Below are 72,089 nucleotides of genomic sequence, written 5' to 3' on the forward strand. Positions count from 1 at the left end.
CCAGTGTAATGCGTTAAGGTGTACACTACACATTCAGTCTGGAAGAGTTGACATTTTACTGTCAAAAAATATATATTTTTAATTTAGATAAAACTAAGATTAGTGGATTATGTTTTAAAAGAAAATACGGTCAGTCTTTCTACTACAAAATGTCATATTTAATTCAATGTGTTATTGGCAGTTTCTTTGCAATTATGTGTAATATTTACTAGCAGTTTCTGGGTAAAATTGTTTCAAAGTGAAACCTTTTTTTAATTTTTATTCTGGGCAGTAAGGGTTGTCAGATTTTGCAGAAAATCATGCAGTAATGGGCACATACTGCAATTTTTTTTAGCTTCAGACTATAAATCCAGCCAGTTGGGAGGATGTCATTATATTTTGTGTTGATTGAGAACACATTGCTTTAATTTGTGTGCATATTTCTGTGTGAGTTTGATGTTCCGGTTCAATTAACTGTATGATTCCAAGTTATCATTTCTAAGTCAGCAATGATATCTAGTGCTTTAAAATCTGTTCAGATAGATAGATAATTTTTATTTGTGAATATATTTATATTTTATAATGTTAAATATATTAATGTTATTATTATATAATATAAAATTATTTTTAAAAAATAAGTAAAAAAAATATAAAAATAAGCTTAAAATATTAAATGATACATTAAAATAAGAATTATATTTTATAAGAATGCATATTTGTGCTCTAGTTTTGGTTATTCATTACTAAGCATTAGTACTAAACATTACTGTCCCTCATGGTTACTGGAGAACTTTGACTGACTGCTTTTATTTTAAAAAAACAAGTTTTTTTTGGGAGGGTGCCCAGGTTCTGTTTTGGGCCATAAATGTGAAAGTGTGTTTCGTCGGCTGGGGAAGAGCGACAAGGTAAACAAGGAAACAGGAAAAGCCTATGTTTTTCTAAATTTGCATGTATAATTATGAAACAATCTTTCACTACTTGAAATTTCATGTCAACTTACATATTCACAAATTAACTAAACATTTCGGACAAGAAATCAAGGTAACACTGTAATATTACAGTCCTTATTACACATTACATGTAGTAATAACTATAAATTTGTGCATAATTACATGAAACTAACCCTCAACCAAAACTTAACCCTATAGTAAGTACACGTATAATAATTATTACTCTGTACATAAGTGTATAATTACACTGTAACACGGACGACTTAAAAATAAATTGTAACTGAAATTGATTAGGTGTCATCATAGTAATATTTTACAAATATATAGTTTGCTTAGTTTTGAAAATTTTTTAAATTTGTCTCTTATTAAAATGGTTTTTAAATGAATAAACATTCTTGGTCCAGATATCATGCCAATCAATATTCAAACAGGAGTAGTTAGGGAAGCACTACAAGAGGTGCAACTAATCAGAATTGCACAGTACCGAAGAGAAAAACTAAATTTGCACAATCCACATTTTCAGTTAAAGGTGCACTGCTCAGGAACAGTTTGCCAGTGCAAGTAAAAATGCAAACTGAGTTGGGAATTTTTTGGGGATTTTTTTTTAAAGACACTTAAAAAAGAAAAACAATGGTTAAAATTGTAGCAATGTTATTCTGCATCATCCCTGTTAAATAAACAACTGAAAATAAATAATTTTACCTCACAATATTTTTAAGATGCATCAATACCTTTTACCTGAACAGTTTATGGATTGATCTCAACCATGACTTTGCTCTTCTAGGTTAATAATTATACAGTACCTGCTGGTTGTGGGACACTGAGTGATCACACTGTCACTGGCAATCATGAGATTAATCGTCGGTGTGCTTTTCTTACTCACTGTGCTCAGTCCTGCAGAATGTGGGAATATTTTAGTTTGGTTTACTGAGGGCAGTCACTGGATCAATCTGAAGATTGTGTTGGAAACATTGATTGACAGGGGACACCATGTCACAGTGATGGTGCCGGATGCCACTCTCTACATGAAAGCTGAAGAAACGGATCGCTTCTCCTACCAGCCCTTTAACGTGTCCATGGATGCACAGGAGGTGCAAGACTCCTTTGAGGATTTTTTACATTTCTCAATGTATGAGATGGATCAGTTAAACTTGCTGCAAATTCATATCAGATTCTACCAGCTTGTCTCCAAAGATCAAGACTTGTGTCTTGCATACTGTGATGGTGCTCTAAACTCTCCGGAGTTGATGGACAAATTGCAGCATGGAAAGTGCGACGTCATGCTGGCCGATCCGATCTACCCATGCAGTGAGATATTAGCTGAAAAGCTGGACATTCCCTTGGTTTACACGCTACGATTCTCCATCGCTCACACTGTAGAGCGCATGTGTGGTCAGAGACCAGCTCCACCATCATTTGTTCCTGGAGCCATGAGTAAACTCACAGACAAGATGAGCTTTACAGAGCGAATCCTCAATATGCTGTTCTACCTTTCTCAAGATGCTTTTGCCATTAGTCTGTGGAAAAAAATGGACAGCTATTACACTGGATATTTTGGTGAGTTGAATAAGCTGGAGGGGAAAAAATGATCGTACTTCAAATAAAAGCTAATTTTGTTTTTTAAAATCTTTCATTTCAGGACGGCCCACTTCCTATTGTGAGATGATGGGTAAAGCTGATATCTGGTTGATCAGAACCTACTGGGATTTTGAGTTTCCACGGCCATTCCTGCCCAACTTCAAATTCATTGGAGGGCTTCACTGCACCCCTGCCAAGCCTTTACCCAAGGTGCATCTGTCTTTTTAATAGTCTACCAGCTCAAAATCTGAAATTCATGAGACACATGCTTTGAATCATCAAACCAGGAAAAAAAAACAAAAAAATCTGTACGGTAAACCTGACAGGAATAGTAATAACAGAGGTCGCGTTACACTGTCGCGTTAGACTTCCGCATTGTCAGTCATTTTGACGGACAGGGTCGTAAAAATTACCGGTCATTTTAATGTTCACATTTTAAAGATAATAAGCCATTTAAAAGGCTCTGTTTTGGTTCACATTTTGCTTTTTATTCATGTACAGGACAAGCATATACGTAGGCTAGATTATGCATTTATTTATTTATGAAGAGAAAGTTGAACAGGGAATGTGCGTCACTTTTCAGGTTTCATCATGAATGTTTGTCCAATAAATCGCAATAAGCTTTGTGCTTTGTTACTTTTGATATGAAACAAAGTCTCAGCTTTCAGATTCTGTCTACTTTATCACAAAATTCAAACAATAAATACCGTTTTAGCACTCTTTGATAGAGAGAGATCACTGTAGCGCCTGAGTTCAAGCGAAGCGGAGCGCGAGTGAACACGATCAATTCCTTCCTCTTTACTACGTTACAGAACGAAATTAACATGAATGAACATTGTTAATGATTTCATTGAACATGAAAAAATTTGTTGAAAGATACAGTACAATATACCGAAATCAGACAGAGTTGGGGATAATGTTTTTTTTTGAAAGATTCATAAAGATAATCATAAAAAAAAAAAAGTAAATACTTTGTTTAAAATGCTAAATTTTCCATGTAATTATAGCCTTATAACTAGTTACTTATAACTAGTGGCTGGTCTGTGTGCAACTTCACAAAACTAGAAGACTTTCTGAATGTATATAAGCGAGATGCTTTTTACAAAGAAACATTTAAAACATGAAAAATAATAATTATGGACAATCAATAAATTATGAATGATTTACTTCCATTATGTGAATAATACATCACCTAAAGGATTATTATGAACACCTGTTAAATTTCTCATTAATGCAATTATCTAATCAACCAATCACATGGCAGTTGCTTCAATGCATTTAGGGGTGTGGTCCTGGTCAAGACAATCTCCTGAACTCCAAACTGAATGTCAGAATGGGAAAGAAAGGCGATTTAAGCAATTTTGAGCGTGACATGGTTGTTGGTGCCAGACGGGCCGGTCTGAGTATTTCACAATCTGCTCAGTTCCTGGGCTTTTCACGCACAACCATTTCTAGGGTTTATAAAGAATGGTGTGAAAAGGGAAAAAAACATCCAGTATGCGGCAGTCCTGTGGGCGAAAATGCCTTGTTGATGCTAGAGGTCAGAGGAGAATGGGCCGACTGATTCAAGCTGATAGAAGAGCAACTTTGACTGAAATAACCACTCGTTACAACCGAGGTATGCAGCAAAGCATTTGTGGAGCCACAACACGCACAACCTTGAGGCGGATGGGCTACAACAGCAGAAGACCCCACCGGGTATCACTCATCTCCACTACAAATAGGAAAAAGAGGCTACAATTTGCACGAGCTCACCCAAATTGGACAGTTGAAGACTGGAAAAATGTTGCCTGGTCTGATGAGTCTCGATTTCTGTTGAGACATTCAGATGGTAGAGTCAGAATTTGGCATAAACAGAATGAGAACATGGATCCATCATGCCTTGTTACCACTGTGCAGGCTGGTGGTGGTGGTGTAATGGTGTGGGGGATGTTTTCTTGGCACACTTTAGGCCCCTTAGTGCCAATTGGGCATCCTTTAAATGCCACGGCCTACCTGAGCATTGTTTCTGACCATGTCCATCCCTTTATGACCACCATGTACCCATCCTCTGATGGCTACTTCCAGCAGGATAATGCACCATGTCACAAAGCTCAAATCATTTCAAATTGGTTTCTTGAACATGACAACGAGTTCACTGTACTAAAATGGCCCCCACAGTCACCAGATCTCAACCCAATAGAGCATCTTTGGGATGTGGTGGAACGGGAGCTTCGTGCCCTGGATGTGCATCCCACAAATCTCCATCAACTGCAAGATGCTATCCTATCAATATGGGCCAACATTTCTAAAGAATGCTTTCAGCACCTTGTTGAATCAATGCCACGTAGAATTAAGGCAGTTCTGAAGGCGAAAGGGGGTCAAACACAGTGTTAGTATAATGTTCCTAATAATCCTTTAGGTGAGTGTATGTATTAATGTTGTCAATAAAGTAACTGTAGTCTGATTACGAGTATTTTAATCTAATTACAAGTACTTCAATTTTGTAATCAGTTACTACCCAGTAATGCCTAGGTAGTACTTGATATTAAAAACATTGTAGCAAAAAGAGAAGGTACTGAACATCCTTTTTTTGTGTGTGTAGGATCTAGAGGAGTTTGTACAGAGTTCAGGGGATGATGGGATTGTGGTCTTCACTCTGGGGTCCATGGTAAACAACATAACCAAAGAGAGGAGCAATACGATCGCCTCTGCACTGGCACAGATCCCACAGAAGGTTATTTTACCATCTTACATTCTTCTTTTACGGATTTCGTTCTTTATAATTTCATAGGAGATAAAACACTTCAAGAGAGTCCGCACACTCTACTAAAGAAGTCATCAAGTGCGAAATAAAATCAATACTTTACCGAAAAAATCAGTAGCACCTCACTGCAGTACAAGATATCTAGGGGGTGGAGATGGGTAGGTTTAGGTATATGTAAGGTGGGAGGAGTTGGATCTGGATCCAACTCCTCCCCCTGGATTTCGTGTTCTGCAGTAAGCTAATTTGTCAAGCAGGAGGAAGGAAGGAAAGAGGAGGAAAAAATAGAAACTTTGACATGCACTACATTTAATATCAGTCCGTCTAGCTCAGCTTGTGGTTCTCTAAAATCTCATTGTCTTTATACACACATCAGTTGCGAGTGTGGTTCTGTTTTTTATTTGCAGGTCTTATGGCGATACACTGGAGACAAGCCAGACACTCTTGGTGAAAACACCAAAATATATGAATGGATCCCTCAGAATGATTTATTGGGTTTGTGTTATAATTTGTGATTGTGTATTTATTTTATTTTAAGGAAAATAAAGCAACAATTAGAAGATCTAATGTTAAACTGTTTTTTGACATTTACTGCTAACTAACTGAATAATACTACATTCAGTTTAATGGCACAGTCATTTGATTGAAACTCTGGCGCTTCCTACTGAGGTTTGTGACCATTTGCCAAACATCACAATCTTCTCCTGTTTCAGGCCACCCCAAAACCAGAGCATTTATCACTCATGGAGGCACTAATGGCATATATGAGGCCATATATCATGCTGTTCCAATGGTCGGGATCCCCTTGTTTGGTGACCAGCCAGATAATTTAGCTCATATGAAGGCCAAGGGTGCTGCTGTTGTTATAGACTTCAACAGTATGCAGATTCAAGAGCTGGTGGTTGGACTCAATGCCGTCATTAATGACCCCTCGTGAGTTGACTGTCATTGTACAACGATGACAAGACTTCAGTGTAGATATTTTGAGGAGTCAATGCTGGTTTTCTTGTTTCTTGTCAACATTGATAAAATAGATAGATGAACAGTTTATAAAGTATAAAGATACATATTATTGTATTTGTCTTCATCTCCGCAGGTATAAAGAGAATGCAATGCGTCTGTCCAGGATTCATCATGACCGACCAATGAAGCCTTTGGATGAGGCGGTGTTCTGGATTGAGTTCGTCATGCGCAATAAAGGCGCTAAACACCTGCGTGTAGAAGCACACAACCTTACCTGGTACCAGTACCACTGTCTGGATGTGTTCGCTTTTCTTTTCACTATCCTGACTGTAGTCCTCTACGTCTTCTTTAAATTGAGCAAATTCTTCATAATGTGTTGCTGTTTTAAATCAAAGCAGGAAAACAAAAGAAAAAAAGAGTGATTAATTTTGACTGATACAAAAATACAGTTCATATATATATGCATTGATTTTTTTTTTTTTTTTGCTTTAGTGTGCCAGTAAGAAACAACAGTTTATGTTTCCAATTAATTGTAATAATCCAGATACTTAATTTCAAATAAGAAAAAGTGAAACAGGGACATCTGGACCATATTGCCCTAAAGTGTGTACCTTTGAATGAATACCTTAGCACTTTACATGAAGTGCACTAAGTGATCACAGACTCAGCTGCTAGTAATCATGACAATGACAATATGTGTTCTTAAAGGGATACTTCACCTCTGGAAAGATGAATGTGTATTTAAAATAGGTCATTTATGTAGAAGAAATGTGAAGACATTTTTTAATTTGGAGCTTTCTAGACTGAGAAAAGCCAGAAAATGTATTTTTGGCTTATGTGGATGAAAGACAACAACTCCCAGAATGCACTTGCTTCGCTGCCCTAGGAGGCCACGCCTACCGGTAAGAGAGCGCAGTTGAAAACAAGGTTAGACTACCAGTGAGTCTCCGTGATGAGTCTGCCTGGGATTTCGGGATCGCCCAAAATTTTGCGTTCTACAGTCGCCATTCATTATGTTTAATGTGGCGAGCAGGACGAGGCTGACGGCCGCGGGTTTAACGGCGCGAGGCCGGTGGCGTCATTACTGAGACGCGCCTGTCTCGCATCTCTCATGCAAAGCCTGCGCCGAAATTGTGACTGATTTACAAAAGAATCCACTGTGAAATGTAACGAATACAAATAAATATTGCTCAGCTGAGACATTCACATTGTAGAAAATAAATAAGCACAATCCTAGCATTAGGATCCTTTGGAAGGTAATGTTGTTTTAGTGGAGTGATCCTACATCTTACTAACACGCCAGTGGGCGGGACCAAAGTTGCAATAATGAAGTAGGCATGTTTTTTTTTTCGTTGCACCATTATGTCATAAAGAGGCACATTCCACAATGAGTCGTTCGCTGAGCTTGGTTACAATAAAACCTGTTTTTGGACTAACAAGGAAGTTTTCAGTTCTCAAACTTACAGGATATTCTTATAGTATGATGACCTCTTAAATGTCAAAATCTCAAGGAAATTTTGATTTCTCAGTTCATGACCCATTTAAAGCTACGTGAATGAATCTGCTTTATCTGTTTTACACTTTGGCCTCTACCTTTTACCCTGTTGATTTATGAGCTTGTTGATTTATGATTCATGACTTGTTAAAATCTACTATGTTAATAATTATACCAGACAGTCCAGCACATGAGACAAGAGACTAAAGATCTCATAATCTTATCACTGGCAATCATGAGACTCCTAGTCTGTTTTCTTTCTCTGCTCACTGTATTTGGAACTGGAAAGTGTGGGAATATTTTAGTTTGGTATACTGAGGGCAGTCACTGGATCAATCTGAAGATTGTGTTGGAAGCATTGATTGACAGGGGACACCATGTCACAGTGCTGGTGCCGGATGCCTCTCTCTACATGAAAGCTGAAGAATCGGATCGCTTCTCCTACCAGCCCTTTAACGTGTCTATGGATGTAAAGGAGATGCGAAACTTCATTGATGAATTTCTGCATTTCTCAGTGTATGAGATGGATCAGCTAAACTTCCTGCAGATTCTAATTAAATTTTACGACTTTGGGTCCAAACATCAGGCTATGTCTCTGGCACATTGTGACGGCATTCTGAAATCTCCGAAGTTGATGGACAAATTGCGTAATGGAAAGTTTGATGTTGTTTTGTCAGATCCGCTCTACCAGTGCAGCGATATTGTGGCTGAAAAGCTGGACATTCCCTTGGTTTACACGTTCCGATTCTCCATCGCTCATATTGCAGAGCGGTTGTGTGGTCAGATACCAGCTCCACCATCATTTGTTCCTGGAGCCATGAGTAAACTCACAGACAAGATGAGCTTTACAGAGCGAATCCTCAATATGCTGTTCTACCTTTCTCAAGATGCTTTGGCCTTTAGTCTGTGGAAAATAACAGACAGCTATTACACTGAATATTTTGGTGAGTTGAATAAGCTGGAGGGGAAAAAAATTATTGTACTTCAAATAAAAGCTAATTTTGTTTTTTAAAATCTTTAATTTCAGGACGGCCCACTTCCTATTGTGAGATGATGGGTAAAGCTGATATCTGGTTGATCAGAACCTACTGGGATTTTGAGTTTCCACGGCCATTCCTGCCCAACTTCAAATACATTGGAGGGCTTCACTGCACCCCTGCCAAGCCTTTACCCAAGGTGCATCTGTCTTTTTAAAGATTCTACCTCATTTGCTGTTAAGAAGAAGATAGGAGATCTGAATTTCTTAAAACAAACAGGGTACGCTAGCCTGGGTTTCCCCATTATGCCTTGCGCGCAGCGCGATTTTATTCACGCTGCTAGGCAGCCTGGACACCATGGACCAGATTTTCCCCTCAAAAAGGGAACCAATCACAGAACGGGGAGGGAGCAGCAAGACGATGACGACGTCTATGCGACACACCGAAGCAGTTTGTTTATATCTATGGATCCAACATGACAGCAGACGCGAAGTTACCTTTCGATGCAGCCTTAGATAGTGTTCTAAGTAGTTTAAAATTGCAAGTTTATTTCGTCTTCTTTCTCGTCGAATTTCTGTCACTCTACATACATCATCTGGTATAATTGAAACGATTGGCTATGAGCTACGTACAGGCGCATTTGATAGACATTCGTAGCGCCCAATAAACGGCTCTGGGGATTCGTAAACCACGCCTTAAATATGAGAAAATGAACATGTGGTTCCCAGACCATGTCTCAATGAGAAGAGGTCTGACGTTAGCTAGGCTAAGGGTACGCATGAGTTGAAAATAACTCGCAGTTCAGTGAGTCAAATGATGACTCATTGACCAGTCTGAATGGATTCTGTTCAAGTAAACTGAATATTTCTAAACTATACATTAAAAGAACAAGTTCATAAGTAATCAAACTACACTGGTAGCGTTGTATGTTTTTGATTTGCTAAAAAGAAATGACTCCAAAGTCATTTGTTCTTGAATCGGACTGCACTGGTCACGCTGTGTTGTTTGCCTGAAATTTGTGAGGATAAACAATTGCTTTTAGCACCAATATTTTACCTGGAAACTGCGGTGAATTGTACCTGTGGCAACATATTTAAGATATTGTAGAAATATGTAAAAAAAAAATCACTTTTTCACAGCACAAGTTAATGGTGTTTTTTGTGTAGGACATGGAGGAGTTTGTACAGAGTTCAGGGGATGATGGGATTGTGGTCTTCACTCTGGGGTCTTTGATAGACAAAATTCCCAAAGAGATGACCAACAGGATCGCCTCTGCACTGGCCCAGATCCCACAGAAGGTAACTGACCGTTCTTACACCCTTAACACCCAAATATCATGAACACATAAGCACTGCAGTAGGTTAATTTTCTCTTTATAATCTCTCTGTCATCATCACTGATCTGTTGAGTGTGTGGTTTTGCATGTGTGTGTTGCAGGTCTTATGGCGATACGGTGGAGAGAAGCCAGATACTCTTGGTGAAAACACCAGAACCTATAAGTGGATCCCTCAGAATGATTTATTGGGTTTGTATTATCATTTGTGATTGAATGCGACTTTTATTTTAAAATAGTCATTCCTGCTGAAAAAAAAAAAAAAAAATGAAAAAAACACACTAAAGGTAACAATGGGAGTAAATTAGGCCTGCTGAAGGTTTTAAAAAAAGCCCTTATGTTAATTATTCAGTAGGCTATACAACAATTTATTACTTGAGTTGTCTAAATTGTTCTTTTTGAGTCTGGTTGTGTAATTTGGAGTTTGCTCCATGTAAACTTCCAACAACTTTTGCTTTTTCATTGTTTGTTTATCCATATTTGACTCCTGTTTCAGGCCACCCCAAAACCAGAGCATTTATCACTCATGGAGGCACTAATGGCATATATGAGGCCATATATCATGCTGTTCCAATGGTCGGGGTCCCCATGTTTGGTGACCAGCCAGATAATTTAGCTCATATGAAGGCCAAGGGTGCTGCTGTTGTTATAGACAATATAAAGACCATGCAGCCGCAAGAGCTGGTGGATGGACTCAATGCCATCATTAGCGACCCCTCGTGAGTCACTCATATCATATCTGACTCTTGTCAGTCTATGTTCTCTGTTGCACTACACAGACACATTACATTATTTGTCTTCATCTCCGCAGGTATAAAGAGAATGCAATGCGTCTGTCCAGGATTCATCATGACCGACCAATGAAGCCTTTGGATGAGGCGGTGTTCTGGATTGAGTTCGTCATGCGCAATAAAGGCGCTAAACACCTGCGTGTAGAAGCACACAACCTTACCTGGTACCAGTACCACTGTCTGGATGTGTTCGCTTTTCTTTTCACTATCCTGACTGTAGTCCTCTACGTCTTCTTTAAATTGTGCAAATTCTTCATAATGCGTTGCTGTTTTAGATCAAAGCAGAAAAACAAAAAAGAGTGACACTTGTTTTGATTTTTTTCTTTTTTTAAAGCCTTATTGCTCTAAACATTTTGTCTCCACCCACACAAAGGTCTTTTTGAGGTCCAGTAGCTCAAAAATATCCTGTCAAGTCTCCACCTATAACTTCAGCTGTCAATAGGATGTTCCTTATCACCACACAGGGCTGTAAAGTGCGACAAATATGCGAAAAAAATTGGTCTGTGCGATGAATAAATGTACCACTGTAGCACTCCTGCGATACAGTTTTGCATGTTCATAACACAGCCGCTTAAAAGTGTGAGAGTGATTGTGCTTGTTTGTGAGTGAGATTGATGGCGCACTGCTATTATACTTGGTAGTTGTAGTCTATTGTGTGATTAAAACTCGTGTCCCGGCTGCATTGAGTCATTTTGTCCAGTGGAGTGGCCAGCAGACATGCTAGATCTGTGACACACACACACACACACACACACACACACACACACACACACACACACACACACACACACACACACACACACACACACACACACACACACACACACACACACACACACACACACACACTATGCTCTAAACTAAAGAAAAGATGCAACTGTTGACAGTATTAGTCTCATAGAGGAGTGTCATGGGTTAGTGCTAGTTTGAAAACAAGAGTTTTTATTTAGTGATCTCTTCCCACAGATCTGTTCTACTCTGATGTGTAAGAGGTATGTTTCTGCACTCTTCCATTTTTAGCAAATAAATAAAACGTTTGTCTAAAAACAATTTTTGTGATGGTTTGTATTTTTTGTGCACTTTATGGAACATAAATGCTTCTTTAAGTGATGAACTCTGGTTTACTGGTACAACATTACTGGTTTTCATACAACTGTGTGGTCTGTGCTACAAAACTTTCAACCTCTGTAGCACCAGTGCTATGCGCAAATAAAGTTTACGTACAGCCCTGCCACATTACTCAACTTTGGATGGCCTCTCATCTCACAATACTTTTTTTTTTTTTTAGTCAGTTCAAATACAAAAACATTTCAGTACAATGCAAAAAAAAAAAAAAAAAAATGGTTGCAAAGCATTGACAATACAGCTCAAAATATTTAACCAGATAAACAAAAATAAAAAATAAACAAACATAAGAACAAATACAAAAATATAAGTATAAAATATCAGGGCAGTTATATGTATTTGAAAAGCTTTAATATTTGTATTGTTTTTATAAGCTTTTTATTTTGTGATCTCATGTTTGAAAGAGTTTCAAAATATATTGTTAGATCAGTGATATAGAAGGCAATATAGGAGGGTTTCTTTTGAGTTATTCTTTTCTTATGAATATAAAATTTTGCCAAAATGATAAAAAGATTAATTATATAATTTTGGTTTTCAGAAAAAAAATGGGTTTTGGAAACAAAGTAAAATGTCACGAGGGTCTAAATTAAGACAATTTTTTGTCATATCTATTTTAAAGTCAGTCCAAAAAGAAATAGAAAAAGGGCAATATAAAAATAAATGTTCAAGGTCTTCAAGTGATGCATTACAAAAAGTGCACTTATCACAAACAGCGTGAATACATCTACTAATGGTTGCATTTACAGGATAGCATCTATGAATAATTCTGTACATTACTTCTTTGACTTTATTAGAAATAATAAACTTATAGGGCTCATCTCACAATACTAAACTAGAATGCTGTAATTCTTAATTATAATCATAATTATAATCCCCGCCTTTTAAATTTGGGAATGAGCTATATTTTAAAAAGCACTATACCAAATCAATATGATCAGTACATTGAATTAACGTTAAGTATTTTATAAATAAAACAATCTAATTGCGTTTGTACTGTGGTTTACTCTTGAAATTCAATATTGTAGCGCTAATATTGTTCAGTCTTGCACTTATTTTTCATTTGTAAGTCACTGGATAAAATAAACTGACTGCTACATGATAGTGATATAAATGCATTTTAAAGATCATAAATTAAAATCATAAGTTTTTTAACTTTAAGAAATTTATATTTAGAACGATGAAGAGAAAAACAATACACTCTCGTTCTGTGCATTCATAAGTAAGTAACCTATTTTTTACAGTCTTATGTAAGTAACATGTGGCTGCCCCCTAGTGGTCGTTGTAAATCATTGCAACAGGACTTTTATTTTATTTAAAGGCCTAATGCCTGTTTTAGTAGTTTACTTCACACATCGCGAACAACCAGTAGACCATCAACAAGCAAGCGAACTCTTCATGTGATCCTGTCAGTTTTCCTTATATGATCGGTTAAACCCGAGATGATTAGAGCAGGTTTGGTGATCAAGAGATTTGCTGCATGGATGATGGTCTTACATTTAACGCTAGTCCATTTTAGATTGGGTAACGTTAGTTTTGTAGCGCAACGGCTAGAATGGGTAATTCGTTCACCCAAGATTGATTAAAATTATTCTGCATGTAGTGGGTTATACATTTGAGATAGTATTATAATTTTGCAATAGCTATATATTAAAGTTAAATTATGTTGGTTGTAGGTTAAGTGGATTAAATTATGTAAATTTCTAGTTTCATAATAAGAGCACTGTGGTCAATGATGATGATGTCACAGATCACGTGTTCTGACGCAAATGAAGTGTGATGCTGCGCGAACCTGAGACCACACTGTGTACTAGATCTGCATACTTTAAAATCAATGGCAAATGTTTAAACTGATCAACTGAGGTAAATATATATTGAAATATAATTCATGCATTTAGACAACGTGCATGATGTGCACAATTCTGCATACATTCAACTGTATTAATGAATTACATAACGTATTGCCATTCCATTCTCTTACAGGAATTTAACTTGTGTAAATACTTACATTTGGGTATCATTAGGTGACATACAGACTAATGCTTAAAATAAATAAAATAAAAGACAATCTAAACCCAAAACCATGATTATGGTTTATTGGTCAAAAGAAAATGAAGACAAAAATATCTTTTAAGACCGTGGTGTTATGATTTTGTTCTCCATTGCAGGAGGCATCTGGTGAGAAACAGTAGTTTTACATCCAAAAGGAAAGCTGAGAAAGAAAACTGTGACATTATTAAAAAAAAATATATTCACTCTCCACCAAAATACAGCAGCATTGTTTATTTTCTCACATATTCTTATTCTTACCCATAAGCATAAGGACATTTATTTAGACTGAACAAAGTCATTCATTTAATTCAGAACCTATTAAATATAACCAGTAGAGATTTTGAACAGAAATGCCACACTCCAGTTTGAAACATTTATGACCATTTATGACTTTGGTGGAGGGTGAATAAGTTGAAACCTTTCCAAAAATCACACAAAACGAACTGACAATCTGAATCTGAACCAGCCCATCAGTCCTCTTAACAGCAGCCGCACATAAACCCAGTAACAGATGGAAGGATTCGGTTTTGTTCAGTCCGACTGTCGTACATGGAGAATCTCAAAAAGTCCCGGTCTAAATGATAGAGCATTTTCTTCCAGTCCTCGATTTTTCTATAACAAAAATATTGGAAGCTATATTTATAAAAACAACACTAATTAATTTCCACCCTAACATCATTGTCTAATAAGTTGTATCAGATTATTATTATTATTATTTTTTTTTTTTTACATTTGGATATGGGTACATCTGAATTTGGCCTGATGACCCGAGGGATTGGTGCGAACTTTCTAGTGTCATTATTAAGAGGATGTGGAAACATCAAATAAAATATTGTGAAGACTTGCTAACACATTGAAAATAGGATAATAGTACAAGGAATACAAAAAAAAAAAAAAAGACAATTACATTCCAAATTGCCAGCAATAATCTTAAAAAGCACATTCATATTAGTAGATGCTTTGGAATGATTTTAGTTTTGCAAAATGCTCAGCTTGTTTCATCGTTTACAATAAATTTGATATTTTAGTCCTTTTTATATCCATCCATTAGCCATGTACAGCTCTCAAAACAATAAATAAGACAGACATTTCTGATTGGTCCTTGTTGAGATATATATATAAAAAAAAAACAATGTATGGAGAGCTCAGAGGTTTTGTTGAAGGTCACTGGAATACCTGCAGAAAATGAGCCCTGAACCTACAAATACACAAACGACACCTCCCAACGAGGCGCCTGGAGAGAAGTAACACTTGAGATCAGTGAAAACATGATGAAACTGCAGTGAAAGTGATGAAAAGTCCAACAGAGACGTCAAAACCTCTGCTTTCGCTTCACATGAACACGATCCACCCTCACACACACACACACACACACACACACACACACACACGAGTCGAGTGAATATTTACATCAGTAATTGACAAACCACACTGATTGAAAAACAAAAAGGTGAAAACAAAAGAATGACAAAAGTGTGATGCATAGAATGGCATAAAATAGATCAGCGATAATCATGTCTGTCTTCATCCCAGAAACCATCAGTTTTCAAGCTCTTTTGAAGTGCAAGACAGACTGTAGTCTCAGGTGTGTGTGTGTGTGTTAGTGTGTTTGCCAAAAGGATGCTAGCACGGTCCCCTTTTGAAGGAGGAGAAATCCAACGCTACAGGTTTCACTCGGGAGAGTGTGTGGTGGTTCAGGAAGAGATCTGTCCGTTCCTCAAATATAAGAGGTCTGTTTTCTTCCTGTGATTGATCTGTTCCACTGCCAGCCTCTCTCTCAGCGTGTGTGTGTGTGTGTGTGGGGGGAGAGAGAGCGCTGTGCCTGTAGGGGAGACGCTCACTGAGCGCGTTCAGAACAGGGCTTTGGATCCATGGTTCTCAAACTCGGACCAGGCGTCGCTCAGCTCCATGAAGATCATTTTAGCGTACTGCTCGTACGGCTGACCTGTGGCCTGAACACCGGAGAGAGAGAGAGAGAATCAAATCAAGTAAGAATCAAATCAAAATGGACCCTATTTATTTTCTTAATGCAGATAACTGGATTTATAGTGAACGATTAATCCTTTAAAACATTTTTTTTACCTTCATAATTGTTAATCAAAATAAGCAACTTTAAACTGCTTCCAGTCAACAGATTAAGAGTAAAACTCGAAATATGCCGAATAAAACTATTATAAGTTAAACTGTTAATTCAGATTTGTATTACTGTTAATGATTAAAAATATATTGCTTAGTATATGAATTATAATTAACAGTGCTTTCATTATTATTTTCTTGACCAAAAACATAAAACACTTGACAAATGGTCATGTCTGAAATGAAAACAAAACTTTTATTATTATTAATTATTGTATTATTATATTGTTTAACACTACAATCAACACATTTCTTTAATTATTGTTTTCTTGACAAAAATAATCATATCTAAAATTAAATGAAAATAATACTTGATTCATATAAATGTATATTTTTATTACTGTCAAAAATGTTAATCCATACAAATTACTTATTCATATATTGCTTAATAATAATCATTAAAATATTGCTTAAAAACAAATAATTTCTTTCTTTATTAGTTCACCCACACATAATATCAGAACAAATGGCATAAATACATAAACAAATAATTAAAATGTATCCATACATGCAATAAATAAAACATTTAAATTGAAGGGGACACTTAATATTCAGAAATGTTATTGATATGACTGCACTGACACTATTGGATGAGAACTGAACTGAGCTGAACGACTTTTTGGGACTTCAGCTTATTCACCGTATCCCCCAGAGTTAGATAAGTCCACACATGCCCTTCTCATCTCCGTACGTGCCGTAACTCTGTCTGACGCACCCACCGCTAGCCTAGCTTAGCACAAAGACTGGAGGTAAACGGCTCCAGCTAGCATACTGCTCCCAATAAGTGACAAAATAACGCCAACATTTTCCTATTTACATGTTGTGATTTGTATAGTCACAGCGTGAACAAATAACAAGGTCACATGAGAAGGCGAAGCACTGCTACTTAGGCAGAGTGATTAGCGCAACACCTGAAAAGCACCGTCAACTTGACTTCCGTCAACAAAACCAAGGTGACTAGCTAGTAGCGAGCAAATCACTCCACAGTGCTTCGCCTTCTGAGAATATAGTTCCCAGTATGTGTACAGTTAGATGATGGCTGTGTCTCATGTGACCTTGTTATTTGTACACACTGTGACTATACAAATCACAACATGTAAATAGGAAAATGTTGGCGTTATTTTGTCACTTACTGGGAGTAGTATGCTAGCTGGAGCCGTTTACCTCCACTCTTTGTGCTAAGCTAGGCTAGCGGTGGGTGCGTCAGACAGAGTTACGGCACGTACGGAGATGAGAAGGGTATGTATGGACTTATCAAACTCTGGGGGATACGGTGAATAAGATAAAGTCCCAAAAAGTTGTCGTGTTCCTTTAAAAAGATTTTCTCCGCCCGTATAGCCTTATCTGTGTCAGCATATTTTTTTGTTCAGAGACCCAGTTTATACGTTTTGATGAAAAAAATTAAACACATTCTCATGCTTTTTGAACATTGCTGTGATGTAAATATCTCATACCTTGTCTGGGTGCACAACAAGCACAGCCTTCCTGTAGACCCTCTTCACCTGGTCAGGTGTGACTAGATCCGCCATGTTGACGGGCCTCCAGCGGGTTTCTCCTTCCCACAGGACTGTGTGCAGTGTGGAGAGCAGAGCCCTGATGTTACGCTCCTTCCCCTCGATCCAATCTAAGATCTAACATACAAACATCATCATCATCATCATCAAGCCCAAAGCACATCCACCAGGAAGTATGTTCTTGAGAAACTGTGCTAAACGCTCATCTGTACCTGAAGTTTGAGAGGGTCCATGTCTTTAGACAGCTCCTGCTTCCTCATCTCAGCAATAGTTCTGGGCGTCTTCCTGTCAGGTTTGGAGCCAAAACCTTGTGTGGACAGAAGATCCTCAAAGTCGTCTTCTTTCACTTTGGGCTTCGGACCTAAAGGACAGAAACAATCTGTACAACAAAAGCAGACAATAACAACCACAACACATTTATGAAATGTATTAGTGCATCATAAACGCACCAAATCGCCCATGACAATTATAGCTCATGTCACTCTATGCATGAAACGCTCTCGCTGCATCCGAAATCACGTTCTCTCGGAGTATCATCATGATCTATATAAGAAGCTCTTTCATAAAGCCGCCTCTCAAGCAGCTCTCAAGGGGAGCGTGCCTATGTTCCCACATCCCTATGTTCCCACAGCCTTATGTTCCATCATTTCCAAGGTTTTTTTTTCTTTCCAAAATTAGGCCCTGTGTTCCCACATTTCCTTTATCATCATTTTGCATCAGATTTTATCCCCATTTCTCCCAATTTGGTAGTCACTTACACTAACCCTAACCTTTTGGTGACTTGGCACTTCCTGCTTAACTAAGTTCGGGGGACGGGGTTAAATGAGAGAACATAGGACTGTGGGAACATATGGTTGCGGGAACATAGGGCTGTGGAAACATAGGGCCTAATTTTCAAAATGTTCAGTAAAAAAAAATATCTTAGAAATGTGGGAACATAGGGCTGTGGGAACATAGGGCTGACCCCCTCTCAAGTACAAACTTGACTTCTTTTTCATGGCTTATTGCGCTTAAACGGTCAAATACATACAAAATTATGTCAAAATGGCAAAAAGTATTCAGGAACATACAGTCAGTTTTGGAATGTAACTGGTTAGAGAAAACACTTGTTGTGTAACAGTGTATTGGATCCGTGCGCACGCTCTTAAAGTGACAGCAGCCTCATAAACCTTCTGCAAAAGACAGAGAAAATCACTCGCTGCTCTGAGTAACTTTTAACTTTAATTGTAAGCATTAATCTGTATGAAATGAAAACTATCCATTGTTATTTTACATTTAGATTACTTTCATTTCTGTGGTATTTTTTTTTCCTGAATGTACTGTTAGACCCACCTGAAAAACTTAAAGCCATGTTTATTTTATCAGCCTCTTTATTTTTATTGTATTTATTTGTGCTATTGTTTGCAATTTCTTTATTTGTTCTTCTTTTATTACTTACTGTTTACTTTTTTTATGTATATATAGCTCAACGATTCAAATTAAATCTTCCTGTGTACATTTACTTAAAGGCACAATATGTAACTTTTTTTGCTTTAAAAATAGCAAAAATCACTATATCTATGTTATATATTTTTTTTACTTGTGTACTTACATTATCCCGACTGTTTCCAACAACTTTCAAACCAGGAGAAATTTGTAATTTAATTCGAGAAACGTCCCGTTTCTTTATTTCCGTTTTGTCGCCGCCAATGCCGTCATATCCGCGTTGTCCCTGGTTTCCGCTCGTGCTGCCATGGCAACCAGAGCTATGAACCAGAGCCGTCTGATATGAACCAAAGCGACTGACGCGGACAACTTTGTAGTTCGCAATGTCTATTTGCACGCTGTTGTTGTTTCGTTCAAACATTACGGACCATGGCAAGCAGACTTTGGATAAAAAAAGGAGAACTAAAACGAGAATCAATATCAGCGCAGTGTTTTTGAGATGCCTAGAGCTCCCATAGACAGTATATAAACGAGAGCTCCACGTCCGAGACTTCGACCGCTCCTACATGTACTTTATTAAACTGGTGAGCACATTTACATAAAACTAATCAAATGTTTTATAGTTCAACAATGATAAAATGTCAGAATATGATCTGTATGTTATTCTAATGTTGATCTTGTTTATTGCTAGTCTCATACAGACAAACTAACACATACATTTCAACACATTTAAATGCAGTTTAGTGTGATAGTGTAATGTTAGACCAAGTGAAACAGCGCTGCGTTACCTCACAAGTTTCATTTGTCTAATAAACTGACCTGTGAGTAGTATATCTGCGTGTAGTTCGGTAGAATGAAATGTCCATATTCCTTTTATATCCGCGGGACTCGCGTCGCGTGTGGAGCTGATAGCTGTCTCTTAGCAATCCTGAACTGCTTCATATCACAGTCATGATAAAAGCATCGATGTATTCAGTCATCCATAAACATTATTAGATCGGTCGGCTTGACGTTGATGACAAGATCCATAATTCTTAGCAAATGTTGCGTCATCAATCTACGCCTTTGTTATTGTAAATAGGTTAGCGACCGCTAGTGGCGAAAAATGCCATACTGTACGTTTAAGACATCAACCACAGTGTTTTGTGAATATTCTCCAAAAATGTGTGTGTGTGTTTAGGCTCGTATCCGAAGTCCATTAGCTTCTCGACATTCGGCTCTGACTTGAGAACGCACACAGAACGCCTAATCAAAATTTTGGCCTAAAAGCCAAAATCGAAAATCAATTACGGCAGCAAAATCACAAACTGGACTTTGAGTGCGGTCCAAAGCAGCGAGAAGGCAAGCTTTCTGCAAATAACAAGGTGATGTAGCTCAAGAGCCTGATATACTTCAAGTGAAATCGAAGAATAAACTGTGGTTTGCCATCATTTTGAGCAAAATCACACCAATTTTTTTGGAAAAGTTCGCTCTAGCTGGTAAATACCTTCAAACTACCATTGCTCTGTGGCGATTATGTAATAGATAGGTGTGGCTCTGAGGCTCCGCCTTCTTTGACGTGGAAATCTTTTCCAGTTCATTATTCTGGTTCAGTCCGTCAAGGTCAGACACCCACAAGTAAAAACACTGGAGAGCTGCTTTATAGTAGAAACTGAGGTTGTTATTCTAATTGAAAGCGACACCATTTTATGATCTGTTATGATCAGATGCTTTCTCACCGCTGTCACAGAAACAACCAACATCGTATTTACATAAAGAGTTCACAGGCAAATTTGTTTTATGTATTTCCCTGGCGTCGAAATCAGGCACATATAAATGTCAGGAAACACGATTCCTGGTAGCATGTAAATATCCATGGATCACTGGATCTTTGGTAAGTTGTAAGGAACACTATCAATCTAACCTTTAGTTTAGACTGATTATCATTTGTTTTACTCGCATTTTCGGGTCATGCAGCAGCTCTTTTGCTACTCAGTATGGCTGAGGGTGCGTGTTCCTGCGGTAAAGAGATGTCAGTGCATACCCTATACCACTGCTAAGGCGTTTCAAACTTCTTTTTATCCCTAAGCGAAGAACAAAAAATAACTTCCTAATGAGTATATCGGGGCCTTAAGTCACGGAAATAATGGCAGGACTACAAACGAGGCGTTTCAGGCATTCACATCTTTTGCCATGGACTTTGTAACTTTGTAGAAACATGCACAGACAGCTGTATTACACAAGATCAAATATTCTTTGCTCAAACAATTATTAGAAATGGCATAATTTCAAATTTGCAACTTTCATGCTTTTGTTCAGAAGCCTTACCAAAGGACGGCCCACGGATCCCCCTCTCTTCTCGGCCACCGATCACACTGAAGCTGGGGACGTAGTTTGGTTTAGCGGGTTGGGGAACAGGTTTGGAGGGCTGGGTTTGCTGCCTGGATGCTGAGTTTAGAGGCATCCAGGGTTTGTTCGGGCCAGATGAGGGCCGGGGGTTCTGCTGCCACTGCTGACTTGAGTTCTTTGGGCCACCAGCAGAGGGCGCCGCTTTATAACCTGGACCAGAGAAACCAGTGCTGGACGAGCCTAAACACAAATCAGTGTTAGTTACATGATATGAGTGACATATGACAAACACAACACTGACATTTAATACAGAAAAACATACCAGGTAGTGTTGAGGGCAGGTTGCCCAGGTCTGCGAAGGGGTCAAAGCTCTGAGATTTGGCCTTGGAGAAAGAGGAGAGTCCTGAGGCTGCACAAAGAAAGATGGGTTCAAAAATAAACTTTTTAAACACTTTATGGGCTGCTATGACTGGATTATGAGTATTCTAACAACTAACCAGAAAATCGAATTAGCTGATTGACCGGTAAACATAGGAAGTGTTTGACTGTATGAACAAGGTTATTGTTACATTTAATGGTAACACTTTACAGTAAGGTTTCATTTGTTAAAATTCTTTAAATACATTAGTTAACATGAACTAACAATGAAATCTATTTCTATTATCTAGCATTTATTCATCTTAATGTTAATCTCAATTTTAACCCGGTGTTTTTGAAAAAAGTTGCCAGCCACCGACAGCATTTTTGATAATTTTCACAAAAATGTCATGGCCCCCAGAATATTTTGTTGTATATCTGAACATGCAATAAATATATCAAAGTGCTTGAAAAAAAAAAAAAAAAATCTAGCTTGCATTCTTTTTTTATCAACACTTGATAAAAAAAAAATCAACATTTTGAGCAAAAAGCTGAGACAAACAAGTTTTTGTCAAAGGCTACATTCAGTTTGGATTCAGAACGATGATTAAATCATACAGTAAGTGAATGTAGAATTAATGAGCTCAATGGAGACTTTGTCATGGCTTTTCCCTGTGCATTACTTTTTTCTGTTTTTGTGGATTTTAACTCTTTCCCTGCCAGGGTTTTTTAAAACATTGCCAGCCACCGCCAGCATTTTCCATCATATTCACACAATTGTCATGGCCCCCAGAACATTATGTTGAATGAATATATGAACATGCAATATATAAAAACAAAAAAAGAACATAGCCTCTGCTTTTTATTCTAGCTTCATGCATTCTTTTTTTTTTTTTTTTAATCAACACTTGAATGTGGGCAAGTTTCATAAAAAAAAAAAAAAAATAAAATAAAAAAAAGCAACATTTTGAGCAAAAAGCATAAAAACACACACGTGTGGATCGGATTCAGATCGATGATCAAAACACAGATGGAGTAGATCGAGTCTATCAACACCCCAAAGCGTCACAGTCCTATAGCTTATCCTGGGTCAACATTTCATTGGTAACATTAGGCAGTTTTGATTTATATGCTGTTTAATGCTGATGATCATATTTTACATATGCATCTGCTTACATATGATATCGCTTGTTTCTGCTTCTTCACAAGTCTTTTGAGCAGGAGATTCCGTATTATTTCAGAAGACGCGTAATAGCGCCCCCTACCGTATAACAGTTACAACACGGAAAGCAGGAAATTTCCGTCAATGGCGGGGAAACATTGTTTCAAATGACGGAAAATGGCAATGGTGGGGAAAGAGTCAAAGATCAAAAGTTATTACTGTTACCAATACCAACATGAACAAGTCAATTTTTTATTAACTCACATAGACAAAGTTTAATAAATGCAGTAAAATATATTTGTTAGTTAAAGTCTCCATGAAATCAAACTAGAAAATGTATATTTTTCATGGAATATTGCAGTGTTTATTATAAATGCTTTATCTGTCAACATGTTTATTTAAAAAAAATTCATATGCCCTCGTAATCTTTTATCAAAATAACGAACAACTCTTCTCTGATGACACGTTTACTGGCGTGAGGGCGGGACAACCTGTCACTCACATGAGATCCACCAATAGCAAACCACAACCATCCAATCAACCACCCCATGAGCAAAGTCAAGTCCCTACATCATTCGAGAAGCTGTTTTACTCGGATATACATCAATAGGGAAGAAAAAACAATAGGCAACTTCCGTTTCATGCTGATATTATTGTTAGTTAATGCATTAACTAAAGTTAACAAACTAGTCTGCTGTAAAGCGTTACCAACTTAACCAAGTAACTGTTCTGACTGATTTAAGGTCTGGTTATCTGAATGAAAGAATGATTGAATGTTTGACTACCACTCATAGTAGGTTTGCTGGCAGCGGTGGTCATGTTAATAGTCGTGCTGGTTCCACCTGTGGTCCAGTTGTCCCACCCACCTAACAGGTCAGGCTGACTCGCTGATGATGTCATCTTCGGAGTCTCGCTTGCTAACTTATCTGGCAAAATATTTTATAAATATTAATTTTATGAAATATTTTATGAAAGACACTTTCAGACACCCTGACATTTACTTTAAAAACACCAAAGAACTTAAACTAATGTTTATTTATACTTAAAATAGTAAAAAAAGAAAGAAAAAAGATCAGCTTTAAAAGGGATAGTTCACCCAAAAATGTATTTATTTTTGGGTGAACTATCCCTTTTAACTCAAAACAAACATTGCTCTTAATAACCACAACTTTTTTGTCCTTTTTTAAAATAATAAAACAATGATTTGGTAACACTTTACAATAAGGCCTCATTTGTTAACATTATTTAATGTATTATCTAACATGAACTAACCGTGAGCAATACAAATGTTACTGTATTTATTCATCTTTGTTAATTAATAAAAATCCAGCTGTTGTTCATTGTTTGTTCATGTTAGTTCACAGTGCACTAACTAATGTTAACAAATACAAACATTTGATTTTAATAATGTATTAGTAAATGTTGAAATTAATAGTAACTAAGATTAATAAATGCTGTAGAAGTATTGTTCATTTTTAGTTCATGTTAACTAAAGTAATTAGCTAATGTTAACTAATGAAACCTTATTGTAAAGTGGTACCAATGATTTATTAGTACAGTACTTTGATTCATTTGTAAGTCGGAGCAGAACTCACTGAGGTTAAAGAGGCTGGAGTTGGATGCAGGAGGCGGAGCTTTGAACCCACTACTTCCACTGTCTGACCCCAAGAGGTCACCAAACAGATCTGACCCTGAAGATGCTGACCCCACACCAAAGGGGTCAAAGAAGTCTACAGAAAGAAAAATGAAAAAATTAAACAAATATTTTTAACATTATTAATATTAATAATTAAAATATCAAAGAACATGTCTGGGTGATATTTACCCAAACATCAAAATATTTTATTTTATTTTATTTTGCATTAAAGAAAAGAGCTAATTTTGGTCAAATTATTTTTATTTATTTTTAAATTAAATTAGTGTTCAGTGGATCTGCTATTTTCATTATAATCATTGATGATTCTCATTTTTGTAATACAATGAAAATAATACTATGGCAATATTTCATCATTATCTATAATAATTGTTCTAATATTTCATCATTTTCATCATTAATATTCATCATTATCTACAATTAAATTAAATGTAATTTAAATAAATGTAATTAAATTTAATGCTGATGTTGTTGCTTTTTCCCATCCTGTATGTATAATAAGAAAACAAATAAATTACAAATAAAAAAAAATTAATCAGCATAATACATAAAAGACTAGGTACAAATTCATACAATTTTATAAAAATGTATAAATACAATCTATACACTTTTTATCATTACAGTAATGAGAATTTGAGAGGAAAATGAATCAATTAGCTGTCAGGAAAATTTTTCATAATGCCAAAAATAATATTGTTCCTAAAACAGGCTTCATTTTCTTTAACCAAAATATACATTTCTTTAGATTTTTGACTTTCATCTTTAATCTTTATTATCTACATTTATTATTATAGGTGAATCATGCCTTCCAGGAGTCAAACTTGCAATCTTTTGGTACTGAACACTCTTTTTAAACACTCTTGCAGGAAATCTCTTCTACCTTTATTAGCCGTTGGTGCCGGTTGGCTGGACGTGTTGGGGAAGAACAGATCTTCTCCTGTACCTTCTCCGATCAGGTCATCTGTGGTAGCTGGAGGCGCAGCGTTGGATGGAGGGGCGAACAGATCGTTTAGTAAATCACTGTTACTAGCAGAACTTTTCAAACCCGTCACCACAGAAATGTTCTCGGCCGAAAGACAGGGGTCAGAGTTCAGGCCGAGCAGGTCCTCTGTGTCGGGCTGGGGGTCAGGCGGTGTGGTTGTGAAATCCGCCTCGAAGAGCGGTTCACTGGTGTCACGTGACAGAGTCCCATCAATGGGGGCGGAGTAAGACACTGACTCCTCCTCCGAGCCGCCACTCAAGTCCTCCTGGTCATCCAATTGGCTGTCAGAGCGATCGAACTGCTGACTGCCATCTGCAAATACACCAGAATACAGTACATAAACAGTCCATGGAACATGCCACTTCCGTTAGTTTGTCGGTTAAACGTATGGAAGTAAAATAATGTCAGATGTTTTTGAAATAAAAAAGCCTGTTGAATTTCACTACTTGAAAAAATAGGCATTGCATTAACCATGCTTGCATTTTAATACATTGTATTTTTAGGGCTTGCATTTTTATGGGCTGAAATTCAACATGGTTGAATATTTAAGCTGTGAATATTTCAATTAAAAACATTTCATATTTCACTTCCAAAATATTCAAACTGTTTAAAAATACAACCTATAATATTCAACAGGCAATTTTCGGTCCATTTTATTTCGCTTTGCAAATTCGCTTCCACAAATTCAGTGGTTCAAATTCGACAGGAAATTCAACATTGACATCCAGGAACTGCAGGAAAAGCAATAGATTGCCGAGCATACTCTCCATCTGCTGTTAGTCAACCTCACCAGCAGGGGGTTCAAGCGCGTGTTGTTGACGAAGACCAGCAACAGTTAGAGCAAGCCATTCATTTATAAAACTCATTTACAGCAATGTAAGTGTATTTGTGATTATTATGACGGCGGTTTTATGTTAAATTCAGTGTTTTCATGGTTACTTTTCCTGTGTAGCCTACATGCATCTTTCTCTACCGTGAACGAGATTATAATGTTATTCCCCGATGCGGATGTACAGATCCAATGTTACATTTTTGAGGTTGACATATATTTCTCTTGGTTGTTTAGTTGCCTTAACTTTATATTGCGCCGATGTGCTGCATGCAGGCTATTAGGGTTTCCCTCAATACTTCAGGATTCCCCTGCTGAACATATAAAACGCTTAGAGTAGCTTAATGGACTAATTACAGTGATATAAAAGACCAAACTCGCAGGCAAGCAGATGGACTCAGAATAACGCGCAAAGCTTAATGCTGAGCGTTTCCCAGTGATAGACTGGCTCAAAGTTGGCTTGACGCATAGACGGTTTGACGTTGGATATTCGCACATTTAGGGACCGTCTCTAAAGTGCATACGACTTTGGTATACACGTTTCTAACTTCGATAGCATTTGAATAGAACGACTTACAGTCATAACCAACTGTAAAGTGTTCATGTAGTGTCAGACATAATGCGCACCCTTTGGATTTTTTATATTTATTCAAATAAATATAAGTTTGCTACTGAAGTTAGAAACGTGTATGCCAATGTTTTATGCAACTTTAGAGACGGTCCCTAAATGTGCGAATGTCCAATGTCAAGCCAATTTTATATTTAGTCATTTAGCAGACGCTTTTATCCAAAGCGATAGCCTACAGCCTACTTCCCAAATAAGTTGCGAGTTTGGTCTTTTATATCACTGTATTAGTCCATTAAGCTACGTTAAGCGTTTTGTCCCAACGGAAGGGGAATCCTTGAGTATGAGGTATTGAGGGAAACCGTTCATAGAGAAAGCTGATAACATGTAGGCTACACAGGGAAAGTAACAATGAAGTTATTGAATGAAACATAAACACAGCTTTTGTGTGTTTATCATCTTTTCCACATATATACTGACACAGATAATCATTTTCATTTTATGAATGAATTGCTTGCTCTAACTTGCTGGTCTTCGTCAACAACACGCGCTTGAACCCCCTGCTGGTGAGGTTGACTAACAGCAGATGGAGAGTATGCTCGGCAATCTACTGCTTTTCCTGCAGCTCCTGGATGTCAATGTTGAATTTACTGTCGAATTTGAACCACTGAATTTGTGGAAGCGAATTTGCAAAGCGAAATAAAATGGACCGAAAATTGCCTGTTGAATATTATAGGTTGTATTTTTAAACAGTTTGAATATTTTGGAAGTGAAATATGAAAGGTGAATATGGATTATTGAATTTTTAATAATGAAAATGTGTTTGAAATGTTTTTAATTGAAATATTCACAGCTTAAATATTCAACCATGTTGAATTTCAGCCCATAAAAATGCAAGCCCTAAAAATACAATGCATCAGAATGCAAGCATGGTTAATGCAATGCCTATTTTTTCAAGTAGTGAAATTCAACAGGCTTTTTTATTTCAAAAACATTTGACATTATTTTACTTCCATATAAACGGTCAAATTGCAATTGAGTAAATTGCAATCAAGGATTTTTTAAAATAGAGTATTTAATCAAGGAATCATGACATCCCTAATTTTAACATTTAAAAAGTTACATACTTCCCCTTTAATGTGCAGAGGCAGCAAACAATCAGGGGGGAAATGTGTATGGATTTTGTGTTCTTATTAACTAAACGTGTTATAAATGTGCTGTATACCTTCCCAGTCAAGCATCTGGAAGAAGCTGTTGGCGTTGGTGTCAGTGCTTTGAGGAGAAGGGGAATCTGGTTCGGTCTGTGGCCCTTCAGGCGAATGCTCCGGCTGAGGAGGTTCAGAGGCGTAGCAGGCTGTTGAACCAGGCTGACGTGGAAGCTCTGGTTTACCTGATCAACCGAAAAGAGTAAGAAAAAAAAAATCAAGGTTAAAACTAATATGAAAAGTATAACATCATAATGCAGACGAAAAAACAAGAATGCAGGGTATCTGAGAGCTGTAAGTCCCACTGAAGTTCCTTGAAGTGTTATTCAGTGTTGATGTAATTTCCACTGAAACAGGAAGACCCTGTAGAACTGTTACTACAGCAAAACAGTGATCATCATCATGCTGAGGAAGTGCAGTTTGAAAAATGAGTCATTTATGTTGCTGCATTGCACTGGTGTCTCTTTTTCTAATGCCGAGTCTGTCTAACCGTATCTCCTCTATATCCCTTTAAAATACAACATTCTTGGTAGAAACCAAAAAGGTCCGATATGTTTTGTGGTCTGTGCCGACTCACGCATATGATCCGTTCTGTGCTGTCGTGTCTCTGGACCAGAGCTCAGTGTGTGTGCGCTGCAGCGGTTCACGTGACACTGATGCAAAACCAGACTTCATTCGTCTGAATCGTTCCCTATCCCCTATAGAGTGCACTATGTGCCATTCACCATGTAGAAAATAGTAAATGTGTAAACAAGTGAACAATTTTAGCCGCAGCGTCTATTTATAATGTGGACACTTTAGATTCTAAAGAGCATTTGATTGGACAGAAAATCTGGTGTAGGTGTATCCAACATACTGATACACACATTCTTTCTCAACTGTGCACATTTATTTAAGACTGTTACGTGAATACTCTCACAAAAGGCATTTTGACATATATGTGAAGTCGATTAGCTTATCCGTGTTCGGCTCTGACTCGAGCGTGCACACAGAACGCCTCCTGGGGAACAGTGTCTCTTTTGAGGCTTAATATGCTTTTAACAGCACAGTTCAATATCAAACACGTCCCGCAGTTGAGCAACAGTACACTGTATTTTACCACACTCACTTATTTGGGTGATTTAGATGTTAAGTTTGGGCTTTTAGGGAGGAACGAAAGCACACCGCTGTGAAGGAAAGGAAGGTGCGCTGGACAGAATGCAGCAGCGGAACGATAATCGTTTTACCTCGATAACCTTGTTTTCATAATCATTGGAAGCCAAAATCGAAAATCAATTACGATTAATCACACAGCACTAGTTTACTGTGTATCCAAAATAGCAATAATATCCAGAAAAAAAAGATTTTATGCATAATACGGTACGTTTAATTATAATCCCGAACTATATCAGGACTCTTATTTTGAAATGTCTATGTTTTACTACTTCCAGCTGCTCATTCAAATAGACGAGGGAAAAAAATTATGCACTCTTACAACCATCTGCAACAAATTACAATATAAACACCATAAAGTAAACATTGCCATAATTCATCAACAGTAGATCAGCAATGACTCCCAATCATTTTAATTAATTCATTGCATTTTGAAGATACATAACTTACATTAGGCCGTACCGTGATTCCAGTTTTTCCATGCCCAAATTTAGCACGTCCTAAAATATTTAAGACATTTGCTATACCATTTAAGATATTTAAGACTGTTTATGATCTTAAATTTGAGCAAAATGAATTTAAGACATCTCAAGACTTAAGGACCATAAATAGCTCTTATAAAAACATATGAGAACCCTGAAGAATCATGAAAAAAATCCTAACAAAATAAAGAGAAAACTCACCAAATTTTGTCAGGATCTCTTGCTGTTCATCTCGGCTGGAGAAAAGGATCTTGGGATTAAGTCCTTTTGTGGCAAAGTTTTCCCAGGGCGTAGTCTTGTTGCTAGGGCGATCCTGAGGCTCCACCTCCACATTTACTTGTACCTGGAAGAGGTCAGGGTATTTCTCTTGGATGTCACACGCATCGAGATCATATCTGCAAATACATACAGCATCATCATTTAGACATAAAACCGAAAGCGAAACTGATATGAGATCATTATAAGAGTAATCTGAAACTTACTTCGCAAATTTGACAGTGGAGGCGTTTCTGGGCACAAAGCCTGTATGGAACTGAATCTGAAACACCTTCATGGAAGCCATCTGCAAAAAACATTATGGTGCCTTAAAATGGGTGGGATAAATGCGGTACCATTTGTTAAAGACGCAGAATGGTTATTTTTTATTTATTTACTTTTATTTTAATTTGATTTATTTATTATAATTATAACTTAATACATTTCTTCCAAGGCAGTTTGCTCTGGGTTAGTCGGGGAGAGATTAAAAATGTAAAGAGTACTGTGTCTGTACAAATAGTTAAATTCTTTCTTGTAAATAAAAAACAATTTAAAAAATGTGCAATGGTGTGTTTGTCTTTGATTTGCTCAAATCGTCAGTGAAGGTCCAACTATTGTTCTTACGTTGCCGTAATATCATAATCATGCCGTTGATCAGTCCAACTGATCAGTAACTCCATTTAATTTGCATTTGTTCATATTTCAGATCTTGTACTGGGAGAATATACACAAATATTGCCACTTGTCTTACTTTGGCTTGCAGGCGTCCGCCCAGCGTGGAGCGCGCGTGATAAATAACTATCACGACGTCACCCTGCACGGTTATATTCAGAGGAATCTCCGCTCGCACGTCCTCCATCTTAAAATCCCTGCAGAAACGGCATTAGTTAGAGATGAAGACGCTGGGAACATGATAATCACAGTGTGGAAGTGACCTACTTCATTCTATCATACTCCTGTGAAGTGGTTGCGATGCGCTCGTCACCAACATAAACCTCACAGAACGGCCGGCAGCCGTTTCGCTGCTTATTAAAGAGTGGCACGGGTGTCATGGCGACAGAGCGGATGGTTATAGGCTTGCTGTGGGGGATTATGGGCTCCTCTGCCATCATATCACACATGTATTCAATATACCTACAACAACAACAACAACAGTCACTGGTTAATGCAATCCGTTAACACACAGTTATGACATAACCGGTGTGTTTAAAAGAAGTCTCTTATGCTCACCAAGGATGTATTTATTTGATCAAAAATACTGTAGGACAGTATTATTTTATTGCACTGTAATATGATGATTTGGTGCTCAACTGATATCAATTATTATTAGTGCTTAATTATTAATAATGAAAATAATATTTTTTTTTGTTGCTTAATATTTGTGAAAACCTTGATCATATCAGCATATTAGAACGATTTCTGAAGGATCATGTAACACTAACGACTGCAGTAAAATTCAGCTTTGCATCACAGGAATTAATTATATTTTTAAAATATATGGTTACACTTTATTTTAAGGTGTCTTTGTTACACAGTAATTATATATTTAAGTACTGAGTAATATTAAGTAAATACATTAGGTCAGGATTAGGGTTTAGTTTAGGGTTGGATGCATGTAATTATGCATAATTTACTGTTTTTACTATAGTAACTGCATGTAACATGTAACAATGTCACTGTAAAAAATAAAAGTGTTACCAAATATATTAACATAGAAAAAAGCTTATTTTAAATGGTAATAATATTTCACACTATTATTGTTTTTACTGCATCTCTAATCCAATAAATGCAGCCATGGTGAGCAAAAGAGACTTCTTTCAAAAACATAAAACTTAATTATTCCAAATTTTTGACCGGTAGTGTAAATCTACAGCTGAACAACTACACATTCGGTTCTTGAGCCAAAACGCTATTTAAGTGAACCAGGGGTTTTAAAAAAGCAATAGTGAACATTTTAAAATGTAAAGTAACGGTGATGATTGCTTAGCAAGCACCAATAACAACCTGCAAAATCATCATGGTTCATCATCTGACATGTAAGGTTCTGGGATGAGAAGTCTGACCTCGCTCTAATGAACAGCGAAAACTGAGATCATTACGATCTTTGCTGTGAACCCCACATCCTCACAAGCAGATCTCACACATAAGGAGATATCATGCTTGAAATATGTACAAAAATGTGTGTTGCTGTAAGCTGCTTAAAAGTGTCCGTTTCAACTTTTAATCCTTTTAATCCACAAATTGAATTGATTTTCTGTACATAAATACAAAAGCTCAACTTATATTTAACCTCGGAGCCAGTGTTGTTACTGTCAGTGCTATTTTAGTATTAATTATATACTTTTGTAGTTTTTGTTAATATTTAGAATTTTATTTGAATTAGATTGAATTATTTTGATTTTAGTTCAAGTTTTAGTCATTTTATTGTTTTTTTAACCATTTTATTAGTTTATTTTTAATAAATGTGTCTATAAAGTTTGTTATTTTAGTACTTCAACTTAAACTTGGCAAATAGATGAAATATAAGTTTAATGTTTTTGTTTTTATATTTATTTAATGTAATGAAAATGTTTTATTATGGTATTAGTTTTATTTAATGATAATAACCCTGGTTATTGTTAACTAAAACTATAAAAAATAGTTTTTGTTAACTGAAATATTAGACACCATTAGATATCACATGAAATATCAGATATCAGTTAAAATATAGAAATCCGATGAACAAAAATGTTGCCTTGGCAACTAACTTAAACAAGTACTAAAATTACTAAAACTAATTAAAGCTAAAAAAAATAAATAAAAAATAATTAAATTACAAAAGCACATGCAATTATTAAAACCTTAACTAAAACTGAAAATATAAAAATTAAAGTAAAATATTTTTTTTTGACAAATACAATAATAGTATAAAATAATACTAAATAACACTGCCTGGGATACTCTTTTAATGGCAGCTCAATGCTCTGGTTCTAGTGAGCAACAGAACTGTTCAAGGTTGTGTCACTTCCTTTACATCTAGCACATTCACACTTGGTTAAGGTCAAAAGAGTCGCATGAGCTTGCGAAGTTCGGCAGAAGCTCTTGGCGAGCCGAAGAACAGTTGTGGAAGGAATCGACCTCAGCACCAAAGAACGGTCACACTTGCGGCTCACTGCTCATGTTCATGTGTCTGAGCTGCTGAACTAATCCATTTCTGTTCTAGAACAACCTGTCCTGACATTTTGGTGTGCGGTGTGTCTTACTTCAAAGGAACAAAGAGAGAAAAAGAGAAGAGGTTGTTACCGCTTGTGTGAGGGCGAGATGCCCGGTGGACATCGCTTCATGCTGAACATGTACACTGCAGCCTCGGCCGTAGAGAACAGACGACAGAAACAGAGGAACGCACAAACCACCACAGCCGACGCTGCCCGCCCATCCTGCATACAAAAACACAAACACAATATGAAGATGACACTAGTACAACTAGTGCTTTTATTCGGACTAGTAACAACGTCAATCAGAATGAAAAGGCTAAATCCCAAAAATTTCATTCAGATTATAAGGAGTGGTTTAAACCCTTCCGAATCCAATCGAGAGGACATGAACTCTTGATCGGGTTGAAAAGCGAAACTGGAAAGCACTGCGCATGTAAAATGCCGTAGAAATGCCGTATGACACACTGAAGTTGTTGAATGAAGTGTTATAAATGACTGTCGTGTCATTCTAAAATTCTCCTTCCACTCATCGTCTGTGAAGTGGAGCAGGACAACGTCCCACCAGTTTCGGGCGTTTTTACTGCTTGATAAATAATAAGCAGCACGGCACAACGGTTCATGTGCTTGAGTCTCCTAATTAGGACCCGAAATAGATAAATATTAAGGCTGCTCTTTTCAAAACAAAGAAAAGAAGCAATGTAGGAGAACGGTTAGTATGCACAAACAGCGGGAAAGTGTGTATATTCGTGCAGTGCGCGCATGTCACAAAAAAAAAAAATCAGATTTGAAGCTTGTGACATATAAACGCACAGCACACATCAACCCGATCACTTTATTTAGCGTTCATGTAAACACTACGTTCGGATTCATCAATAAGAATCAATCAGTTGATTAATCAGTCAGAATGAACAAAAGGTTTTCATGTAAACGTAGCTAGTAATATTGGTGGAAAAGAGCCGTGTGTGTGTGTGTGTGTGTGTGTGTGTGTGTGTGTGTGTGTGTGTGTGTGTGTGTGTGCTCACCAGGCAATGTACGATGCAGATGTTCCTCTGGTCCTGTTTGAGCCATTGATGCATGTTCTTACATATACTGTACAAGTTCTTCAGAGTAGGAGCTCGTCTAGGTTGCCATCCACACTCTGATACCTGCACACACAACACAATTATGAGTTTCATCAAGTACAGTACGGCACAGAAAACAATTACAATATGTGTAGACAATAGAAAGACTAGACACCATATTTAAAAGTGAAGGGTTTAATTACCTTGCCAATAACATCACCAAAAGAACTGAATTTAGCCCAGCCACAAACTTATGCCATTGGTTGAATCAATGTTGCGTCTATCTAGCCTTGTTTTCATATTTATCAAATTAAGTATGGCATCAACTCTGGATTTTTTTTTTTTTTTTGCATTATATTTATTTACTATTATAGTATTTATTGATATTTAAAAAAAATAATTCATATTATTTTTATTTTCCTATTTTAGGTTTCCTTTTAATATTTTGGGCTTTTGTCATTTTCATTAGTTTTTTTTAAATGTATTTCTATTTAGCTTATTCCAGTTTTAGGTTTAATAATAATTTAACTTAAAGGTAGGGTAGGCAATTTCAGAGCGGCTAGCAATAGCAAGCTAGCTTTGAAAGCATTGATCCCACCCTCCCTTCAGAGCGCCTCCAAAGACACACCTCCTCCGAAAACTATGAACACACACAGCAGAGTCTGCAAAGCGTCACGAGAGACGACGTTTAATTACCTCATGTCTAAAAGCTCATCGTGTGATGTCTGCGCGAGCAGGTGCGCGGAGGTATGGAAATACATAAGCTGACAGGTAGGTAGGACATCGTATTACACTGACATTTTTCGGCCCAGAGAAGATATATATATATACATGTTTTAATATTTAGACCACTTTTATTATTAATTGCTATCAGGATGTGAAGAGAATTTCAACTAGTATAACAAAGCGTTTATAAAACAAATTGCCTACCCTACCATTAAACTTACTTATTCAGTTAGTTGCCAATGCAACATTTAAAGTTTTTATTAAAATTTTTGAAATGCAAGTTTTTCATAAATTTTTTATATTTTACTAAATAAAATGATTTTTAATAGCTTTAGTTTTATTTACAACACTGGTTTCATGATATTTGGAAAGACGACAAATCACTGTAATTCGTTAATCATTTGCATTTGAGAAAATCTAAATGCTTTGCTATCGTCTCTCACCCTGTTGTGAAACCTGGCCGGTCTATAGGAGCGTTTGGAGAGGTTGTAAACTGCATAATGACCCGCATGTCGAGAATCCAGGAACAGACGCACGTCCTCAATGTTATTCTTAATGGCAGATTCAACTCCTTCAGCTGGGAAAGACATGACTGCAAAAACACACAAAGAGACAAGAAATTAACTTTACACCATTAGGGTTAAGACATCCAACATGAATCTAAAGTCCTATTGCACGGGTGAGTGTACCTGCTATTCTGGAGGTGATGTAGGACAGGTCCAGGTCTCCCTTAGCATAACTGAGACAGGATAGGACACATGTGTGAACACAACAGCAAAGCAAGAAGAACATCTAGATTACAGGCAGAAAAACTGTCAAGAGGAATACGAGTCATCAAACTTTAGGACACTTTCGTGGAAATATGGGACTAAAAAAAGAAGCAAAGACAACAGTTAAAGGGATAGTTCACCCAAAAAGAAAAACTAACTTACATTGAGTCTGTTACACTACCGTTCCAAATTTGGGGTCAGTAAGATTTTTTTGGGGGGGAAAGAAATTAATGCTTTTATTCAGCAAGGATGCAAGACAGTAGACATTTACAAAAGATTTTTATTTAAAATTAATGATGTTCTTTCTAACTTTCTATCCATCAAATAAATCCTAAAATAAAAAAACAAAACAAAAAAAAAAACAGAAATATTAAGCAGCACAACTGTTTTCAACATTGATAATAAAAATAAATGTTTCTTGAGCATATAATCATGTGATGCTGAAGACTGGAGTAAATTCAGTTTTGATCACAGGAATAAATTACATTTAAAATATATTAAAAAAGAAAACAGTTTTTTTTTTTTATAATATTTAATAATCCTACTGTTTTTACAATCAAGTAAAAGTAGACTTTGTGAGAATAAAACACTTCTTTCACAAACATTAAAAAAATATTACCAACCCCACACTTTTTGAAGGTACTATATAGATCTTATGCACCAGAGAAACATCTTTAAAATTTTGTGTTTGAACTTCAGTTTTTGCGCTAGCTCTGTATATTTCTATGGCATCGCTGTCGAAGAGTAAAATTAGCTGGAGAAGAGGATTTACTTATTGTAGAGTTAACGTAAGTTATCATGAGCATTGTAATGTTTAAGTGGATGTCATATCAAATGTCAGTAGACCAGGAAGATATTAAAATGAGCGGTTCATTCATAAATCCATAAGATCTTACCGTCATGCTGTGGAAATACAAAGCGGAAGACGTAACACAAAAAGCGCAGCGCTGAAAAGGGGCGGGACTACACAAGGTCTTTGTTTATATATAAATATAGAAGAATTTGAATATACCATGATATAGTATGGAATGAAGTGAACTATTCCTTTAATGTCATTTCAATGTAGCATTCATACATATGTATTTAGTAGGCAAGCTGTTCAAACTTTTAAGAAACTAGTGCTGATGGGAGGAGACTGTGGTTATGAACGAACAGCATACAAAGCCATGAGATGAAGATGGAGTGAAGTTCACACAACATCTCTGCACATACACACGTTTAACGCTAAACACAGACACACAGGCGCTGTCCCATAGTTACCTGGAGCTGAAAGGGGTTGGTGATTTGAGACCGAGAAATGTGATTCAGGAACAAAATGAACAAAACAAGACAATGAACAAAACAAGGAAATTAAAGCAAATTGGGCAAACTGAGGAGAAAATAAACACGACAGACTTTGTGGGGATGATAGGGGGATAATTATTAAACATGATCAATAAATGCAAACGGATTATGGAGGGGAATTTATGATCTGGTAGATCAGTGTGTGTCATAAACAAAACCCTGATTGAGTTTACCAAGAGATTAACATCCAGTCACTACAATTAGACAGATCAAATTTACCTTCTGATGATCAAATCAACATGAACTCAGAAATGACCTATTTACTTTTATGAATGTCCTTCGTTTTTATCAAGTATGAAGCATAAGCATTTGTTATTCTACAGAAGAACATACAAAAGCAGCGCTCCGGAAAAAATTCATACGAATCAATTATTCATAAAATCTGATATCATGCATCACACGTTCATTGTAGAGGAATAATTCTGCAGCACGCATTTGAATGAGGTAATATCTGATGAAACCACAACAACATTTTAAAATGTCTTTTTGCTATTATTTTTTTGATATCGCTGACTAAAACTACAACTACATTAACGTTTTCGTTAACTGAATTAAAATATAAATATTACATGAAAAACGAAAGTTAGAAATGGGAGGCTGGAACACACTAAAATCTTATCAGATTTTCAAAATGTGAGAGTCAAATGCGATTTTAGACTAAACATGCAAGATGACGGACAAGACAATATGGCGATAAGTGTTTGGACTGCTTTTTCACAAAAAAAAATTTCAGAAAAAAGAAAAAGTTTTGGATAAAAGGCGTGGATATTGTTAAGCTTCCCTCAACTCGCTTTCTGATTAGTTATCGTTTCGTGGAAACTTCTACAGAGTGTGTGTGCGTTTGTCCAAGGCGCTCCCCCAAGCAGATGTTAGATTTTTACGTTTTGAGATTGGTGCGGCTCTGATGTTTTTCTGAGCAGATTCAGTCACTCTTAACACACACACCACAGGAAAATCTGATTAGATAATCTGTAGAACTATCAAGATAAGCATGACTTTTCCTAGGATTGTCAGAGGGGGGGAATTGGGCCCAAAATCGGCCCAATTATCTTGTAGTGTGTGGGCGCCTTAACCGAAATAAGATTAGGTTGCAGTATTAAAATTACTAAAACAAAAACTGAAATAAAAACCAATTAAAGCTAAATAGAAATATATAAAAAACTGAAATAATAAAAATGACAAAAGATTGCAAAGATTGCTGAAAATATAAAAAAAATGCAAAATATTAATAACTACCATAGTATAAAGCTAAAGTAACACTGATTTGAGAAATACAAATGCATAAAGTGCAATGTTTGGTTAAAATACTCAACTTTTAATATTATACTTTTTCATTTTTTTTTTCTTTGGGAAATTAAGCAAAATATATTTATAACTAACATTAACTCTAATTATAACATTACTCTTGCTTCATCCTCTGTCTTGAATGTTTAGTTTTTTCCATCACAATGCATTCGGTCTGTGAATGATGCATTCGGTAGTGCAGAATTTGTCACAATGAATCTTTCCAAATTATTCTGCCTACCTTTTTAAATAGCCTTCATGTCTGGACAGCATGTTTTTGAAGCCTTAAAATGCTACAGCTCATGAAAAGGAGCCTCTGAATTAATACCAAGAATAGAGCACAGATTTCAGAAAACACGCTCAGAGTCAGCAGCGGGTGGCATTGCTTGAGAGCTAGATTAGCTGATATTAGATTAACCACCAGCAGATTACTAGAACTCTCTCGTACACCACTACAACCTCTTCCTTCATTCGGCTGAATCTGTCAATGGCTCAGCATCATAGCGAAACCAAGGCAAGCCAAAACATACTCAAGCAAAGCACTTGTTAATGTGCGACAGCCGCAGGGGTGTTTTACTGCGGTGTGAATGAGTCGCTCACCTGGCTACTGACTGGATGACTTTGGATGAAGTGTCTTTGATGTTGGTGAGGAATCTTTCGGTTCCTCCTTTCAGAATATCCAGGAAGCCTCCACCCATGGCCGGGTCGTTCTCATACACACCTGGAGATTCAAACACGCACATAATTGCAGGCCAACGTTTGTCAAAAGTGATTTTACAGAAGAATAGTTCTGCTTAATATATTTGACATATGCACACAAGAAACGCCTCAATGCAATGACTCGTATCATCTCATAACACGTCTCAAAGAACAGTTCTTTAAAACTCAAATGATCAAATCTTAGACGGTTAGTTCACCCAAAAATGAAAATTCTGTCAATTATTTCTCACCCTCATGTCGTTCCAAACCAAGTTAGACTTGCGTTCATCTTCGGAACACAAATGAAGATCTTTTTGATGAAATCAGAGTGATTTCTGTCCCGCCATTGACAGCTACGCAACTACCACTTTGACGCTTCAAAAAGTTCATAAAGAAATCGTTAAACTAATCCATATGAATTCATATAAACATTGATCAGCGAACACAAACAGAAGCTCAACCTACTTGAATCGCAGGAATAAACCTCTTGCTGAAGCTCAAACGTGCTGTGTAACACGAGAATGAACCTCATTGGTTCTTACACGTCAATTAATATGGATCAGTTTCACGATCTCTTCATGAACTTTTTGAATCGTCAAAGAGTCATTTGCGTAGCTGTCAATGGAGGGACAGAAATCTCTCAGATTTCATTAAAAATATCTTCATTTGTGTTCCGAAGATGAACGAAAGTCTTACGGGTTTGGAACGACATGAAGTTGAGTAAATGATGACAGAATTTAACTTTTTGGGTGAACTAACCCTTTAAGGGGTTAGTTTATGAGGTTCATGACATAAGATCTTGGAAGGACATTTAAGAGTTTTGAAAACTTCGCTTGGGCATCTGATGGTCTCATCAAGTTCAAGTAGACTGCCTTTAACCAGAACAAGCTGCAAAGTTGAACAGATTTGCTATATATAACATGACCATCATCTTAGCATTTGAACCTAACATTCAATAACATGAAAAAACCCATACATATCAAATGCCTATTCAGTATTCATACACCTTTGTAATGAAATGCCAAACCAAAAAATAATGAACCAACTAAATAATTAGCCAACAACTAACAAGATTAACTGGTAACACTTTACAAATAGGTCTTATTTGTTAACATGAACTAACATAATTTATTAATCTTAGTTAATTTCAACAGTTACTACAAAAACCTTTTTTTAATGTTGTATCTGTTCAAGCCAACTAACTTTAACATACATTGAACAAATAAGCTTCAGGTATATTGCTAAAACTTTTCAAATAAGGTCTAATTTGTTAACATTAGTTAACATGAACAAACACATCGTAATAATCGTAATTATTAATGTTAATTTCAACAATAAATAAAATGAACATACATTGTATTTTTACCAAACAAAATGTTAGTATGCAAAGATAACAGAAGCTAAGAATAAAAGTAATCAGAGTTTTTGTGGTGCAACAAATCTTGCTTAACATAAGAATATAGTGTAGAATTGTGTAGAAGTGTAGAATATAACCCTTTTAATGGACTGAAATCGAGACAGGATCGCGTGTGTGGTTGCATGAGTAGTATTATCACTTTCTGACTGTGTTCGTTTTAGAAAATCAGAGTAAACTCAGCAGATGGTGACTAGAGGTCAATCCTCTTACAGCATGGAGAGAGAAACCATCCCTTGGGGTAAATATGGGGGCAGGGGTGTGTACGAGGCATTATCTGTTTGTGTACAGTATTATGGCAGCATGTTGGTAAGTGGAGGGTTACACTCATGAAACATCATGTTGGCTGAAATACAATGTCTAGCTACATTTTCAAAATTTAGTTTAAAATGAACTGATGCATCCGTCCACTGCTGTTCAAGATACTTGTTAAACTAGCAGCATTCTGAGGGATGAAACACGTCTCAGATCCCTATTAAGTCTAGTGGTGTGTGTGTGTGTGTGTGTGTGAGCAGGCATGAGCGAGGGTGTGTGTGATTCTGTCAGGTGAAAATTTACGCCGATGAACTTAAAGCCATCATGAAGAGCTCATTCAAACTGTGTGAGGTTTTAACTAAAGTATAATGACATGACTGATGCCGCTGTATCCTGTAGAAGCCTCAATACCCTTTGATATGAATCTCTCACAAACAAAGTGCTTCTTATTACCACAAAAGCTGGTGGGTCTGAAGCCAGAAATCAGTGTTTACACAACCCAGCCAGTTCCTGAAAACATTAATGTGTGGCATTAAGAGCTTTTTAGCAGTTTAACAGAGTGTACAATTTAAAATACAGCTGAGCCGGATATTACTTGTCTATATTATTATTATTCACTGCATGTTATAATTAGTAGAGGTTAATAGTTTTACTCTACACAAGGACTCACAAAGAGCAAGCTGATGAAATATTTCATAGAAGAGTTTATGTACTAACTAAATCAAACAAAGACAAAATAACTAATCAAACAACCAACAAGATTAACTAAAGAAACAACCAAAAACAACTAAACTAACTACCATTAACAAACCAAAAATGAACTAAAAACTAAAAAGTCATATAACTTGTAACTACAAAAATAACAAGAAAACATTAACAAACCAAAAGAAAAAAATCTAACCAACCAACTAATAATTAACAAGAATAACAATTAACACAAAAAAATTAAATTAACAAAACAAAAAACAAGTAACAATAAGAAAACTAAATATATATAAATAAAATAACGAAACCAACAAAACAATCAAAAATAACTAAATAACTAAAAAAATTTAATAACCAAACAGTAACTAAAGTTAATTTGTATATGTAAAAATGAACAACAAACAAACAAACAATTTTGTTTATATTTGTTAGATAAATTTGTTATTGTTATTACTTGTTACTATTGTTCAATTGGTTAGTTATTCTTTAGTTTATTAATGTTTGTTTGTTAAACATTAATAACCTAAAGAATAACTAACCAATTAAACAATAATAACTAACAAATATAAACAAAAATCAACAACAATAACAAACGATAATAACTCAAACAATCATTAAAAAAAATTAAAACTAAACTAAAAACAACAAACAAACACGAATAAAAAAGACTAAAGAAACAACAAACCAAACAACAACTAAAAAGTTAGTTAGTTAAAAAACAGAAACAAACACTCAAACATTAATAAATACCCCCCCCCCCCCAAAAAAAAACTAACCAATTAAACAATAATAATAACTAACAAATATTAAAGAAAAAAAGTACAAATTAACATTGATTAAAATAATTAATAACAGCAAAAAAAATGAACCAACCAAAATAAATAATAAACTATGCGTGTTAAAGGACTGAAAAGGTAAAACAGCATCACAAAACAAAGAGAAACTTGCAAAATGTCATGCATGTAAACACAGGATGTCAGCGCATCAACAGATCCTGCAACAGGATAAGATTGAACAGCAGAGTCCTCACCGCTGGGTGAAATCACTCCAGACAACAGATCACATCAATTACAAAGGAAGAATGACATTTGAATAAGACGGAAGCCTCATATCAAATCTACATAAACCAAAAAAGAAAATGCCTTGCAAAAGAATGAGTTGAATGCAGAACTCACCAGCGTTGTTTATGTTGTTGATCTGAGAAGGAAGCTGTGCACTGTTGTTCCCGAAACCTCCGTTCTGCTCCAGGAGCTGTAGGGATTCATAGCCATCATACACAGACTTCAGACAGTAGTAAGAACCTAACAGACTCATCTGGACAACAGTCCGATGCACACACACATCAAGAGAAAAGCAGGAAACCAGACTCCAGAAAACTCGCTAGTCAATCGATTCGACTCGACTCGATCGCTGCAGTGTGTGTGTGTGTGTGTCTCTCTGCTTCTGGCTGTTGGTGGTAATCACTTTAATCCAGAGAGAAACCCCTTCTTAACCCAGATCAGATGCATCTAAAGCCGCCCTCTCCACTATGTGTGCACACAGGACCATTACACTGACTTCTGTATGCAAACACGCTGTATGGATGCTCTTAACCAGATCAAACACATGCATAATTAATTATTAATCCATGATTTGTTAGTCCAAATAAGACATCTTTCGAACAAACATGGCTGGAACAGCCCAATCCTTTTCTTGTCCTCCCACTTGTTTACCAGTCCTGTTTCTGTCTTATGTAGTGAGATCAGCGGCCATTAGGTCAGAGATAAAAAGAGGGATGAGATGCTCCTTTGTCTCCAGGAGGTCATGGAGGGAGGAGAGGAAAGAAGGACAGAACTCGAAAGGAAGAGAGCGGCGGTGTCTCTAAATGGCCCTTCAGAAAGTTGCGATCAGTATGTGGGACTCTGCTCGTCTCTGCATGTGTGTGTGTGTGTGTGTGTGTGTGTGAGAGAGAGAGAGAGTGTGAAAGAATGAGGGGTCTGTTTTAAATGAAGCATCCAAAGAGCCTCATTCAACCAGCCACACCAGTCTGGTGATCAAACAGGAGCTCGCAAGGAGTTAACTAAAATTAAGATGAAGTGACAGTAGTGGCAGATCATAGTGGCTTTTTCAATGGCACGTGCGTGCTGATATATAGAGAGCCAAGAGGGTGATTTTTGATTTCACATATATACACATACTACTTGCAATAATTGAATGATTGATAATTATATTTTATATTTGAATTTGCACAGAATATGAATATATGTATGTCATATGATGTGTATATTGTGTATTATTAATATTATTTATTAATAACAATACCATATATACTGTATATGTATGTGGTATTGTTCCGGGTGTGTGTCAGTTTGCAGTGTGTGCATGTTCACTACTCAAAAATTGTGTGCACTAACTTGAATGGATTAAAAGCAGAGGATACATTTCGAGTATGGGTTATCAATTGCCATACTTGGCCTTCACGTCACTTCACTTAAAAAAAATGCTGTTATATCTTTACAACTGACATAAGACCAGCTTACATCTTGGGGCCTATATTACACCTGATCACTTCATGCGTTTTCTCTGATCGGATAGACATCCAATCGTGAAAAGACCAGGTGTAAATGACGGATTTTAAAGCAACACCAAAGCACTTTTCCTCTTCGGTCCCCCTACAGGTTGGAAGCGGAATTGTCCATTACCGCTGTCGTAAATAATTTAGCCTACCGTCGCACGCACGCTATTTGTTTATCTAGCTAGCTTTGGAAATAACGATGCCCACAGACAAGGTAGATTTTATGAAAGTATGATGTATTGCGACATCAGAAACGAAGAAAAACAAAATAATGACTTTTTTTTGCTATTGTAACGCTTGCCATAAAGCAAGTCAAATTTGTAGTTTCTTATGTCTCATTCGAACTACAGATCCGCTACCCCATCAGGCAAACTTGCATAGTGCGGTTATAGCCGATAGAGGGTCGCAAAGCGAACGCAGAAGTGCCGTTCTGTTACGAGTTGATGAACCACTGAAACAATTTTCGAAACATTATTTTGAGGTACAAAAGAATCTTTGGTGTTGCTTAAATCCGACCACTCAAACCACTTCAGGAGGTGGTCTGAGACGCATACCAAATGTAAATGCATCTGGTTGTTGTAACCACATATTTACACATGTAAATATTTACTTCTTTCAAAATGTTACAAAAATAAATGTGTGAGAGCATGTTATAGGCTGTATAACATGTTATAGCCAGATACGACAGATGAGTAGCCGAGTATCTCTTCAGCAAGCAGACGCACCAACTGCTGGAAATAAAAGGCACAATATGTAATTTTCGCCGCTAGAGGTCGCTTGTTCAAAACCAAGGCGCAGATTGATGATGCTGTGAGAGTGGAATCATGGGATCATCTTTACCTCCACAGCCAATGGAAAGCAATCTGACGGACTCGGGCAGAAATCATGTTCATAGATGAGCTAATGTATGTAAGTTTTATTAGCATTACTGTAGTAACAGGCTCTCTCTAATGAGAGAGACCTGCGCGAAACACCGTTCTCTGTGCGTTACTCTGTGCATTCGGTGGCTGGTATGAGACACTTGTTGCACTTTGCAGTAAGCTAGATCGATATAGAATATCATATTAATAAAAACTGGATGACTTGTTGCTAAATGACATGCAATTCATTATGATGATGAAAGCTCTCTCTGATTTAGCCATGCTTGACACTTGACAAGATAGTGTTGTCTCTGAGGCATAAACATGTTACTCGTGGTAAATCAAGGAAACAAAGAGATTCAAACAATAAAACTAACAGTGTTGAGCTATATAACAATTAGATTAGTTTCCTGTTGAAAAATGTATCCAAATAGTTGCTCACCTGTCTAATAAAGCACATAATATATTAAAGCATCTTTGCTGTTTCTATGGTTTCTACGAAAGTAAACTGTAACTCAGATACGAAGTCATTGACAAGAATAACAATTAACACAAAAAAATGAAATAAACAAAACAAAAAACAAGTAACAATAAGAAAACTAATAAGGCGACACAAAGACACGCTTCTGGTTAAAACTGCAGATATCTCTGGATTTAAACATTGTTGGAAACGTTTGGGATAATGTAAGTACACAAGTCAATAAAATAGGTTACACTTTATTTTAAGGTGTCATTGTTACAGTGTAATTATATATTTAAGTACTGAGTAATAATAATTAACTACATGTACTTACTATAGGGTTATGGTAGGATTAGGGTTTGGTTGAGGGTTAGTTGCATGTAATTATGCATCATTTACTGTTATTACTATGGTAAGTACATGTAACATATGTAACAAGGACACTGTAAAATAAAGTGTTACCTAACATTGTTCGAGTGATTTTTGGATATTTTTTAAATCTAAAAATCCTTTAATCTAACATTTTTACATATTGTGCCTTTAAGTCGCAGACGCTCAACACACAATCGTCTTCATTTAAAGTAGAGAGACTAAATGATCTTACCAGTGCTGATGCCGCTCTCTCTCCTATTGCGGTCTTTGATCTTGAAATTAGCTGATGATAAATAAAATACAGCTCATATCCGTTGCTTTCGGCGATGTGAACCCCGTTAAATTTGAATATAGCACAGGTATTGAAGATCGTATTTATACTCGGAGATACATTTATTTGGGCCATGTGTAGATAGAACTGTTTATCAGATCTGATCAGTAAAAACTCATGAAGTGACCAGGTGTAAACAGGCCCTTGGCTTATCGGCTGATGTCATGATCTCAAAATGACTATTAATCAGTCTGACAGATGAATCAGTCTGGCTGATTAATTAATTATTCTTCCACTGTTCGGCACATTTTTTAATTATAATAACCTTGTCGCTTGGCAGATTAACAGAAGAGGTCATTCCATTATAAGACCCATTTTGGTTGCCCGTTATAAACTCATATTTATCAGCCTATGAATGATAGTGAAGACTTGATCTAAGAGACCCTCAGGTTGTACCTCAGTAATGGGAGATTTGGGGTTGACGTTCCTGGCTGCAGCGATCTCCTGCAGTTGGTTAACAAGCTCGCTGATCGACAGACGTTCCTCTGGGTTGATTTTCAACATAGATCCTGGAACAAACACACAAAGCTTTTTTCACACAACTGCATTCAGGAGCAAAATTACAGTATGAAGAAGGAGAGATTTTGGCAAGAGGGAATGTAGCTAAGCGCCTGCGGGATACTTACGGATGAGTTGATGAAAGACTGTGTACTTCATGTCGTTTTGTGGAATGTTGTATTTGCCGTTTACTATCTGAAGTTTGGCTCCATCTTCAAATGGGTGCTGCTTAAAACAAAGCAGGTACAGGATGCAGCCCAGAGCCTATAGGGAACAAACCAAGACTCTTTAAAAACAACCAACAATAACTGCAGAGAGAAAAAGTGTGTTCTTGTTACACATCCAAACCAGGTGCAATGACAAGTAATGCTAATGCGCCAAATCAAAAACTGGCAGTCAGAACTTATTTAACGTTTAAAATAAAGCTATGTGGAGAAACAAGCAAAATGTAGTTTTGCTGTGCGCCACTTGTTGAAACAAAAAAGAATTGATTATCTGATGCCTTCTCGTCTCACACCTGGTTTGGACCAAAAATGAAAAAAAGTAATCTTTCATTAAAACTTTGCATCAACTTTCTTTGTCACTAAATCAACTTTCCTTTTCAGCTTTTCTTATTTTTCCAACCACTCCAAATATTCTACAGGATTTCTCCCACCAAATTAGCACAGAAGATGTGGAAAAAGTCATATGGGTCTACTCATAACTGTACTTACTCATAAACATAACTCACCCATATGTCTTGTTTCTCGTTTATTGGGTAGTTGGAATACAGGTCAATCATCTCTGGTGTTCTGTATGCTGGAGTCGTGTTTCTAGTGATCTGAGAAATAAACAGAGAATAAGAGAGAGAAATGATTTATAATTTAGTGGGCCTTCATGTTAAAAGACGTGCGTGTGTGGATTCAGAGAAATAATTTATGAGAAATACATGGGCCTTGCTCAACAGTTTACACTATTGTGCAAACGTTTTTTTTCTTTTTTAAGAATTTTGTGAAATATTATTTTAAAAAAATTCTATTACAGAATATTTTAAAATGTAATTTATTCCTGTGATGATAAAGTTGAATTTTCAGCATCATTACTCCAGTCTTCAGTGTCACATAATCCTTCAGAAATCATTCTAATATGATAATTTGCTGCTTACAAAACATTTATTATTATCATCAATGTCAAAAACAGTCATTTAATGTTTTTGAAACCACATTAATATTACATAGAAACCACATAAAATATTTATAGGATTCTTTGATGAATAAAAAGTTCAGCATTTATTTGAAAGTATCTTTTGAATAATTATAAATATATTTATTGCAAACAAATGAATGCATCCTTGTGGGATAAAAGTATTCAATTCTTATCTTCCACTACATAACAGAGCGTCTATGTGCATCTACATACTAAACACGACACTACAAGAAAAAAATAAAAACTTTGCTAGGTTGTAAAATGCTAAAATTGGTCCTCATTGGGTTCTTACAAAAATGCACATCCACTGAAGAAGCACAAACATACATTCATGTAAAGAGAAATGGCGGGCTTTGTGCATTGCGTGGGTTTCAATTTACTACCAATAACTGATTTAAGAGGAGCAGAAACCAAACAAACTAATTTAATCAACAAAAACAATTAAATCAGTGAAGGCTTCCACGGGAAATAGCCAGAGATTTTAATATAATCACTGCAAAATATTTCTCTCTGGCCACATAACAATGTAATAATTTCCACAATTATTGTGACAATCCATGAATCAAAACTATGGCAAAACGAACCAACCAGAGGACAACGATGTCATGATGATGATAACCTGGTACTAATATATATGTAGCATAAAGCTGGATGGATGCTTGGAGAAGATTTTTTTTTTTTTTTTTTTGCTTTTCTTACCTCATCTTCCACCATAGATCTCTTGTGAGCAGACCAACTGTAGTCTGGGTAATGTGCCACAATAGTGGCGCTGCCAAAGTCACACAGCTTCATGGTGCCCTGGTGACTGATCAACAAATTCTCGATCTACAGAGAAGAAGAAATGTTATCAAACAATGTACTTGATCATTTAGAACAGGTCAAATGAGAATATACAAATTGTTGTGCATATTTATTAAAGCAATAAGTCACCTAATAACATGTATTACTGTGTTTTTACCAAAATAAACTTTTATTGTATATATATATTTCATTGTACTGTACAATGCGTATATAGACAATTTTTTTTACATATAAATTAATTAAATTAATTATAAATAAAAAAATACATTAAAACAATAATCTGCTGAGAATATACAAATGACAATATATATATATATATATATATATATATATATATATATATATATATATATTAGTGGTGGGCCGTTATCGGCGTTAACGTGCTGCGTTAACGCGAGACTCTTATCGCGCGATAAAAAAAATATCGCCGTTAATCTATTCTCCAAGTTGGGTTGGAAGCTGGCTCAAGCTACACAAGCTATGATGACGCAATCTACCCGCGGCCGCGAGGAACACCCGCCTGCAACGCATCATATTCGTCGTCATCTTAAGTAAACGCGGCTGAAAGTGAAAGCTGGTGAAAAAGATCGGTGCAACGAGCAGCAGCAAACTATATAGACAGAGTGTGTGGGGTTAACAGTTCGGTAAGTTAACACGCGACTAATCCGTTCTACCACCTCAAATTCAAAACGAAACATATCACTGAATACCAGCGCGCGCGTATTATTCCCAATATATCTGAGTGGTGTAGAACATAATCTCTGTCTGCGCCCGATTTTAAGAATCGTTGTTGTGTTTCTTTTTAACTGAAAAGACATCAGTTAGACAATATTCTAATTTTAAATTTGGGGTTTCATAAGCTCCAAGCCATAATAAACATTAGACCTACTTAAGTCTCTGCAGCTAGTGTACTTAAATTTTATTTATCTGCAAAATTATGTTGTATACTTACAATTTTGCACAATATATGTTCTCAAAACTACATACACCCTTTAAAAAAAAATACATTTAGCAGTTGTTTAGCAGGGTCTGTGTAACCTGTTCTAAAATGGTTTTATTATAATATATATCGTTATCGCAAGAGGCTGCAATGTAGGCCTATATCACAATATGGATTTTAGGCCATATCGCCCATCCCTAATTGATAGCCTATAGTAGTTGATAATAACTTTTAAAGTCTATGAGTAGAACAGCTTTCTCAAGCAGTTTGTGATGCATTTTGGAAACAGGAGATGAGCCCCTGGTCTAATGCGCCACCTGGCTTGAGAAACCCGTTCTCAAAGACTTACTTTTAGTCATTATTTGGGTAGCACACATATTCTGAATGCCTTGGCAGAATTCAAATGAGCCATTTTAATCTAGATTAATCTAGATTAATTTCAAAATTAATCTAGATTAAAAAAATTAATCTATGCCCACCTCTAATATATATATATATATATATATATATATATATATATATATATATATATATATATATATATATATATATATATATATATATATATATATAAAGGAAATTAAAATATGTTATTATTATAAATCAAATTTTTTTTTTTGCTTATTAACTGAAATTAAGTCATGAAAATAAAGTCGAATTTTTTTTTGCTAAACATTTACAAGTCCTATTACATATAATCAAATAAATAAACACTTCTTTGATCATATCTTACGTTGAAGTTCTGTAAATAAATCATATTCAAGGATTTCGCCTGCAGCCTGAAAGAGGGAGGAGCCTCACCTTCAAGTCCCTGTGTATGATTGGTGGAGACTGTTTGTGCATGTGCTGCACAGCACGGCACGACTGGTAAAAGATCTTCAGCACTGTGTCACATGACATGGGCCCTTTCTGCTCCACCTTCTTCACAAAATCAACCAGCTGGCCTGCAGGAAACAGAGGGCGGAGGTCAACGTGAACACAGGAAACCGACGCCAGTGCCAGAAAGTCAGAAGGAGAGAGTGGAATGTGTTAAGTCAGACAAGAGTTTCCCTTTCTTTTATAAAAACCAAAGATATGAGTTTAAATGCACATCAGAGATCCATCCAGTAACAGGGACAAAACTGTGCTAAGGTGTGTTACAGGGCTGTGAAGTTAAATTAATGCCATGATCTTCTTATATTAACATTTATTTACATTTATGTATTTAACAGGCGCTTTACAAAAGCAACTTACAAAAGAGAAACAAAAGCAATGTGTCAAAGAGGCAACAATATTCGTAATATACAATGCCAGGTTTATTAGACACCTAGAGAACAGGAAAAATGCAGAAAATAATCTTTAGAAAGTTATTTTAAAATATTTTTTAAAATATTGCAATTTTTATTTATATTATAAATATTTGTATATTAAAAATACATCTTTTTTTAAAAATTTTAATTTTAAATTTCTTTTTTAAATGTCATTAGATACCTGCAAATAACAATAGTACAAAACTTTTTTTGATTTATAAATGAATTTTCCATTAAGGTGTTTTTCTTGATGATTTTCAGTGTGTTTGCGATGATGTGCCCGTACCTCTACAGAGCTCTGTGAGGATGAGGAACTCGGCCTGGCCCGTGTCCGACTCTTCTTTACTGATGGACGCAGCGGAGCAGAACTGCACGACGTTGGGGTGACCAGACAGCTTTTTCTACACAGAACACATGGACATAGCTTTTACAAAGGTTTTAATTTACTGGGTAATGATCCTTTTTCTTTTCTTTTCTTTTTTTGCAAACTGGTGAAAGAAAAATGCAAGAGATGCTTTGGCCAGCAACATCTTTACCTATCTAGACATGAAAAAACTGGGTAACACAATTTTACAGTGTCCTTTTTACACGTTACATGTAATTACTTTAGTAGTAACTATAAATTATGCATAATTACACACAACTAACCCTAAACCAAAACCTAATCCTATAGTAAGTACATGTAGTTAATTATTATTACTCAGTTATTAAATGTATAATTACACTGTAATATGGACACCTTAAAATAAAGTGTAACTAAAAACTGTGCCTAGTTAGGACATTGTGTAATAATGTAGTTAACTTGTTAAATGAACCCGTAAACGCATACATCGGGTCTTTATCGACCCGGGACGTTATTCACTACCCTCCTCCTCATTCGTTTTTTAAAAGTTAGACATCAACTTTCTTAGTATTCCTCAATCTATTCATCATAAACAGTACAACAAGAAAAAAATAAAATCATAAAAGAATGTCCGTTTTCTAATTCATTTTTTGTAAAAAGTGTATAGGATCACTAGCGACCCAAGGTATGAAATAGTGTAAGTATTTTTTTCTGCGCAAAAATAATTGAATCTCTGTTGACTCACTAAGTCCAATTCACCTTTACTACTCAAGGTGGCAATTTCTAAAACACAATGATGACGTTATGTTACACTCATAATTACTGCAGGCATTAAACAAAAGAATAGACAACTATCATGATCAAAACTTGAAATGGCTCAGCGATTTAATCCAGCGCAAGTACTGTACACCAATCAAATATTAGCATAACTGTCACTTGATGGTGGATCTGGTGAAGAAGCTGTCAAAATATTAATTTTGAAGACGTTGAAAACAATAGTCTTAAGAATATGGTTGAGAGAATAGGACCCAAATGCTGAATGTACTGGGGAAATGAGCTCTGACGATGACAGATGCGTCAACATTTTATAACAGATTGAACACTTCAAAGTAACAAAAGGTATTGAAATATGTTTGTAATTGTTTTTATAATATCAGAAGTTAGGGAGTCACCCGTGTTAGATATAGATCCGGTAGAATATTTATGCATTTAAGGGTTAAAAATGTTTAATTATTACCATGAAGCAGACTTCCTGAATGATGGCTTTGTTCTTCTCCTCTTCATTGGAGAGAAGTCTCTGCACACAAACAAATAAAAACATACTTTTTTAAACATACTTTTTAAACCTGTTGACAAAAGGCAAAAAATGACCAAAATGCTTAAAATATCAGGGCGAATAAATGTGTCTAATGAGTCTAAAGTGAATTTCCACATTCATGTGTGTGTTATGTAACCTTTGATATACTATTTTATTCTAGGCCTATCTCGTGCATTATGGGTTTAAGTACTTGAGATGAATGGATGATGTTTTACGAGTTCTTATATGGACATATTATTTCAGTATTATTTATATACTATTATAGTATTTATTCATATTTTAAATTAGATTTAAATTAAATATTTAAAAATGTTGGTAACTTTGTTATTATTATTATTATTTGTAATTTTCTTATATATTTTTCTAAATATTTTTCTAAATATTTAGCTTTAATTTATTTTTATTTCAGTTTTAAGTAATTTTAGTGCTTCAACTTATTTCAATTAGTTTAGCCTTTAACTGAAATTATAAATGTTAAGTTGAAGTCTAATATTTATTATTTTTTATTAAGATTTTATTTTTGAATAGTCTAAGTTTGCAATAACAGCACTGTTATGTGATCGTATATGGATAAAAACGCTAAAATAAAGATTTTTAAAAACTCTCCAAGGGGGTGAAAATGGCTCTTTGAAGACTGTTATGTAGAGCACATTTAACTTCATTAGCACACATAATGGCAGTCAGTATTGATTATCTGAAACAATCTGAATGTTAACGTTTTGTGTGTGAAGAGGTCATCATACCTTGAGGGCATAGTCCTTACTGCTGCCCAAATCCTGGGCTTCATACACGAACGCAAAGCCACCTATAAAGAGAGGGAACATTTTGCATCATTAGGTTTATTTTAGGTTCACCGATTTTGGCAGATTCAGTTGTGTGCTGACTTGGCATTGTGGCACAAGCAGGACGTGAGACAGCTGATTTCCGAAAACACAGACTACTCTAGAATCAGTCTATTAAAAAGCACGTGAGAGTCAGTAATTGACACGCTATAAAATCCTCTGGAATACTGACTCATTCATTTACGTCTATACATGTAACATTCACACAGAAAGAAACGTCTGCCTTCAGCAGTCATTATTCAACAGAGAGAGACAGAAAGAATGATCTCATTACGACTGCAGCTTTGACACAACATTAATGAAACACTGATAGGATCGCTGTCTCTTTGCATAGCGCAAGCAACCATTTTAAACAACATTTCACCAAGAGTCAGAGCCGTGGAGAAAATACTATAAATGTAAAAATATAACTTAACAGAACGGATAAATAATCTTCAAAACAAGAAAAAATGTTAGCAAACAATATAAATGATGACAAAGTGGTGTTTCAAATGGAAATTTGCAACACTTTTGCCATTTATCCGTAGACCCAATATTTAATTAATTACTGAAAAGTGTAAATAAGTGAAAGCAGGAAAGTGTGAATATATCGAACAATATCGATTATAGGGTTATCATCTTCCTAATACATTAACCAATAATTATTAACCGATAGCTTACACAGGTTGGTGAAAAGCTACATTTATTTAAAAGTAAAAGTAAAATAAATAACTTTAAAATAAAAATGGTAGGCTAACACTTTATTTTGGGGACCAATTTTCACTAATAACCAGTTGCTTATTATTAGCATGCATATTACTAGGATATCGGCACTTTATTACTACTTATAAAGCACATAATAATGCCTTATTCCGCATGATCATATTGAACAATCCTATAATACCTAAACTTAACAACTACCGTACTAACTATTAATAAGCAGCAAATTAGGAGTTTATTGAGGGAAAATTCATAGTTAATAGTGAATGTGTTCCCGAACTAAAGTGAGTCCACAAAAATAATTAAAACGAAACTTACTGAAAAAAAATATATATGTTGTATTTATTTCCCTGCATAATAATGCAACCATTAACTGACATCAGAGAACCAAGAATAAAGACACATCGGCACATTAAATATTAGATTAAAAATGCAGAGGGTACTTCAAGTAAATATTTTAGGTCAAAGGTGTTCAGCTGACTAAAAAGTTTGTGAGTCCCTGATCTTTGTTGTTTGTTGAAAGGCAAGTCATTTTAATATAATGTGCATGCACTAATGATTTTAAGGTATTAAGAAAGTAAAAAGGGCTCTCAATTAATTTATGCATGAATACATAAAGATAAAAAATGTCCATTTCACATCTTCCAAGAATTCTGTTGTTCCACTTCAAATTTTTTTATAGAAATATGAGAATGCACCTGACTGATTATTAAAATGAACAATATAAAACATTAAAGTATGGCTCCATGAAAAGATGTCGACTGACTGTATCGAGTCAACTACGCACAGGAGTGTACGTCTTTACACAAACAAAAGTGACAATGACAGGTATTTATGAACACTTGTGAAACAATCCTCAAGTGACCAAAACGACCTGTAACCATGGCAACGGAGTAAATGAATACCAGCGGAGGCCTGAGTCAGGCTGCACGAATCAAAAGAAGCTTTTGAGTTTCACGTTACAGTGCACAAAAGAACGGTGCAAAACACAGTAACAGATGTAGAGCAAGAGACCTCAGCTAAATATGAAGTATACTGAGCCCAAACATTTTCATTTCACTTCTCTGGAAACAAATTCCCGCCAACATTGCAGTCCAGAAATGTCATATGATACAAAGACCGTGGTGCAATGAATATAGAGCTATGCAAACAACACTGAGTCAGACACTTTGTCATTTAAAATGATGCTTTCATCCAAAGCAACAGGCAGTGCAGTCATTACACAGAGAGAAACCTGAGGTTGAGATAGTTCAAACGTCCAACTTTCAGTTTACCAGCCTGGACCTCGAACCACTACGCCTCACCACCACCACCACCATGTAAATCATTCCTGTTTACCCAGAATGCCCTCTGTTTCCATTCGAGGCCTGTAGATGTCAACACACCTGAGCCAGTTATATGAGGGTTTATGGACATACACTGATCTCACAGATTTCAAATGGTCTGAGCAAAATACACAACTATCAATATATGAACATGGCTATATGAATATAACATCAAAATAAGAACATATATCAAATAATGTAGAACAACAATTTGCACTTTAAGAAAAAAATATATTAATGCTTTTATTGAGCAAGAGCACATTCATTTGATAAAACGTGACAGCAAAGAGATTTGTCCTCTTACAAAGATTTCCTTGTCAAAACAAACCCTCTATTCATCAAAAAAATTCTGAAAAAATGCATAAAATTCTATAAATATATTAAGCAGCACAGCTGTTTTCAATAATAAGAAGAAGATTTTTTTCCTGAGCAGCAAATCCGCATATTAGAATGATTTCTGAAGGATCATGTGACACTGAAGACTTGGAGTAATGATGCTGAAAATTCAGCTTTGAATAAATTACACTTTAAAACATTCAAATATAATATAGAATATTGTAGTAATATTTTACAATACTACTGTTTTCCTGTATTTTATCAAATAAATGCAGCCTTGGTGAGCATTAGAGACTTCTATCAGAAACATAAAAATGGAACCAGTCCCAAACCTTTGAATGATATAGTATAATGTTATACAGTTCATACACAATATAGACTTACATTATGAAAAGCTTATATACGTTAGGGCTGCACGATATTGGAAACAACTGACATTGCAATATCTTGTTTTCCTGCAATATGAAAACAATTTCACCAGATGACTTGAACAGCTCTATTTGGTAAGTCTTACAGTATTCAGGTACAGAAATTGTATAATCAAATGTAAACTGTATAAATTCACTGTATAAATTAAATATAATGATTATTTGTTAAAGCTACAAAAGTGATTTTGTCTTTGCATTTTGTTGTCTGATTGTTAAAGGATAACTCTCGCCAAAATGCAACCTAGGCTCTTTTTGTGAATCTACACTAAAACTTTAGTTTAAAAGCATAATTAGGATGGAAACGCCACTTTTAAGTTTGACCGTATTTTCGTTTTTGGTCAAATTGCCTTTTGAATGGGAGTGCTTGGGGCACGACTATGATAGCATCAAAAATCGCTATTTTTAAAACACTAAGAAGGCTCGACACAACATGAAACTTTGCTGGAAGTATCACTCCCATTCAAAAGGCAATTTGACCGAAAACGAAAATACGGTCAAACTTAAAAGGGGAGGTTCCATCCTAATTATGCTTTTAAACTAAAGTTTGCCTCGGGTAGATTCACAAAAAGACCCTAGGTTGCATTTTGGCGAGAGTTATCCTAAGATGATTAACAATAATGGAATTGCAGCAGGAATATTGAGCTGCTGTCACTTTAAGACCAATTATAACGATAGGCATCCATTTTTTTTCTCAGTTGTTCAATTTCACGTAAGCCATAAGTGACTGTGTTTTATGACATTACAAACACACTTGTAGAGGCGGGCATTTTGACATAATTTTGCATGTATGTGTCTTTCAAGTACAAGAGAACAGAACTCTTATAAAATGTGTCATCTGACACACATGAGACTTTATTGGAAAACATAGCCTAGTACTTTGAATATGATGTAAATTTGAGAAATTCAGTACCATTGTAACTTTCAATGCGTCACAGCACTAAATAGTGATACCATGGTACTATCATAGTGCTTTTTAAAGGGATGAGAGACCACTAACAAAACATACCATGGTCAGGTCATGTTATTATGAACATATATCAAAGTACTCTTTGAATCACCACAGAGTACCATGTAAATACCATGGTGCAGTCTGCACACACACACACACATATTATATATATATATATATATATATATATATATATATATATATATATATATATATATATAGATAGATAGATATATATAAGAGCAGTTAAAATATACATAACATATATAACATAAACATGAACTATTATTGGCGTGGCAATTTATATAGATGTGCTATTGAATGACTGTGTGCATATGTCTGAATGCCTCAAGAACATACGGACTAGCATATGAAATATATGGGTTCATGTCAGGTGTATCACAGCCAAGTGACTTGCTAACAACTTAGCCAGCGAGTTTTAGTCAATTGTCATTACGCTAAATACCCAAATAAACACATATACACAATAGTCAATGTTTATATGTGTGAATAATACTATATTATGGACATAATAAAGTCAAATTCACAGCTATTTTAAATAAAATACATGTTAGTAACATAAACCCAGGTTAGCATGACTAGCCTGATGCTATTTTGAATGATTCTTTTACCTTCCGCAATGACTCGTTTGATCCGGAGCTTCAGCTCTCCGAGCTCCACCACCTGCCCGACGAAGTCGTTCTGATCCCGGCTTGCGGCGCCGACGGATCCGCCGGGCCCGGCCAGGAAATCGAGCGCTGACTGGAACAGGGACATTTTGTCCCTCTTTTTCCCGTTGCGCCTGTTAACCGGAACCGGCACCGGATGGGAGAACAAGTGCACAAACTCAACTAGTGGTGTGACTAGATAATGATGCGTTAATTTAGATTTGAAACTCTCTATTGGAGTGTGAAAACATCTCGAGTGCTGGTTCCGATCGACCCGTTCTCTCGCAGCGGTATGTATTTCCGCAAGGTGCTGACGTGGGGCGGTGACGTCACGCACACGGGACGCGTTAAACTCTCCTCTGGTTTGGCAGGTCTGTCTGTCATTCACATCTGAAATGTGCGTGACTGAGATGGTTGGAAGTCAGTGAATTGTAGGTTTTGACGTGGAATGTATTCTATTCATCCATCAAAGTTGATTGACGTGCAAACCTAAGATGTTTAGAATAAGTCTAGAATACTGTGGCAATACAATGGCACAGTCAGTGATGCATAGGATGGTACTGGAGTTCATGTCCCATGGTATTTATGGTATGCCTATTACAAGGTACGTCCCAGAATACCATGGAACTCCCATAGTACATGTAGAATACCATACCCTAAAACATACTTTTTGGTACTAAACCCTCACCCAAAAAAAAAAAAAAAAAAAAAAAAAAAAAAGTATTGTGGTGGTAGCATGGTAGTTGTGGAATCAGATGGTAATATTATGATATACTTTAAAATATTCCTTAGTATTATGGCAGAGTAGGCCTACCATAGTACTTTTGTGGCACTTTTGAAGTGTTGTTTGTCAAACTTACCATGGACATTTAAATATATTCAGTTAGTAGAAGGTTTTATCCATTGACTTATGACTATAGTGCAAGCATAAGTGATTGAAAACAACAGGCTATAAGTTGGGGCAATAAATGCAAGTACCAAACAATATTGATACCATATATCCTAATTTTACCATCACTTAAAGTGTTTAATATAAAGTGTAAAATTCATTATAATGACCATACTGCAAAACACTATATAATATAAAAAAAATCTTAATGACATATTTATGTTTTAAATATAAAGTTATTGTTTTACAGTCATTTTCTAATATCTCATTTTTAATATTGTATATAATTACTGTATTACAGTAATGGTAAAAAGTGAAAGTCATGAATTATTGACTCGTGAATTATCATTGTTTAAGGGATATATATATATATATACACATACATATATACATATATATACATACATATATATACATACATATATATACATACATATACATATATATATATATATATATATATATATATATATATATATATATATATATATATACACTGTATGGCTTCTAAGAAATAGTCATTTTGTTAATAGTCACAGTATTTCAGTAATACCATGGTACATTTTTTAAGATGCTTTTTAAGTGTTGTTAATCAAACAGAACCATAGTACTTTTACATGTATTAATTTAGCAGAAGGTTTTGGTGTAACATATTAATGCTTTCCAAAATTAAATGAACTTATTTAAGTGTTAAATCATTATGATATTAATATTGTGTGTGCCTAAAACAGTATTTCTTATATTTTGTTTAATATACCCATCACAAAGAACCAAAAAATACTTAGTGGACTGAAAAATTTACTTTATTTTTCCCCCTAAAAATATCAAAAATACAGTTGATATAATTTAATATGCATATTGCTACATGGAAAGTAACAGGAAAGTTTGATCAGAAAGCCGTGGTGGAGTGGTTAAACTAGCTGAGGATAAAGCCCAGGGGTTTACAGTGCACTTATACGTCTCAGAGTAACAACAGTATAGAGAGAGAGGACATACATTCATCAGTTGAACTTTGAGGGACCTCAGAAAGCAAAGTGGTGCAGTTCAGGGCGTGTATGTACAAAGCATCTCAAAGTGCACAGCTTCAGGATCAGGGGCCGGTTGCATCAACATAGCCCTTATGTTCAGACTGAGTCTTAAGTACTAGTATGTCCAACTAGAGTGTCTAGGGGCAGCCTTTTCTACTATCAAATCTATGTTTTAACTGACTTGAAACAGTTATGAACAGTCTTAAAGAAACAAAATGTGACTAGTCTGAACGGTTTATGCGACCGGCCCCAGATCTTCCCATTTCCATCACCTTACATAACAGTGCAATTGACTCTGAGATGTACTTTGTCAATATGGCCCGTTGAGCACTACGTTTGGAGTAAGCAAATCATCACCGGACAATGCAGCTGTTGTTTTCCGATAAAGTCAGCAATACGAAATTGAATCTGTACATGTTAAAAATTGTGTTAGAATCGTATTTGCATAAAAAACAAGTGTTTTCTAATTACAAAAGGACATTCTGGGTCATTTGCAAAGCAGCATAGTCATTTAAATACTCTGATGATTGAATTGAGCACATCACTTATTAGTGGACATGCATGTCAATGACACAAGCAACTGAATAGTCTGACTCCATCTGCACAATGCTGCTCTGACACCGTCCAATCATAAAAGAACAGTCCACCTGGAACACACAGTCCACAATGCAATGCAATGCGAGGTAGTGATACACAGGTATGCTTGTATTCATATCATGTTAAACAATATAATTATAGAGTGTAGAATGTGGTTGCCAATTCTTTGAATGTGAAACGGTTCTTTGTGGTATCGAGACGCGTTACGAAATGAAGAAACAACGGCCGATGAAGAGTAGCAGGAGCGTAGCAGAGACTGAATTCTGCAGCAAAGCAGAAGAGGAGGAGAGAGTATAGAAAAGTTTCTTGCTTTGCATCAGTCATTGACGACTGTATGAATGCACAAAACCTGTCTGTAATATGTCAGTCATATTTCACCCCACAACCAGAAGAAAAGTCTTAATTGTACATTGAATTTAATTTTTTTTATATATATATTGTATAAAAGTACTGTAATACAGTAATTGTAAAACACGCAAATAATCATTAAGTATTATGAGAATTATTTATGGTCCTAAAAATGAAGGCCTAATTTTCTTTATTTTATGAAAAATATAATTACATATCATTTTTTTCAATAAATATAGTAAAAATATTATATATTAGTAAATATATGATTATGCACACGCACCTATCATTATATGAGGACATTTCATAGGCATAATGGTTTTTATACTGTAAAAACTGTATATTCAATCTCCTAACCCTAAACAATCACAGAAAACTGCATTTTTACATTTTTAATAAAACATTGTATGTTTTTTTAAGCCATTTTAATTGCGAGGACTCAGGAAATGTCCTCATAAACCACATTTACGTTGTAATACCAGTGTAATGTCGTTATGCAAAATGTTGTCCTCATAAATTATTTAAACAAGCACGCGTATACACGCACGCACGCACACAGGTTTTCTATCATTATGAGGACTTTCCATTGACAAAATAATTTTATACTGTACAAATTGCATACTTTATCCCATACCCCTAAACCTAAACAAACAAACAAAAAAACTTTCTGCATTTTTACATTTACAAAAAACATTACTTAGTACTATTTTTCTCATGGGGACCAAAAAAAATAAAAATTAATTACTGGTAGCAATATCCTTGTGGGGTCATTTGGTCCTCACAACGTAGGATTAATCAGGTACACACACATGCACACACACATATACATACATACATATATATATATATATACATATACATACATACATCCTTTTCTTTTGACTTAGGGGTGAAATGTGAGATTTTCCAAATTATGTATGAATGAGATATAAAGTAATTTGGGTATCTGCACTTGATACAGATTTGACTATCATGGTAGTGTTAAGCACAAAGAAAGACATTCACAACGATTCAAAGAGACACAGCTCCGAAAACGTTGAGCAATGTTTTTTTTTTTTGGTTATTTTTTTGGTATTGCATTTACTAAAAAACGACAGACAAATAGCTTAATATCAACTATTTATGGCGTCAGATTTTTGTAGCTGTTAGTTTAAAAGTAGTATTTCCACAGCTTACGAAGCCATGAAACACATGAGGGTTAAAATGTGTTAAAACAGATAGAAAGAATGAATTCACAGGTTTAAACAAATCCATAACAATTTAGGTGTAACAAAACTTATTGGCTATAATGCTGGACTGGTTTTGGTTCATTTTGTTCTTTGGTCAGTTAAAATGTAAACCTCTAGAATCCAAGATGACATGACTCACTGTGTTGAGAGGCGTACTACATCAAGGCCTCGGCTATGCGACCAAAATGTGCTCTATATAATTTGGTCTTCTAATACACGAAACATATAGAAACCTGTGTATTACTACAACTGAACATGAATTAAACAATCTGAAAGTGTGTGTGTATGTGTGTGTGCAGCCAGACTAAACTATTTGGATCTTTAAGATGTTTAACACAGTATCTACATCGGACGTGTTTGGCATGTGGCAACACGACACAACTAAGTTGCTCCGGTTATAAATATCAGAGCTGTCTACACTGTAAGCACTTAAAGCGGATGCCCCGTTTCTCCATTTCTATTTCCGACAACTCCAGCCACATCCAAAATGACGTGATTTTATTTCAAATCTATAAATCGTATTCTTTACACGTTTAAATAACTTCTGACCGTTATATATCAAAGCCAGCTCTAGATGTTTCTGGTCTAATGTACTAATTTGAATCATTTTTGATTTAGTTAACCATATGCATCTGCAGTTATATGTAAAATTAAGTATAATACTATCACACGCACAATCAATTTTATAACAGATCTCTGTTGAAAATCAATTTTATTTTTTAGTAATGATTTTATTGTCATTTTAGTAATGGCAGCGAGTGTAGTCTCAAGCTTGCAGCTGACTGGTCTGTGAACGCTTCCAGTGTAGACGACCTCAAGTTGTCGCAATGTCGGCCACTTCCAGTGTAGACACAGACGTGTTTGGATTGACCCTTGGTTTGTGTTCGACTTACTGACTAGCCATTGTTAAACTTTCCCATTCCACTATCTTCGACAAATGCTCTGTATCCCCATGAGCAGCTGCCCGCTTCTCCTTCCTACTTTAGTTATTCTACAATACACACAGATCTGATAGTGAAACATCTGTATAATATATTAACAAGGTAGACAGCTGTCATGGTGAGGTGTCAGGGCTCTGGCGGTATCGTTCAGACACGTGCGTCGCACGGTTACCCCGCCGAGTCTTGTGCACGACTAGATCTCTGTCGAAGTCTCCATCCGGGCGGGAATCCTGGAGCATCCGCGGCTTCTTCTGTTCGCTTTTTCATCCCGTCTCTGTCAGAAGAACATGTACTGGTTGTCGATGGCTCTCTTGCGCCCCCTGTCCAGCGGCTCCAGTTCATAGTCAGAGTCCCGGTTGGGCAGGAGGGGCGGCAGCGGGTTGGGGTGGCGGAGCAGGTTTCTGCGGCCCACTGACTCGCTCCGGCGCAGGGGAACGGGAACGGGAACGGGCCGATCTGGAAGGGAAGGGGGCGTGCGGTGCGGGAGCTCGACTAACGCTGAGGGGGGCGAACACGACTGGGCCATGTGAGGGCATGAATCCGGGCTGCAGTGGGCCAGACTCGGCTCTGAGCTCCAGCGAGAGAAGGGCACCAGAACCGGAGAGCCCACAGCCGAACTCTGACCTAGAGACATGGAACAGACAAAACACTTCATCAGCGCAACAGTTATTACAGTTATCAAAAATTCACTAGTTTACAATTTTGGTTTTCAGTTTAATTTTAGTTAAGTCTTAAAAGGTAGATGAAGAACACATAAATGTAGAACCACAAATTGCTCCATCTGCCTATGACGACGAACACTACACTCAGAAGTTCAACATTTTTATTTGTAAAATACAGTTAACACCTTTTGACCAATTACTTTCTATGAATTTTACAAAAAAACAAAAAAAAACAAAACTTTTTTTTAGATTTTATTACTTTTGTTAGATATTTAGTTTAATGTTACTGTTTATTACACTTTTGAACGATAAAGTAATACTTTTATTTAGCATTATTAGGATGCATTAAATTGATCACAAGTGACAGTAAAGACATTTATAATTTTACAAAGTATTTACATTTCAAATAAAATATATGAAGAGTTCAGATGCAAAAGCCTCTAAGTGCCATCTGAAATTTTCTTCTAGAATGATCATTTTTATCAAGCTTGTATATTTAAGTTAAGTGATTTCACTTAAATGACAATTAATAGGTAATTTGCACTGCCATTTAAGTGAAATTATTGAACTTAAATATACAAGCTTGATAAAAATGATCATTCTAGAAGAAAATTTCAGATGGCACTTGGAAGTATTCATATACTTTTGAACTTTCTATTTAATTCATCAAAGAATCCCTATCAGTATTTATATCAAAATATAAAAGCACAGCACAACTGTTTTGAATATTGTCATCATTACATTTCATCATTTTAATAAATGTTTAAGCATAATAATAAATGTTTCATGCTCAAGCATGAAATCAGCATTTTAAAATGATTTCTGAAGGGTCATGTGACACTGAAGATTGGAGTAATGATGCTGAAAATTCAGCTTTGCATCACAGGAGAAAAAAACACTGTCAATCTATTTGCAGGGTGCAGATGTTGTAAATGTGAAGACGAAGCCCTCTATGGGATACAGGGAGCATTGTATGGAAATATTTAATGTAAGATGTAAAATACAGTAAGAAAGTAGTCAATATTTTTATCAAACAAATGTAGCCTTAATGAACATAAGAGGCTTCGTTCTAAAATAAAAAAAAAAACTTACCTACCTCAAACTTTTGAATGCTAGAGTAAACAACAGTTATTCACATAAATAGATTAACTAGTTTTGATGACTTCTTTCCCCCCCAGCATTTTATTTCTTCGATTGAATAATACGATGCTCCCTGTATCCCATAGAGGGCATCGTCTTCACATTTACAACATTAACATTTACTGCGAGTGTCACAGTGAGAGTGTGTGTGCTTGAAGTGTATTGAAGTATGAGCACATACTAGAGCATGTTAGTAAATGTGTGTGATAAAACATGATATTAGGCTCTGCGTATATGTGTGTGTTTGTGCTTGACCACATTATTACAGCTTGTGAGGGTGGGACAGCAGGAAACAGAGACTTGATGGCAGGTTAGTCTGTAGTCGTGATGATATGCATAAAAGTGTATGGATGCGTGTGTGTTTGAGAGAGTGCATGTTTCCTTGTGTCAGGTCTCTCAGAACTACTAAAACCCATCTAAACCACAAAGCACAAGAGGGAAACGCTCCTGCCGAGCTCAAAGTGTGTGACAGATAGAGACAAAAAAGAAATTGTATGCATGTTTTTTCAGCTGCCCGAACATTATATATTGTATTTTAACAGTGCAATAAATATCGCCTTTATTACTTTGTATGATCACATAAACTAGCCAAAGATTATTTAAACATTTTTATTATGCTATTTAATGTGGTTTACACACATTACATTGCAATATATTACATTACACATAAGCCCAGAATTAATTCTTGCCAAGCACCAAATATGTGAAAAAATTGGCTTTGGTGAATAAATCAAACATGTTTACTTATAATAACAATTACGATCAGATGGTTTACATTAAAATATAAAAATGACTCAGAAGTGATTCAAATCAATTTGTCTACTAAGAAAACATCTGTTGCACTTTATTGTATGTGCAAAAGGATGCTTAAGTGAGTTTTTTCCCACTTATGTTATATTGCGTGCATTAAGCATGAATGCATTATTAGTTGCATTAATCCTGCGCTATCTTCCTCCATGTTTCACAATGCTCATAATTTAACCCGGGGTTAACAATGAATCCTCGGTATTCACATGAACTGACGTTTCACACTGTACATTCCTAAACCCTGGGTTAATGTCCTTATCTGCGGTGTCATTGTTATTGATTGGAGGAGAGACGTGTGCGACCTGTTTATATAAAAGCTCTAATATTGCACGTCTTTATATTATACACTGCAGACTGTAGTGGTGCAATGGATCCCTAAACCCACGCTTCGGATCATAGTGCAGTTTTTGAGTCACGGATTGGATCATTTTTCGGATCAGCAAAAAAAAAAAAAAAAAAAAACAATGTAACTTTGCTTTTCATTTATTACTAAAAGACCACTTTAAGTACATCGATACCACAGCAATAAAATTAATAATTTAACATTAAAGATAAAAGTCAGTAATAAAATAAGAACATATACACCAATTACAAGCATAGATACAATATAACAAAGTTACAAATAAAGTTAAAACAGTAGTATTCAGGAACAGAAATGTAATCAGTAAATTGTAAAATAACACTATAGTGTTCACTGTATAAATTAAATATAGATTAATCTTTGTTGAAGATGTGTTTTATTGTTTAATTGACATTAAACAGTCCTTCCAGAAAAACGCAAAGTTTTTTTGTGATTGTCGCGGGCAAAAATCCTTGATTATGCAGCACGTTTTCTTAAATAATGCGATGGAATATGCAGGATATTTATGCAATGAAATTGCGGGAACTTACAAAAACTGCGGTTTGATGAAAAAGAGAAAAAAAAGTGATTCCCCCAACACCCTGGTCTCACTAGGCTACTACCTTAAACGTACAGTATGGCATTTTTCGCCACTAGGGGTCGCTAACCTATTTACAATAACAAAGGCGTAGATTTATGACGCAACATTTGCTAAGAATTATGGATCTTGTCGTCAAAGTCAAGCCGACCGATCTAATGATGTTTATGGTTGACTGAATACATCGATGTTTTTATCATGACTGTGATATAAAGCAGTTCAGGATTGCTATGACAGCTATCAGCTCCACACGCGACGCGAGTCCCGCGGATATAAAAGGAATATGAACATTTCATTCTACCGAACTACACGCAGAATTACTACTCACAGGTCAGTTTATTAGACAAATTAAACTTGTGAGGTAACGCAGCGCTGTTTCACTTGGTATAACATTACACTAACGTTAGCACACTAAACTGCATTTAAATGTGTTTAAATGTATGTGTTAGTTTGTCTGTATGAGACTAGCAGTAAACTAGATCAACATTAGAATAACATACAGATCATATTCTAACATTTTATCATTGTTGAACTATATAACATTGATTAGTTTTATGTAAATGTGCTCACCTGTTTAATAAAGTACATGTAGGAGCGGTCGAAGTCTCGGACGAGGAGCTCTCGTTTATATACGCTCTAGGCATCTCAAAAACACCGCGCTGATATTGATTCTCGTTTTAGTTCTCCTTTTTTTATCCAAAGTCTGCTTGCCATGGTCCATAATGTTTGAACGAAACAACAACAGAGTGCAAATAGACATTGTGAACTACAAAGTTGTCCGCGTCAGTCGCTTTGGTTACTATCAGAGGGCTCTGGTTCATAGCTCTGGTTGCCATGGCAGCACGAGCGGAAACCAGGGACAACGCGGATATGACGGCGACAAAACGGAAATAAAGAAACGGGATGTTTCTCGAATTAAATTACAAATTTCTCCTGGTTTGAAAGTTGTTGGAAACAGTCGGGATAATGTAAGTACACAAGTAAAAAAAATATATAACATAGATATAGTGATTTTTGCTATTTTTAAAGCAAAAAAGTTACATATTGTGCCTTTAATGTAAAGAGTCATTTTCTATTACTTCCTATGATAAGCAAGCATACTACATCACAGAAAGTTCTGGAAATTTTGCTGGAGATTTGTTTCATTTCAGACCTTAATAAACACATGGCTCAAACTTACAAAACATTCATGAGTCAAACAAGTTCTGTAGCTTTACAAAAGGAATATGCTACAACTTCTGCAAAAATTAATTTTACAGAGGTAGCTATACAAAACAGACATCTTCTGTTAAAATAAGTGCTTCCAATGCACAAAGTGCAATCTCTTACTGTAACGTAAATTTACATACTACCAATATACTTACAACTGTAATAAAGTCACTTCATCACGTTCCCATGGCAACAGGGGAAAACGGCTGCTCTTGTGTGAAGTAAACGCAACATTTTTCAACTTTCTGCTAAGATAAGCTGACTTTTTTGCAACGAAAATGCGGGGATTATGAAATCATGCAAGCCCCGCATATTTTATGCGCGGAAATCGTCAATTTATGCGGCATATTTGAAAAAATGCGGCCCCCGCATAAATATGCGGACTGATTATGTGGCTGATTATGCATTGAATTATGCAATCGCATAATCGCGTTTTTCTGGAGGGACTGATTAAATGACAGACAGCAGCAGATTTGTATAGGCTGCTGTCACTTTAAGACATAATGAACGGACCAATATACTCATACACATCTGATTTCTTTATCAACTGGTTACGTTCACTTAAGACATAACCGACTGTGTAAACAAAAATACTTGCTGAGACGGGTATTTTAAAAATTTGATGTGTATGTGTCCGCTCAAGCGCAAGGAGATGCGAAAGAGGAATCAATTCGGTGTTCTTTGTCACCTCTTCTTGCGCTTGAATGGTTTAAAATCTCTTGAATGTGCAAATTGTCAAGAAAAAAAGCGTGCAAGTGATAAACTTTTACTCTATGACAGTTAAACTTGACAATTAATCCGCGATTCACATGCGCGCCGAACCGGGCCTCGTCCGTACGGATCACGGATCAACTGCGAATCTGTTGCCCTCTAGCAGACTGTACTAATTGACTATAAAGATAAGAATGAAACGGTCTCTTCTTCACACCAGTTGACGTGTTTTACGCCGCCATTTAACAGTTTCTGTGTGTTTCTGTGACGGTGCAAAGCACGTGAATTCATGCATGCGATTGGTTGTCGGTTGTTAAGCATCTAGTAATATCATTCTAACACTGCATCGTTTCACACTGCACATCTTAGGAGCAGGGTTTAATAACACCGGCTAAAAAGCTGTCCTATACTGTAAATATTTACATGTGCAAATATCTCTAGTCTCACCTGTGTGAGTGGGGTTTACCCGCACATAATTGGCCAACGTAACGTCACGTGCGGCGCCACATTCCAGTGGGATCGGACAGTTGCGGAAGTGATTCAGCATGTCCATGACTGATGGGAAACGCAGGTGCTGCACACGACACTGACCCCATTCGGTTAAAGATAGACGTAAATGCTGCAAAGGAAGAAAAACAGTGGAAAATGCATTATAAATACTGACATAAACAGAGAAAATAATTTGCAACAGTAATATTGATGTGAATAGTGATCAAATAGAAAACGTTATGTTAATAATTTTTAATGTAATGCTTACATTAAAATAATGTATTTATATTTAAGTAAATATAGTTGTTTTAATTAATAAAATATTACATTATTTTAATGCATTTAAATTTAAGTAAATATAATTATTTTTAATTAATAAAATATTAAATGCACTTAAATAGAAAAAGTTATTTTGCATTTTTATTTAAAATTTGTGTAAAATGTCTAATACTAATAATAAATGGATACAGAGATGTAAAAAATGGAAATGGAAGATTAGGTTGAGCACTGCATTGTGGGATACAGTTTTATAAATTAAATTGAAAATATAATATTCTGGCTTGTTTGAGTGTGTGTGTTTCACAAAACGGTATAATGTACAGTAAAAAAAAAAGAAAAGAAAAAAAAAGATAATAATTGTTTAATGCTTTTAAAACATTCAGAAATACATTATACTGACTGAATATGAAAAAATAAGCACTGATATTATTTGCTTCCAGTAGTAGCCTAAACATGATGCCTTTAAAATTAACTTCAAAATTCAAAAATACAAAATATAAAACAATAATAATAATATATTTAAACACAAAATTGAGCAATAACCATTTGGTGACTGATATACTGAACATCCATAATGAAAATAATATTCATGATAATAATGATGTTGAGTTATTATTACCTTTGCTCTGCCCTGGTAGTTAAACGTGAGGACATAGTCTCCTCTCCGTGTCTCGCTCTGTCTCACCAGGAAGTTCCCATGACCGCTGACCCCGGCATGCTGTACAAGGTAGGCAGCCCGCACACGTGATATGGGCCCGTGGAACCATGGGTAAGAGGACAGGAAGTGATCTGTTTTATTGTAGGCGTGCTCTGTGAGCACTCCAAATCCCAGAGAGGCTGTGGAGGCAAACAAGACAGTGTGTTTACAGACATCTGAATATGACTCTCATCTGATTTTCTACCTAAAGCAAGCGGTCGATTATCATGCAAAATAGTTTCATCTCAAATGTTAGTTTATAAAAATGAATGAAAAATGTGTTGCAGTGGAAATCTATGCAGCGAATGTAACAGTGACACTGTTTCAACTGTATAACTAAAACATATGAACAATAAAGAATCAAAATTGAGTTTTGGTCCGGTTCACAGCAGTTAAGTCTGTTTTGATCGAGTTGACAACAAATGCTTTTGAAGCTGTTTAGAGTACTTGCATTAATATCAATAAGAGAGAAAAACAGAAGACAGGAAGAGAGAAAGTGTATGTGTGTGTATGTGCGTGACTCACCCTGGCCGCTGGGCTCTGTGCTCCCTCTGCGAACTGCATTCAGTGAGTCACTAACAGGAAACGCTTCTCCATCCACACTATCTGACCTGGAATCACACACACACACTCTCATAAACATCTATGAGCTTCTTTAATTGCATGATGAAGAGGTCCCACAATGTCACACTGTCAATAACATCACATCACATATGCTAAGGTATGTACACATTGTTTGATGACTAAAAAAAGCGAAACTTTGTATAACAAACACGTGGTAACATAAACGTGTTTTTTTTTTTTTTTTTTGCGATCCATAAGAGGCCCTAAAACTACACTTTTGTCGCACATATTAAATGTGCTTAGATAGAAAGTTATTTGCATTTTTAATTAAATTTTGTGTCAAATTTCTTCAAATAATCAAAACAGAGATGTTAAAGAATTTAACACGGTTTATATATATATATATAGGGCTTCCTTTGGCGGCCAATACAGCCTCAGTTTGTCTTGGGAATGACCGATACAAGTCCTTCACAGTGGCCAGAGGGATTCTGACCCATTCCTCTTCCAGAACAGCGGTCAGTCACGTTTTCTGACTTGCTACTCTAAAATACCCCAAAGTGGCTCAAAAATCTTCAGATCTGGTGACTGTGCAGGCCTTGGGAGATGTTCAACTTCACTTTGTAATGTTCATCAAACCATTCTGTCACAAGTGTTGCTGTGTGTATTGGTACATGATCATGCTGATACACGGCACCACCTTCAGGGTACAATGTTTAAAACATTAGGAGCACATGGTCCTTCAGAACGGTTCGGTAGTCCATCAAGCACAGTCGGGAATGTCATGATATTACAGCTCAAACATCACTGATCCACTGTCGTGTCTCACTCTGGGCATCAACAGTCCGGGTGTTCGGACTCTTTGGGGGATTCTCCACACCGTAACTTCCACAGATGTGGGAATGACAGTGAACGGATACATCAGAGAATGATGCATGTTTAAGCCCAAGATTTGCACTGTTTGCACCAATAAAACTAATATTTGGCATTGGCACGAGTGACCAAAGGTTTGGCTATAGCATCCTGACCATTAATATGGACTCTGTGGAGTTGAGCAGCTGTGGTTTTTTGGATACAATCCGGGTTAGTAGTACCTGGACATCCCTTTCAGACAGGACACAGTTACTCCTGTTGGATGCGGTTCGTCCTATGTGGAGATATGCCGATATTACCCTGGATACCAGAGCTCTCGATACACCACAAAGACTTGCTGTCCTGGTCACAGATGAGCCAGCGAGACGGGCACCAACAATTTGTCCTTTTCTGAACTCTGATATGTCTCCCATTATGTTGTGTGAACTGCAATATTTTATGTACAGCTGTGCTATTGCTCTGAAGTTAACCTTCACTAAAATGAACCTTCACACCACCAGGCCACTTATATATAGACATGAAACCTTCACACTATTCTGGCCAGTGTTTCAGGTTCATTGTCCAGCCCCTGTGTCTGTGTATATGTATATATAATATTTATGTATTTAATTTAAACTATATAGGATTTATTATATTAATATTATTTTTATTATCTCACTCTCTTTCTATCTATCTACCATGAAAAACTGGGAGAATTTGTGAAAATAAATACATAAATCAAAAAATCAAACAAGAATGCAATGAATATAGTGAGAAACTGTGTAGAGAGGAGAACAGACGTCGCTTTGAAACCTACAGGGACGAAATGAAGGAAAGAACAGAGGAAGAGAGCAGAAGCAAGACTCAGGGAGGGGCGTTTGGGGAAGTTGCGGGAGAGAGCAGCACAAAAGCTTTTGGTTCGAGTCAGGAAATGTGTCTTGTAATTCTTGGACAAGCAAAAAAAAGAAAAAAAAAAAAAAAAAGGTTAAAGGTAAAAAAAAAAGAAAAAAAAGAAAGAAACGTAAGAAAAATA

The 72,089-nt window shown here is 36.0% G+C and overlaps 4 protein-coding genes across 11 annotated transcripts in view; 2 read left to right on the top strand and 2 right to left on the bottom strand.

Moving 5' to 3' along the window:
* Window positions 1-1,777: 1,777 nt before the first annotated feature.
* Window positions 1,778-6,635, top strand: LOC308691336 (UDP-glucuronosyltransferase 2C1-like; the record flags this gene model as incomplete). The annotated part of the gene is made up of 6 exons (XM_081366412.1): window positions 1,778-2,486; window positions 2,569-2,717; window positions 5,092-5,223; window positions 5,658-5,745; window positions 5,964-6,183; window positions 6,347-6,635. The coding sequence occupies 6 exons, from the start codon at window positions 1,778-1,780 to the stop codon at window positions 6,633-6,635; spliced, it is 1,587 nt and encodes a 528-aa protein (XP_081222538.1).
* Window positions 6,636-7,890: 1,255 nt separating this feature from the next.
* LOC308690782 (UDP-glucuronosyltransferase 2C1-like) lies at window positions 7,891-11,851 on the top strand. The gene is made up of 6 exons (XM_081365466.1): window positions 7,891-8,652; window positions 8,736-8,884; window positions 9,852-9,983; window positions 10,123-10,210; window positions 10,515-10,737; window positions 10,830-11,851. The coding sequence occupies exons 1-6, from the start codon at window positions 7,899-7,901 to the stop codon at window positions 11,110-11,112; spliced, it is 1,629 nt and encodes a 542-aa protein (XP_081221592.1). The 5' UTR covers window positions 7,891-7,898; the 3' UTR covers window positions 11,113-11,851.
* A 2,161-nt stretch (window positions 11,852-14,012) lies between these two features.
* gak (cyclin G associated kinase) lies at window positions 14,013-58,031 on the bottom strand. Of its 8 annotated transcripts, none has more exons than XM_081364631.1 (29): window positions 57,644-58,031; window positions 53,176-53,237; window positions 52,352-52,411; window positions 51,058-51,172; window positions 50,284-50,426; window positions 48,441-48,566; window positions 47,287-47,376; window positions 46,685-46,820; window positions 46,455-46,567; window positions 45,960-46,010; window positions 42,657-42,732; window positions 39,009-39,129; window positions 35,700-35,749; window positions 35,454-35,602; window positions 34,246-34,368; window positions 33,312-33,445; window positions 30,969-31,163; window positions 30,781-30,898; window positions 30,257-30,336; window positions 29,976-30,169; window positions 28,161-28,325; window positions 25,440-25,853; window positions 24,501-24,635; window positions 23,772-23,831; window positions 21,709-21,795; window positions 21,366-21,626; window positions 17,846-18,012; window positions 17,574-17,750; window positions 14,013-15,935 (listed from the first exon to the last, which is right to left on the bottom strand). In XM_081364631.1, exons 1-29 carry the CDS (start codon window positions 57,786-57,788, stop codon window positions 15,834-15,836), a joined length of 3,849 nt encoding a protein of 1,282 aa, XP_081220757.1. In that variant the 5' UTR covers window positions 57,789-58,031; the 3' UTR covers window positions 14,013-15,833. The 8 variants fall into 8 exon arrangements, with proteins under 8 accessions (XP_081220757.1, XP_081220754.1, XP_081220761.1 ...); XM_081364628.1 differs by having other exon boundaries at window positions 17,846-17,994; window positions 23,691-23,831; XM_081364635.1 differs by having other exon boundaries at window positions 23,691-23,831; window positions 57,644-57,968.
* Window positions 58,032-61,611: 3,580 nt separating this feature from the next.
* The window catches only part of sh2b3 (SH2B adaptor protein 3), a 47,769-nt gene continuing 37,291 nt past the window's right edge, over window positions 61,612-72,089 (bottom strand). The window contains exons 5-8 of the mRNA XM_081366891.1: window positions 70,169-70,254; window positions 69,566-69,783; window positions 68,626-68,797; window positions 61,612-63,335 (exon numbers count right to left, since the gene is read on the bottom strand). Coding sequence (XP_081223017.1) covers window positions 62,989-63,335; window positions 68,626-68,797; window positions 69,566-69,783; window positions 70,169-70,254 — 823 coding nt within the window. The 3' untranslated portion in view covers window positions 61,612-62,988. The remainder of the gene's footprint in view (window positions 63,336-68,625; window positions 68,798-69,565; window positions 69,784-70,168; window positions 70,255-72,089) is intronic.

This window comes from Scardinius erythrophthalmus, assembly GCF_964197995.2.
Source record: "Scardinius erythrophthalmus genome assembly, chromosome: 5".
In the NCBI taxonomy this organism is placed as follows: domain Eukaryota; kingdom Metazoa; phylum Chordata; class Actinopteri; order Cypriniformes; family Leuciscidae; genus Scardinius; species Scardinius erythrophthalmus.

Bases quoted from the DNA above. Each gene is read 5' to 3' on its own strand.
- gak (XM_081364635.1), bottom strand. From the start codon at position 57,788: ATGTCCCTGTTCCAGTCAGCGCTCGATTTCCTGGCCGGGCCCGGCGGA. The intron at 46,821-47,286 runs GTGAGTTATGTT...TGTTCCCTATAG, and splicing joins ACGAGAAACAAGACATATGG to GCTCTGGGCTGCATCCTGTA. The intron at 28,326-29,975 runs GTGAGTTTTCTC...TCGGTTGATCAG, and splicing joins AGAGATCCTGACAAAATTTG to GTAAACCAGAGCTTCCACGT.
- LOC308690782 (XM_081365466.1), top strand. From the start codon at position 7,899: ATGAGACAAGAGACTAAAGATCTCATAATCTTATCACTGGCAATCATG. The intron at 8,885-9,851 runs GTGCATCTGTCT...TTTTTTGTGTAG, and splicing joins CTGCCAAGCCTTTACCCAAG to GACATGGAGGAGTTTGTACA. The intron at 9,984-10,122 runs GTAACTGACCGT...TGTGTGTTGCAG, and splicing joins TGGCCCAGATCCCACAGAAG to GTCTTATGGCGATACGGTGG.